At 39.7% G+C, this 71,387-nt stretch overlaps 7 protein-coding genes across 7 annotated transcripts; 3 read left to right on the top strand and 4 right to left on the bottom strand.

Moving 5' to 3' along the window:
• The first annotated feature begins 16,333 nt into the window (after positions 1–16,333).
• LOC126794720 (labd-13Z-ene-9,15,16-triol synthase, chloroplastic-like) lies at positions 16,334–18,512 on the top strand. Its single transcript, XM_050521488.1, has 2 exons — positions 16,334–17,363; positions 17,763–18,512. The coding sequence occupies exons 1-2, from the start codon at positions 16,407–16,409 to the stop codon at positions 18,393–18,395; spliced, it is 1,590 nt and encodes a 529-aa protein (XP_050377445.1). The 5' UTR covers positions 16,334–16,406; the 3' UTR covers positions 18,396–18,512.
• A 167-nt stretch (positions 18,513–18,679) lies between these two features.
• LOC126795459 (pectinesterase inhibitor 7-like) lies at positions 18,680–19,282 on the bottom strand. Its single transcript, XM_050522297.1, has one exon. It carries the CDS (start codon positions 19,280–19,282, stop codon positions 18,680–18,682), a length of 603 nt encoding a protein of 200 aa, XP_050378254.1.
• A 2,491-nt stretch (positions 19,283–21,773) lies between these two features.
• On the bottom strand, positions 21,774–24,927 carry LOC126793471 (amine oxidase [copper-containing] gamma 2-like). The gene is made up of 4 exons (XM_050520006.1): positions 23,495–24,927; positions 23,110–23,223; positions 22,471–23,018; positions 21,774–22,374 (listed from the first exon to the last, which is right to left on the bottom strand). Exons 1-4 carry the CDS (start codon positions 24,809–24,811, stop codon positions 22,164–22,166), a joined length of 2,190 nt encoding a protein of 729 aa, XP_050375963.1. The 5' UTR covers positions 24,812–24,927; the 3' UTR covers positions 21,774–22,163.
• A 30,629-nt stretch (positions 24,928–55,556) lies between these two features.
• On the top strand, positions 55,557–57,459 carry LOC126793383 (UDP-glucuronate 4-epimerase 3). The gene has a single exon (XM_050519888.1). The coding sequence runs from the start codon at positions 55,765–55,767 to the stop codon at positions 57,073–57,075; it is 1,311 nt and encodes a 436-aa protein (XP_050375845.1). The 5' UTR covers positions 55,557–55,764; the 3' UTR covers positions 57,076–57,459.
• Positions 57,460–59,212: 1,753 nt separating this feature from the next.
• On the bottom strand, positions 59,213–61,897 carry LOC126796325 (uncharacterized). The gene is made up of 3 exons (XM_050523123.1): positions 61,809–61,897; positions 60,139–61,475; positions 59,213–60,060 (listed from the first exon to the last, which is right to left on the bottom strand). The coding sequence occupies exon 2, from the start codon at positions 61,256–61,258 to the stop codon at positions 60,182–60,184; it is 1,077 nt and encodes a 358-aa protein (XP_050379080.1). The 5' UTR covers positions 61,259–61,475; positions 61,809–61,897; the 3' UTR covers positions 59,213–60,060; positions 60,139–60,181.
• A 641-nt stretch (positions 61,898–62,538) lies between these two features.
• On the top strand, positions 62,539–67,957 carry LOC126796324 (uncharacterized). Its single transcript, XM_050523122.1, has 8 exons — positions 62,539–62,725; positions 63,059–63,184; positions 63,724–63,822; positions 64,542–64,684; positions 65,604–65,712; positions 66,437–66,544; positions 67,210–67,350; positions 67,458–67,957. Exons 1-8 carry the CDS (start codon positions 62,654–62,656, stop codon positions 67,893–67,895), a joined length of 1,236 nt encoding a protein of 411 aa, XP_050379079.1. The 5' UTR covers positions 62,539–62,653; the 3' UTR covers positions 67,896–67,957.
• A 1,650-nt stretch (positions 67,958–69,607) lies between these two features.
• LOC126796326 (probable calcium-binding protein CML13) lies at positions 69,608–70,255 on the bottom strand. The gene has a single exon (XM_050523124.1). It carries the CDS (start codon positions 70,216–70,218, stop codon positions 69,775–69,777), a length of 444 nt encoding a protein of 147 aa, XP_050379081.1. The 5' UTR covers positions 70,219–70,255; the 3' UTR covers positions 69,608–69,774.
• Between the last annotated feature and the right edge of the window lie 1,132 nt (positions 70,256–71,387).

Raw genomic sequence — 71,387 nt, 5'->3', positions numbered from 1 at the left:
TTTCGATTGTTGCTCCTGTCACAAGTGTTGTTGTTTTTGCTTTGCTTGTTATTCCTTTGTCCATATACTATTGTAAGAAGAGAAGAACTGGCTATCAGGCTCCAAGTTCTCTTGTAATTCACATCTTCATTGAAAAATTTAAATTGACAACAACTTTTAACATCTTCATTGAAGATGTTCTAAGACCTCTAGTAATTGTATGTTGTTTCTGTCAATGTATTAAATAGATGTATTCAATATGTATATATCTTACATTATATAGTGAATACATGTATACATCTATTCATATTCAAGTAGATGTTTTGAATCAATATCATAAATTATTCATTGCCTTTTTTTCTTGACTATAAATTGATAGCAATTACTTGTACTTGCTGGTCTAATATGTATATATTTATTTTCAAATGTTGCATAATAATCATAATGTCTTTAAAACAGTTAAAAAAATATTACGGAAATAATATACTTGAGTACATTATATTACCAAACAATTCATACAAAATTATCTTAAATGTCTAAATTGGTCATTTGATAAATTAAAAACATAAGCCAGTTTGAGTTTACCAAACATATTCTCATGGCTTCTGCTACAAACAACCACTTATAAAAACCAGTTTACCAAACACTTAGCTACTTTACTTATCAGCCACTTATTCTAAAAAATAAGTATAAGCCAGCTTTTAAAATAAGCTCAGCTGTACCAAACACAGCCATTGTCTAGCAAATTTCTCGTTCACTATCATTGTGTTGTGGTTTTGTTGTTTTGTTTGTCTCAAAAAAAAAAACAAGCTCGATCAACTACACACATCGAGTCCCACTCACCCTACCGACCTCCTATAAGTCCTCATCTTTTTTCCTCCTCGACCAATCAAATCATGATGGAATCTTGATCATCGATCAGTTGTACTTGGTACATTTAATTAGATTTACCATTTTCGCTCTAATCCTAATTTGTTTCCATTGCCATACCACGTACAATAGGCATGTACGATACCATAGGCTAGAAAATTATTTGATTCAATATGTATCAATATATTTATGTGTATAATATGAGGTTACCAACGGAAGAGAAATAAAAAAAAAATGGAACTTAAGAAAAGGAAACGAAGAAATTTTGAATCCCTTTGCGTCTTTCTTCATTACCATCGTCATCATGATCGATCAATATATGATAAGATTAGTGCTTATGCCCTAAATTAACTAGAAAAATATTAGAGGATATTCATTGAATCTATCTATAATTAACTAGAAACATATTAAAGGATGTTCATCCCGTAATCAAATTTGTGACCTATTTTATGGATAAATGGTCCACCAAAATAAGAGAAACTTGTAACGTACTATCATCTTTAAGATATTGATACTTATTCTCTGAAGATATGAAACATTAATAAAATTATTGATTAGAGAATTTCATTTTTAGAGTCACGGTACAAAAAAAAAACATGAAATGGAGATCGAAGGAGGACGGAGGAGAGAAGAGGGAGGAGGGAGGAGTTATATGGATTGGTTTTGCGGAATGAAATGAACTTTTAATATAGTGTTAAACTAAGGAGTGGGGATTTAGAAAGAGAGAGGGCCATACGTTTTTTTTGTCTGAGATGAGAGAGACCGCAAGATTGATTAGATCAATTAGGTTTATGCTGGCTTTAATTATACCCTTTTAAAAATAATAAAAAAGTAAAAATATACCAAAATGATGACGTTGCCAGTTGACTTCGGATTATTCGGGTCGGTTCGGTTTTATTCGGTTTATAAGGACTAAACTCAAAACCCAACCCAAATATAATCGGCTCAGTTCGGTTTTTCTCGGTTTTTAGTTTTTCAAATTCAGTTTGAGTTTGTATATGTTTTTTTTTCGGTTTTCCGGTCTGCGTGTTCACCCCTACTTCAAACCAATAATGTTAAATCACATCTTTTTCCTTACAAGTATCTTATAAAATTATACTTCCCAGTCAAATGCATTTTTCATAGTCTATATATCTATAGGTATTCGAGTACTTTCTCTAAATATATATATATATATATTTGGTATTCGATTAATTAATACCATACATCAATTTATCTTTGAAAAAATATAAATTTTAAAATTTATGTATTTGGTGTAGGATAATAATTGTCTCTTTATTGAATGATATATGAGCTTATATAGGCATTACATAACCACAATCTCGTAGGATTTGGAGTCCTAAACTATTACAAAGATGCAAATTTATCTCTAACATAAAACCTAATAAGGTTAAGACACCCACAAGGGTAGAATAGTAATTCTCCCGGAACACTCCCCCTTGTGTTGCATGTCTAGGTTGCATGGTGCACACATCGTTTCCTCAGTAAAAACCTTGTCAAGCAAAATAAGAACCTCTTAGGTAAAAAACAAAAGCTTGAACGAAGAGAAAAAGAGCACAACACACCGTCTGCATTTGATAACATCATGTGAGGTAGACTCCCCCTGAAATGTCATAATCATGGAGTACAAAAAACAACGTATACAACGTTCATTACATGCTTCTCAAAAGTAATCTTGGGTTAATCATTAATCATTAATCTAGTCACACATACTTAGATCTTACATGATATACTTAGTCAAACTTAGAATTTAAGAAACAAGATTGCATAACAACTCAAAACAAGAGTTTGCAATGAAAATCAGATTCTCGGATAGGATGACCTTTATTCACTTAAACGGTCATAACGTCTTTGTCACAATAGGTATTAGTGAACCGTAAAATGTTCTAGAAATTAGACACCCGTGGTTTTCCAGTGACATAAAGTTCACAACCTAATTCGATCGGAGCAGTTCACAGTGCTCTGTCGAAGTTGACTAACTTGCAAATTCTTGGACAGAATTGTCATACTTTGCTAAAACGGCCATAACACACTCAATACGATAACTATAAATAAATGGTTGGTGTCGCTGCAAAGTAGACAGATAAATCTTTCCAACGGTACTAAATTCACCATATTTCATTGAATGAGATGTCCAATAGGTCTCGTTGAAGTTGACATACAAAACTGGACAGATTTTAATTTATCATATTCAATGTGTCTTTGACAAAGGAATGGGGGAATAGACCAATGAATGACTGATTTTGGTCCGAGAAGGAACCGTACGCATTTTCTATGATGTCAATGTCGACTGCTATACCAAGGTGTACGTTGTTGTTGCTGGAGCTACTGGCGGCGTTAGTGTGGATAGGATTGGTGTTGGTTCACTAAGTGTAGAACTAAACCAATGTCAAAAGAACAATACAAGTCTAATGACAATGCATATGCGCATAGTTAATCACATCATGATGAAAAGAATAGTGTCCCAGCAACACTTATATATATGAATCTTTAGCTCATTGAAACTCATCATCATCTTTAATTAGACGGAATAGAGAGTCCAAAATTGGCTTTAATATGAACATGTATGGGTATAAGTTCTTCCAACCGATTGTACTATGTTCTCTTGAACGTCGCAATCTGACTGCATAAACGCTCCGTGGTTTGAAGACATTTAATCAAGCAATTAAGGTCTTTTGAGCACTTTCAAATCTGTGTCAAGATCCCTTTACAGATTATGTTATGACCACTATCATATGCTACAAATCAATTTTCATAGATACTTGTACTGATCAAGTAACGGAAAGTACTTATGTCCATTACGAGATAATATAACTCATCGTAGTCAATACTAGGATAATGAGACAATTATTGCGCCATAAGTCCAACAAATATAGCATGACTTCATCTTTCTCATTACACTTACGATCAATGATTAATATAACAAGTCTAGTTCAACCTATATTAATTCTTTCCACTTCGGTCAAGTTGCTAAACGTTGATTCTTTACAACAGAATACGAGTATAAGCGAATACATCATCAATTATGTGAGATCAATCCATTAACATACATGCGCATTTCTTATGATCAATTGAGCGATTTCTTTTGTTCTGGAAGATCAACAAAAGGAGTCTGTAGCGTCCCACATAAACTTAGCTGATAGACATGTTCAAATAATATCTCTTGATGATGGGCGAAATATTTGTTCCTACGCACCTCGCTTCTTTTTGGTTTTTGATTCCAGAGAATAATGGTCCCCCTTCATCTAGGTAGGAGCCAAGAACAAAGCTATGACCCTTAATAGTCCATCTTTGTGTTTGCCGCCCTTGTTTTGTGGTGTAATACTATGGGCGCTGACAACACCACAGCCTACAATGGTGCCATTGTCGGCTTCTTTCCCATTGTCAGGGATAGTGCTAACGGTGCTAGGACCAGGTCATATGAAATTCTCCCATGTTCTGAGAGTTCCAACCTTACCGACATATCACAACATTTATGTGCGTTCTCGTCACTTTCGCAATATCAGTAAAGTCATTGAGCATCGAATCTTTGACTTTCTGGAGGTCGATAATGCGTTGCACTTTTACTCACTTTGAGTAGTGCGGGATCTTAATGAGACATAGTGCCACACCACGTCAATTCCTGGTGTTAAAACCAAAATTGAAGCATTCCATATCTCCCCCTAAAGACGGGAAGTATGTCTCATCAAAGTGACCATTTGTGGATATCGCAGGATAGAGATCCACGGTTGTAGATTGGAAATAGCGGACAAGTGTTGGTGATTCATAAATCATAATCAACCAAAATACTTAAGCGTTTCAAGTAGACCCATTTAGATTACTATAATAGAGGCAAATAAATACTTAATCAAATATGCATTACTGAAAAGAATGTTGGGATTGTATCCAGTAACCATCTAGTACGCACTAAACGCTTGGTGAGTTATGGGTCTGTAATGAATCAGTGTCGCTGCATACAACATTATTGCATATCCTCATGCAAAGATCGTACTGTGAATGAACATGAGGAATTATATATTCAATGACGATCCCAGTAGACTTGCAAAACGAAATCATCAAAGGTCTTGGAGGTGAACTCTCCAATGGTATCCAATCGAAAAGATTAGAGTGGATGAAAATGGTGGTGAGCCCATACTATAATGATCATAGCTAAAAACGTAACAAATGCAGCAATCCATGTGGATAACAAAGCGACATGTGACCAACGCGTCGATGTTCTTAACCTATACCATAAAAATACAGCAAAAAGTCTGCATTCAGTTGGATAGGGTTCACTAATGGTCACATTAAATACGTTGTAAGAATGAAATGTTCTCGGTTGAAGCCTTAGTAACTGAATGACTTTCTTGAAATTTAGCAAGAGAACAAGCTTTTCAAAATGAGCGATGGGCATCAGAGATTGCCATGGAGACATTAAAAAACATGGGAGGCATCACAAGCTCTTGTGAAGAAGGAGATGCCGCCACCGACGGCCTGAAGTCGTGGAATTTCTGAAAGGGGCAGACTCGGCCTCACTGTGTAGGGCATGGATAGGCACGGCCTCACCTTGTGGAGCACGGGTGAGGCGGTTCTCCAATCACTTCTGGGACTTGAAAAATGGATGATCATGTCAATTCTTAAGAATTATAATCATCATATCACGTCCAGGATGCCCGAGATGGGCATGCTAAAGCATATAAGAGTTTGAATCACAAAAGTGTGGTCAATCGCATATGATTCAAAAATTCGAATGGAAGAAATATACAAACCTTTCCTGAGACTCTTCATCTTTTCTAAGATGCGGGTCTAACCTGCTTTCTCAGTGGTAACACAAAGATATTCCTCTCCATTCTCAACACAAGCATCAAGATGAAAATTTATCATTGGCATGTATGACCTTTTAAAACTTAGCAAGGCACAAAGATATAAAACACAATCTCTGCACAAGATCCGTAAAAGAACTACATGTCTCGTAGATAAGTGTGGGTGGTCACGCAATCAGCAAAACATTCGATTTCACCACGGGACATCGTCCAAAATAAAATAAGAGTATCAATGACAAGGGGAAGGATTCCAAGTAATACATGTAGGACATTGTCAAAAAGTGGATTGAAAGAAAATAGTACAATTCTATCAAATGTATCACATGGCAATAAAACTACATTTTTCAACTTAAGAGTGAAAAATATGGTATGGTATTAGAGCAGTTAAATACCAAACAGTTAGGGTGGTTATAACCATCCAATAGATGCAGGTGGTCACCAATAACTCAAAATCGGAAATGATAACTGGAAAACCATGTCCAAATAACTCAAAATCGAATGAAACTTTGATGAGAGAATGCTCAATAAATAATATTGGAAATATGCCGGAAAACAACGAGAAAACGATGAATAATCGCCAGAAAATGCGCGGAAAACAGGTGGCGCGCGAGACCAAAAAATCGGCCACTGCCGGCCGGAATCTGGCCGGTTTGGGGGCTGGACTTCAAATCATACTGGAAAGGCCAGCATGAACTAGGCAGTGGTGCTGGAAACGCCGAAAATAGGCCAGAAGGTGGCCACGGTTAGAAACATCGGCAAAACGTTACTGAAACGCCAGAGATCATAACGATGTCAAATTTTGACATTCCGAGGTTTTCTTTTTTTCCAAATGCCAGGTGTGAAATTCACAATGTAGTACTATTGGGGTCCCATGTAACCTAAAAGCGATCAATTTAAGAACGGTAACGAGTTGTAAACGTTGACCATCATGCTATGTGTAAGGTAAATACAATTCTCAAAGAGATCGACTTGTAAACAAGAAATTGAGAAATTTTATTGAATGTCAATCTTTAATACATCACACACGAACTTCTAATTCCAAAATCAAAATACTCTTACAAAGTCAATGAAAATAACAATGGCGGTTGGCCATAACAATACTTGAAATCATGAAGTTAGAATAAGCTTAAAATGACTAATCGAAGTCTGGACTATCCATTATAGGAGCCGGAGGCTTAGCCTTGGAAGTAAGGGGCTCGTGCTTCATGGAGAAGAAGTGAGTCTCGATCTCATGTTTGTCATCCACATGGTTCGATTCTTGTTGTAGAAACTTCTTGTAGGCTGATTATGCCTTGATTATTTCCTTTCTAGCTAGACAATCACGATTAAAGTGCTTGAAGGATGGAGATTTGTCATAACCGGAATTTGAAGCATGAGGAGGCACTCGGGCTCCTTGAGGTTTGGGACGGGGACGACCTCCCCTAATGGTGCGGCACTGCCACTATCACAGGCAGTGGCAGATCCAGGAATTGGAGTACCGGGGGGGGGGCTTGAGTTTGTTAATTTAATAAATAAAAATAATTAAAATATTATAATGAAAAATCTCAAATACGATAATGAGTCTTACCCTCAAATACAATACAAAATTATAAACTAATTAAATTTGACTCTACGGTTTGATAAATTTTCAAAATCCTCAATCACTACCACATTATCAATAGAATTAGCGTACTCATTCTCAATGTGAAAGACCAAGCAATCGTCAAGAAAGTCATCTTCCATCGTACTTCTGAATCTATTTTAATGATATTCATGGCTGAAAATGCCAATTCAATGTGTAATACCCCGAAAATTCACATCTAATTTCCAATAAGTTCCTTGGTATTATTAAATTGGTCATTGTCATATTTTATTTGACGAGAATGAAAACGAAAGTGTTCGAAAGATTAATTGCTCGGGAACGTTCAATTTGACGAGTCTAAGAGTTGACTTTTGATTCATTGGGTTTCTTAGAAAACTTCTTACATGAAAGTCGTAGAACTCGTCGATACGAATTCGTGGACATGTGGCACGCCTAAATCGGAGTTCGTATGAAGAAGTTACGAATCAAAAGGTATTTAGACATTTTTGGGAAATAGTATAAATATGGGAATTAAAGAGAAAAAGGGGGGAAAAATCAGAAATTCGGATCAGTACTATTCACCCCGAAAAAAATCCAGAAATTCTCTCTCCGAGCAGCCGAATTTGGGCCGCCGGATCTCCGCCGTCTGGCCACCATAGAGTTGCGCACCGATCACGTTTGAAAGGTTGCTGCGTCCCCTGTCGATTGATGGCAGCGCCATTCACCATCTCGCCGCCGTTTGGGAGCGGTGAAGCTCGGAAGTTCTCCCGAAAAAACATATTTCGCCGAAATTCAACTCGTCGGATCTCCCTCTTCCGGCAACCAATCGGTAAGATTCGTGTCTAATTTTGAAGGTCTCCTTCCATACTACAAACCCTCTAAAAGATTTAACCCAAATCGTTGTGTGCTAGGAGAATCAAAGAAAAAAAATCGTAGGTTTTTAAATTAGGGCTTTTCGGATTTTGTTAAATTGAAATGTTTAGGCTCTGAATTAGACTTTATGGTGAACTAGGAAGTTGTTAGGAATGTCATTTAGATTGTGGTGGTGAAATTTGGTGGTCATTGGTGGTGGTCGGTGAACAGTGGCGCCGCATGAATAGGTATGTGAACAATGTTCATGAACAGTGCTATGTAAACAGTAAATGTGAACCGTTTTAGTAAAACATGAACAGTGTTTTTGAACAGTATTTAGTTGTACTGAATTCGTCACCTAATATTTTACGTATCATTTTCTAAGCATTTTTTCATGATATTAGGTGACCGACGAAACGAGTGAGGAAATTACTTTCAGTGTCGTGGAAGTTGCACGCAGGAAATAAGATGAATAAACCTCACAATGATCATCATGATCGAAGTAGTATTATAATTATTGAATTTAGTTTGAGTTGTCATGAGAGGTAACAGATGGGTTACCGGCTTATGAGTACCTATATTTTTGGATATTAGGTAACAGATGGTTGCCCAATGTTTGGCGGCGTACTAGCATGAGGGGTAATAGATGAGTACCTGAGTCTCATGAGTACCCGTATTATATATGTATTTCGGTAAACATATGGGTTTCCCGATTCTCATGAGCACTTATATTTTCAGATATTATGAGACAACCAGATAGGTCGTCCTGTGACTCATGAGTACATTTATAATTAAATGTTTTCAGTATTTTTCTTTTGTATTTATATGCGAGTTATATTGTTGTTACTCATACGAGCTGCAAAGCTTACCGGGTTTGTATTTACAATCCCGGTGCACCTATTCGATGGTGTATGAAATAGTTCTACATGTGTGGATTAGCAGAATTAGAGGGTTTTCGCTGAAGATTGTTGGAGATTTCTTACTGCTGTTTGTGGTGAGGATTGAGTGAATTATACATTTCCATTGGTTGTGTATTATTCAAGTCGACTGAGTCATAATGTGGACTCAGTTTCGATACACTGTTATGATAAGATGATTTCAATATACTTGAGATTGTTTTAGAGTTTTCATGGCTTCGAATTCGAATTTTTATCATTTGAAATTCGGAGTCGTGACACAATGCTTGTCATAGACACTGGAATAGTCAAAACAAGACAAATCAATATGTGAATCATGGGATAAAATTTCGACTTCCTTGTTTGAATCAAAATGTGGCACAACTCATCAATGGATTCCAATTTCTTGAACTTTGGATCACTTCGCATATCTTTCTCATAATATCATTCTTGAACTTTGGATCACTTCCCAAAATGTGGCACAACTCAACAGTGGATTCTAATAGAGTTGAGTGGGATGACAGAGAGAATGGAGAGCTCAAAAGGACTCGCTGCCAGTTCTTTTGGGAGCTAAGCAACTAAGAGATAATTAAGTGAGAGAGAGTGGAGAATCACGCAGGGAGCAGAGACGGGAGTGTTGAACAACACTATTTTTTCTCTCTGTTTTTTTATGGAAAAGAAAGACTTTCGTATTTACGTTTAAGTATTGCCTCTTGAGAGTTGCATGGATGTGACGTCTCATGAAGATGAGAGCTTGAGTCTTGGTCATAGGTGGGAAAATAGTAGGAGGGTCGGCAAACATGTCTTGAATCCCTCGGCTCTGAAAAGCGAGCTCCATGTTGGAAATCCAACGGTGGTATTTCTTTCCTTCAAGATCAAGAAGACTAAATTCCGTTCGCGATGGCGACGACATCTACAAAACAAATATGAAATCGATTAGATTCAAGTGTAACAAGAATCAGAAGGGGAGACATATATGGTGACAAGAAAAATTGATGCAAACGGCGATACTCAGGATCACACCCAAAACAGCGGTGCACTTAGGCGACCACACAAAATCGATCAACTTCCATTTCAAAACAATCGTGACTCCCCCAGGACTGTCACACGAAAATCATCGACCAAAGAGAAGAGTGGCGAGTTCCCTCGTTTGGCCTCATCCGCGGTATAAGAACGGCGGGAGATTGAAGTCAGGCGAATATTGCTCTATATAATATATCTATAGGTTCAAAAGCGGGAACGTTAATTAAAATTACCTTTGAAAGTGTGGAGAAGCCGGGAGTAGTTTCTCTTAAGTGAAGATGTTGCTCGTTAAGTTCGCGTTGCTTACGTGAATATGTAGGGAGGAGAAATTTTTAATGCTTTGATGCGGGGTCTTGCGGGGTAAAAAGTTGATTTTGAGGAACAAATGCGTCGGAGGCCTTGTGGAGTTACGAGGCTACCGAAGATGTGGGGCCGTGCAAGGCATTCGTTGACGAGGAGCGTCAACGGACAAGGTGCCGGAGGCCGGTGAAAAAAAAATGTTTTCTAGGGCTATAAAACTTTAGGATTTTAGGGCAAAGTGCGTGATAACATGGTGCATGATAATAACTGTCTCTTTATTGAATTATATGGGGCCTATATATAGGCATTACATAACCACAATCTCGTAGAATTCGGAGTCCTAATCTATTACAGAGATTCGAATCTATCTCTAATATGAAACTTAATAAGGCTAAGACACACACACGGATAAAATAGTAATTTTCCCATAACAGTATTTTCAATTTCAAGGATAAATTTTAAAATTTATGTATTTTCAAAATTACGTAGATATGCACTAACAATTATTCTTTCCCTTTGCCACTTGTTTTATTCAGAATTATATGAGATTGTTGTTCCTACACCAGAGCTAGTTTGGCTTCAAAAGCTGATGCAAGTCCTCCTCCAAGCCTGGGGCCGTGCGCTACTGCAACAGATTGTCTTTCATGCTGTCCAAGATAGAGGTGTTCAGTGGGAAAAACTATAAAATGTATTTTTTTTAGGTAAGGGCTAGTGCAGCCGCCCTCAATCCTTTATTAATGAAACGGCTAAATATAAAGAGGGAGGGACATAAAGCCTAAACTCCGAATAATTAGATACAAGAACACAATTTGACTAACAGGAGCCCCTCTTAATTGTACGTATTCAAACATGCACCAACTAGTAAGCGTTGACATACCAGACATCTGAGCAACATCATTTGCTTTACAAGAGTGACATATTGGAAAGTTAAAACTCATAGTGTTTGCACAAGTAACAAAATACCGAGAGAGCATTAGAACAATTAAGATCACTTTCGCAACATGCTGCTGCACAGAAAACCATCCAGCGATATTGCGTCTCATCTTGCCACTAGGAGGTTACGACCATTTCACAAAGTCAGAAACTCGCTACCGTCCTAGGACAAACCGGGCACACGAGATGCTTAAACCAGACCAAACCTTACCTCTGCCTACTAACATATAGCAGGCTATTATTGAAAACATGAAGCATAACCATAAAAAACAAAGTAAAAATTCTGGACCTAAATAGAGTACGCGGCCCAAATACCAAGAAGCATCAAACCTAATTCCGACAACCACACCAAGACGTCGATCTGCAGTCGACCCTCCACCAATCCCGCTGCCAATTCTTGCCAGCCTGCCCAAAACCCCATCGCCGATCCCATCACTCTTGCTTTAGATAATCACAAAGCCCATATCGGGATCAGGACAACTACAACCACTCAAACCTCCCCCTTTCCATGGTGTTATTGTTCCCATTGCATCATCGTCGTCACAGCTTCTCCAACCCACAACCACACTCCCCGGACCAAGACCAAGCCAAACAACGACAACCAGATCCAAACGATCAGATCTGCACGCCAGCAAGCTCGATCTCCACCCCACCCGCACACCTACATCGGATACATAGCCAAAGCCACCGGTCACACACCAGACAATGTATTGGTGGCATAGCTGAACATATTGATCTTCATGCCGCTAATACCTTGACTGGGTTCTCTCTAGGACCACCATCTACCGGCAACAAAGACCACAATTGCCTGTCTGATGACTACGCCGTGGAGGCATGTCGTCGGACTGGACATCGAAACACCAAAACACGCGTAGGGTTTAGAGAGAGATCTTTTTTATAACATGTATCTTTTGTAATGGTGGATGTTGTTCATGTCAATGTTCATATTGAGAAGACAATAGTGCAACAACAATAATAGTTATCGTCATGAGTAATAATAAAATTGTTACATGCATGAGCATGTCTCTCCATTTATTTTTGGTGTATCTTGTCCTCATTAATATAACATAACTCGATAAAGAATGTTATGTAATTTTTTATTTAATAGGATCCTTATGTAATTCCCATATAAATGTCTTCTTATCATTTAATAAAATTATTTTTCATTCTAGTCACTCATTGTTTTATTTCAAGTTTTCTTTGAATGAGGTTGCGCGGTTACCATCAAGCATTCATTAATGAAACTATTAAATACAAGAGGGGACATGAAATCTATACCCTTAATTATAAAGACTTGAGATAATATTAGAAGTCTCGACAAACAAATACTCAACAAAACATCAATTAGTAAAAATATCTGTTTTAATGGTGTCTCCATTTGTTTTAGAAATGCGGTGACATAGTGGAGAAATCGATACGTATATAGCACATACTAGTCGGACTTAGTCTTATATTTTATTATTTTCACATTTAATTATTTTAGGTTTGCAGCACTTCGCTCATCTTGTGATTAATAGTTTTGAATTGAATGTATCCTCAGAGCCGTGGATAACAATTTATCAATTAGTACTAGACTACTAGGATACGTACTAATTCATATACTAGCATTCCACGCAGGCGAGGCGGTGATGCATGAATGATAAATAAAAACTACCAACACGTAGGTAACGGTTAAGATCGAGATTGGAGACATCGAGTCAATCTGTGAGCGCTAGCATGTACTAATATAAATGTCTGCGGTTTGGTAATTTTTGCCTTTGAATTTCACCAAGAGATTACGTGCATAACCAGTTAAAATGTCTTGTCTTGCTGAAAGTGCTGTAACATTAATTGACATCAGGCACGCACAGCCTCTTTCAGAGAAAATCATCCCTCAAAGGAAATCCGACGCCTCCATGTAGTAGCGTTGAGCTTAGCAAGACGCCTTATTTGAATCCTAAGTAATAGAGTCGAATGTGAATGGAGATAAGATAAGATGAACACATATAGCCATGATTTAAGTCAAATCACGCAATCACTAATCGGCATTTGATGTGAAGGTGTCCATCATATTTAAAACAGAAATAAAAATGCCACATTAATAATGTCAGTTTGTCACTGCATTATTTGATATAAATTTGGCGGCTTTAACATCACAAATTTAAAAATTTAATTTTAAACATAACATAATATTAGCTGGGAAAAAACGCACACTCATAATATTCATATCTCCCATTTTAGCACTTAAACTTCCCAATATTTATGAATAAAATTAGAAATATTATTCTTAGAGTACAAGTTTGAATAAAATTAGATATGACCTTAGAGAGATGACAATAAATTTAACCGATTTAAGAACCGTAAGACCTAAAACTATTTCCAAACATTCAAAGAACTTTTCTAAGAGATCATGAGATATTGAGATGCATGCATGTTCTCCCACACGTTATGTGAATCTCAATTTGATCTTAATTATTGTTGCAATGTGGATTCTTATAATTATGTCTACTGTTAGGTTTGATTTCACCTCATAATTGACACGTCTTATTGACGAATATTAAGGGTGTTAGTGAATAATTATTGGTTTTTATGAGAGATGCAAGTGACTGTTGCGGAATACGGGAATAGGGATAAAACTGGAAAATTAATGGATAAATTTGGAGAGGAGGCCTAACTAGGGGTGGATTGGTATGTATACCAACCTCATTTTTCCAATACCATGTACCAACCAACATATAAATAGTATGAAAAATTCATTATTTAAACCAACCAATAACATTGGTATACCAAGTTACCAACTAATTGATACTCGGTTGGTACGGTTGGTAATGAGCTTCTATCAATATGTTTATGGCCCAAAAATTGAGAGGTACAATCTAAATAAGTAATAGCAAATAACAACATAAATACAAAGTTTTATACAAATTCAACCAAATTACCAAGTACAAAGTCATAAATTAAACATGTTAAAGTCCAAAAATTATAAATTTAACAAAAATCTACGGTTGAGATTTGTTTTTCACTATATCTACGGCTGAAATATTTATCGATACATATAGTTTTTAAGAATATATATATTGTTTAGCATGAGTTGTTGTGATTGCAATGATAACCTAGTGGTAGTTGGCTTCAATTTGAATGGAAGAAGACTAATTTCGACTCATCATGGATGCATATATTAGGGTTTTTTTCATAAAAATTCTATTTCGGTTGGTACGGCATACCATGGTACACGAAAAATTTGTACCACCTACCAACCATCTTATGAAGTATGGTACGGTATACTGTACCGTGTACCATGTACCAATTTAGTGGTATACCAATATATTTAGTACGGTTGGTATATGAATTGGTTGGAATGAAATTGTGTACCATTACCACCCCTAGGCCTAAGTGCCAACTCCCTTTTTTTTAACTCTAGTTTCAATTGATCCATCGACCATCTAGGAGAAGTTGACATCGTGAGAACTTAGGATCTTAATATCTTGTTCTACGTTTGCGTCTTGAACATAATTGTAGAAGAAGATTGTACCAAGAATATAATTGTACGTAGGAGAAGAATAATGTACCACTGGTCCAGGTTATAAGTTTCCCGTTGCAAAATTTCTAGTCTAATATAAGAATTGGACCAGAATGTGATGACAATAATACCTAATGGGCAGGATACCCACAGGTATTCGACCTTAATAAGGGAGTGTTTCGGATAAAACCGGGTAATGGGTATGTGGATTGTATTTTCATCCCCATCACCATACCCACCCAATAATATATTATATATTTTAATATAATTAATTAATATATTTACTCAAATAAATTAATAGATAAATTAAATAAATAGAAAAATATTAATGAAACATGAGGATTAAGCACATGATATTGGAATTTTATTTGTATGCAGACTTTTTAATATTATTATTATATTTTTGAAAACGAGTATTATTATTATTCTATGACTTGTATCCTTAACAAGATTTGTATTTTTTTTGTTGAATTAAAGTAAAGACTAAGGAGATTATTCATTCAAAAAAAGGTAAGGAGATTATTTTATTATGATATTTGACTTTTTGCCCTTTTACATTTTCGTATATAAGAATTTTTTTTAATATTGAAATAAAGTATTATTAACGAGTAATGAGACAGGTATGAGAACTTAATCACTAACAGGTATGGTTATGGGTACGGGGAATCCCAATTATCCTATTACAGGGATTGTGGCGGGTATGAAAATACAAATGAACTCAGGTATGAATAAGGTTTTTCAATCCCCTGATCATTATCATCCCTAGACCAGATAGTCCGGTACTCTAGTGCTCTTGTACCCCCGGCCCTTTATTTATAATCGCATAAGAAGAACTCAATAAAATAACGGCAGCTGACTTTTTATTTTTCTAATGAGAAATTGACAATGAATCGCATTCATTCCGCAATAATGCCATAACAACTACGTGCAAAGATGAAAGATCAAGCAATTATAATGACAAGCCACCCTAAAAGTTATTTAACCTACTACGTTTTCAAGGAAAAAATAGATGCACACAAAGCACCGATAGAAGTTATTCAATAAATTAAAAGTCTGAAAATCGTCCAGAACAAGTACTGAACATGACTAGAACCAAATACAAGACAAAAATATAACTCCCCAAACCCTAATTTTAGCAAAACCAACCCATGCAAAGCCTAAGACATCAATTGTATTCCCTAAATCGGAAGATTTGTCGAACCTAGGGTTTGAGGAGGATATTTCCCCATAAAAATCAAAATCGATCAGACCAAAACCCACATGAGAAAAGGAAAATGTGAGTGAGAGAACTCAGAGAAGTTTAAGAAATAGATTCCAGCCACTTGAACCGACAACGCTGACCTTTAAATTCAATGATCTTGTATCCAATGAACATGTATAAATACATATAATAGTCGTATAATGCATCATTAATTAATTCAACCGTGATTGTGGCTATAAATATGGAAATAAATTTTTCGCTCACTCTTACTGTGCACACCTCATAAATAAATTACAAGTGTCTTTTATGATAACCATAATTATAAATTTGTTAAGAAAAATGGTACTTATCATTTTTTGTGTAGGCATGGAGTATGCACGATAGGATTGGATGACAAATTTGTTTCCTTATAAATATTGATCGAAGAAACCAACGAAAGTCTCCAACTTCATTCATTCTCTAACTTGTTTAGTGCCTACAGTTGTGCCACATGTTGCCATCCATGTGGGATGCTAGCAGCAGTTTGAAGTATGAAGATCTCAGAGAAGCTCTCACCATCTTCCTCATTATCTTGGCACCTGTTAGTTTCTGGTCCTTCCGGACTTGGATCAAGCACTCAAGGAACCCGAAACACGCTCCATTGCCACCAGGTCCTCATGGTGTTCCACTACTTGGTTACCTTCCATTTTTACGTTCCAACCTTCACCACCAGTTCACAGACTTGTCAAGAATTTATGGCCCGATTTACAAGCTCCAACTCGGTACCAAACTAGGTATTGTGGTCAGCTCACCATCCCTTGTGAAAGAAGTGGTTCGTGATCAAGACGCAATATTTGCCTACCGAGACCTTACTGTTGCAGCACGAATTCTTTCACATGGAGGATCGGATATAGTCTTCGGCCACGGTCCAGATTGGAGGAGGATGCGCAAGGTGCTCGTGAGCCAGATGCTAAGCAAAACCAACCTTGACGGTTGCTATGCTCTGAGGAAAGAAGAGGTAGTGAAGTCAACTGGTCATATTTTTAGAGACAAAATTGGCACCCCAATTGATATGGGAGAATTTGCATTTTCCACGACCATCAACATAACCATGCGCATGTTATGGGGTGGGACTCTACAAGGAGAGAAGAAATCTGATGTTGCATCCGAATTCAGGAAGGTGGTGGAGGAAATGGTCGAGTTACTTGAGCAACCAAACGTCTCGGACTTTTTTCCTGCGCTTGCTAGATTTGATCTACAGGGAATTGGGAGTCGAGCAAAGAAACTTCTGTCAGTAACGGATAATATTTTCGATTTGGCCATAGAAGAGGAGATGAATAAGGCTAAAAATGAGCGAGTGCCAGAAGACCATGGAAGGAAGGGCTTTCTGCAGTTTCTCTTGGAGAATAATAATCATCAAGAAAGTGAAGCATCGCTTACAATACAGCAAATGAAGGCCTTGCTCACGGTATGTTGTCTACAAATTGCTTCGAGTTACATTCCATATTTTTCTTTTTTCTTGTACTGCGCGCTCCTAGTTCTATCGAAGTTGAGGGACAACTTCGTATGTTTTCCTGAGGCTACGTATACAAACACCTTTCAGGCTTTCAGTGGAAGCAATTTGTTATTAATTAGAAGTTAGGAGCATATATATATATATATAGTACTCGCAAATAATAACATAGACAATTAGAAAAATCTATACCCAAAAACACTTTAAATCAATCACTTCTAATACTTTGATTTTTGTTGTTCTCTATATACGTAATAATTTACCTCAATACGTACAGTCTCAAAAGGATCGTTCGGTTTTTGTTTCTAGCTATTTCACTAATTCATTTGCACTCGTATTTTGTAAATTACACAGGACATTGTGGTGGGAGGAACCGATACCACAGCAATAACTATAGAATGGACAATGGCTGAGCTTTTGCAGCATCCGGATAAAATGAGAAAGGTCCAAGAAGAACTAACAGAAATTGTGGGGATGAACAACTTTGTTGAAGACTTTCATTTGCCGAAATTGAAATATTTAGATGCCGGAATTAAAGAAACCTCCCGATTGCACCCAGCAGGGACCCTTCTACCACCGCGCTGCCCTAGCCAATCCACCACTATTGGTGGCTGTCACATTCCCAAAGGTTCGAGAGTTTTTCTGAATATGTGGTCCATTCATAGAGACCCTAGCGTTTGGGCCAATCCCTTGGAATTTAGACCAGAGAGGTTCCTAAACACCGACCCTAATAACAGCTTTGATTACTTGGGCAATAAGTTTCAGTTTCTTCCATTTGGTTCCGGGAGAAGAATATGTGCTGGGATTCCCTTGGCAGAGAGGCTGTTAATCTATGTGTTGGCTTCGTTCTTGCATTCATTCGAGTGGAGTTTGCCTGACAATACGAAGGTTGACCTTTCGGACAAATTCGGGTTTGTGACTAAGAAGGTGACTCCGTTGATTGCTGTACCAAAACCCAGGTTATCTAACTTGGAGCTATATGCTTAGTTAAATCTCTTGAATTGCTTCACTCTATATATAAACTTGCAGTATGAAATGATCTATTGTACAATTATCCATTACAATATAAATAATATTATAATAAAAACAATAATTGGGAGTGTCTGAATTATTATTCCGGGTGTGTTACACATATTTTATTTTTTGGGGTCCAATTGAGTCTAAATTTATTCATGATTCATTTAATGATAATGAAGACCTCAAATTCGATTCATATAATGATAATGAAGTGACCTCACATTTATTTCCGAAAATTCTATGGTATGGCAGGTTTAACTTGATGTGGCGTAGCTGTTGATAAATGTTAAAGCGATACTTATCATACTTTCAACTTTCTTAACGTAATTGGCTGTATCAATCTCTACTTGTCCATTCAATTTACGATCAGCAAAATCATCCGTGCAAGTGCTCGCATCCGTTAATGCAGCACTAACCCAAGTTTGAACGTTACTTATTTGTAGCCTAGAATTAGCAGGGACGACTATGAGAGCCAATTCGCTTTTAGAACTTTGGAGCTCCTTCTCGGTGGCCTTGAGCTGCTTCACACAGTCGCCCATGGCTTTATTCTCCACAGAGCTCAAACCTCTAGTTTCTGCAAGACGATTTACTCCAGTTTGAGATTGTTTAGTGAGTTCAAGGGTCACATTGAGGGCGGTAAGTGCGAGTGTTTTGGGGGATGTCTTGATTTCGGTTGCATACATTTGCAGAGAGTTGTAGCACAAGTCGGGATACCTTGAAGCTTTGCATGATGATTTAATGTAATCGGTGTTTGCCTGGCTTGGAACCGATCTGGCGGCTGTGCATGGTCTTAATTGGTCAAATAATAGGAACACAGCCAACGATAGAACAAAAACATAGACCCGATAACCTTCCATTTTTCATCTTCTTTTGAAAATGAAAGTTGAGATCTTGGCTTTTTAAGGGGAAGGATATACCTATATGTAGAAAAACTTAATTAGCTTGTTAATTAGTGACCACCTATATATGATTCTTCAACTATATATTAACCAGAAGCTAGGCATCTATCTGGTTGAGAGTAAGTTCCTTATTTTGGTAAACCTAAAATTATATTAACTAGAAGAAATGTACACAACTATAGCATTCTCTAAACAGATAATCACCGGAACCCTTAATTAAACTAGGAACTAATTGACAAAATAACCAGACATGAGGAGTGTGTGTGGTTAATTTGTTATGCATCAAGTCATCTATAATATTACAACCATATGTTTATTGATCCTTAAGTATGTAGTTGCTCAAAATAACAATATATATACATATACAGGCCGGATCGAGAGCAGACAGTCCGTACGAATGCGTCAGTGATTCCGGCAATGCGCAACGACGGTGGATTGTGCTGACCGTACTCCCCCTTCCAGTGCTCATGTCTGTGCTGGCCGGCTCTCCATCGTTGGCCCATGGCGGCTGAAATCTGCAAATTTACAGAAATTCCAAGTTTATGGAAATTCTACAAATTCCGGCCGCCGTGGGACGGCAATGGAGCTTCAGCCAGCACATACAGAAGTGTTGGGAGGGGGAGCACAGCCGATACGATCCGCGCCATCGTTGCGCGTCGCCGGTCGCCGGAATTACATACGTCCACTCTCGATCCTTCATATATATATATATATATATATATATATATATATATATATATATATATATATATATATATCCAGTCTGATCCAGTCATCAAATCATCTGTGTTCTATATGTTGACTCCCTATCTCTTTTAATCGGGTCGTATATCTTCTATTGTGGTATTGTTGATGTTGCTATTTGATTGGACTTCTTCTCTATATTTCAGGCTACAGATGAAAGTCATGAAACGAGAAATGCTAGTCTGGATCACAATTGTAAATGCTAGATATACAGTCGTTATTCATACAATAAACCACCCTGACGAGCATGCAAGGTTCGTCAGATCAACGCCGCGCTGGATGATCTTGCGGTTGAACTTCGCACTCGAAAGTGGTACCCAGCTCGCCGTTGTTATCTCCTCGATGGTCAGCATGGGATAGCCGGAGTGAATAACGGTCTTGTGTACGGAAACCTCGCTTGTTTCCAGGGGGTCGAGAGGGTGGTGGGGAGTGTCGGAGGCGTGGCTGCGGTGGTTTTTGTTTAGATGTGGCTATGGACACTGGACTGAAAGCGGTTTTTGGAGGCACACCATGCTTTTTTTATTTAATTATTTATTTAACAAATAAGGGGGACAAAAGAACATGACCTCTTATGTCGGATAAACTCAAACAAATAGGATAAACAAAAGCTCAATCTGGCATGTGTACACTCACCCATACAAAACCATATATAAAAAAACCTCTAGCAAATAGCAAACTCTCAGCTAAGAAACTCTTAATTAAATAACGGGATGAAACTGGTAGCATTGGAAGACAGTTGTGAGATACCAAGAATAGAGAAAATAGACATATCGTGATGCCTCTTACAAGGATGAAAAGAGTGCAGAGCAGACTCTCTGAACAATTCTAAGAGATAACGTTGGGCTTCTAACACAAAAATCTTACTTTCGAAATGCACCAGATTCCTAATAATCCAAATAAACCAAATTAGATTACAGGAGACTAGAAACCAAAGTCGACGTTTAGGTTTTAGGAACGCTGAAACACCAACACCATTAAACATTTCATCAAGGGTACCGGCCCAAGGCGAGAATGAATGAGAAAATATAAGACAAACTCATTTTCCTAAAGCCACAATTTCAGAACAATGCAAAAGAAGGCACACCATGCTGAGTTGATCATGCAATTGAGAAGCTCAGCCGCGTACGGTGGTGCGTAAGGGAGGTGACCCCAAGTGAAGAGGAGCAGAAGCGCAACGCAGATAGACAGAAACAAAAAGCTGAAGAAATTTCGAGTTTCCATGAAGACAGAGTAATATACAGTAGTACTTCTTGGATTTATATATATACATACAAAATCGAGCGGACCAAAAATGGCACAACGTTTTGAGTTTGTGAACGATCGTTTTAATTTTTATTCGGCATATTTGTTCTCTTGTGCTGAGCTTTTCAGGAACGACGTCATAGTAATATATTCGCACAACCATTTTCAGACTGCTCTCCACCATGCACCAACTCTCTAATTATACCCCTTTTTTTTTTAATGGGGAATATCTTATCAACTCACGAAGCTAATCAAACATATAAAAACGAAGATGTTTATTATAATTTCTAGCTAGTTATATAAGCTAGGGTAAAGACTATTGGAATCTTTGATTCAATTTCCACAAACTAGTTACTTTTTACAAAATACATTGGAATAATTATTTTATGTACCCGAAACACCACGTGATACAGCTATATGATGTACTCAGTCAATTATATAACTCCATAATGTAGTAAATATGTACGCGATGAAAAATATAAAATATAATTTAAAAATGAATAATCATTTAGAAACAAACAGAAATACCTCACGTGAATTATGTACCGGGTATATATAATAATTTTTCATTTGGTCAAGTTGCTCGATCAGTTCGATCACCAATGCTTATACTACCTAGCAAATTAAGTAATTAACTAAAGCTAATTGATTACTGGCTGATGACCCTATATAATTCTTTTTATTTTTCGGGTTTGCTTGCTGTCCTACAAGTTGTGATTAGATATCAGCCCAGCCCAGCCCAGCCAGCCCAAGCATGCACAGAAAACTCAAACTCTACCAGAAATAGCTTATGCGATCGAATTGACCAACGTCCGAGGACTCAAGTTCCACATGAGAACATGGAATGCATTCGCTAAGAAGTAGCAGCAGCCACACAAACAGGCAGATCCGTCTCAACATTAGGCGGAGTCCGAAGGATGGGGTTGCTCTCAAAGAAATTTACAGGCTTTAGATCGAAGCTTGCTGATACTGTAGGCATTATGGGGAAGTCTTCTTGACATGGTATGTGATGAAACCCTAATGTGTACCAAACCACAATGTCCTTATTCTCAATTTCTCGATCCCTACAGATTAATTCAATGAAGCCAATTAATGTATTTGTTTAGTATGATACTATGTACGTAATCAGAAATTGGTACAGACAAAGGTGTGTGACGTACCTATTAGACCACACAGCTAAGGTATCTTCACCTTGGCTCTGGTAGACGAACAACCCACCGGCCCACTGCTCGCTCCGGTTGTACTGTGTAACCCATATTTGATTGTTCGTGAAAGCACCCCTCTTTTGAGGAGGATCATCAAGATCAAGCAAGCTAGCAGCAGTGCCACCGGGAACTACTTTATAACCGACGGGGTTCCCAACCCTGGTCTTTTTCGACGGATTGATCACATGGAACTCAGACGGGTCATAGAGTTTTAGCTTAACTTGTGCATCCTTCTCCGTTTTAGCCACATTTCTAACAGCTTTCAAAAAGCTTTTCCTTGGTGACTCACTAGGAGAATTTTGCTCTCTTTGGAGATTCACTTTCACAAACGAATTTTCAGAGCCGTCCACGTCCATATCAAGGTGAAATGTGATGTAATGATCATGAATAACTCCTATAACGTTTTCAGATAAAAGTGTGCCGTAGAGGCTTTCTTGGCCAGAGACTTGGTTCACGTTCTGATAGGGTGTGCCTTTCACCATCAAAATGCCACTCAGTCCAACCTGTTTATTTTTCAGATATATTGGGTAATTAACAAAGGAGCAAACAAGATTGGCTTTTAAATTTTTATGAAGCAAAGTGATCGTCACTAACCTTAATTCTGATTAGTCCATCTGTTTGAAACTCCCAGTCGACAATATAGTCATAGTTAGCAACTGATGCCGCCATCCTTACCACTAACGTTACTTTTGGCCTTACCTCTCTAACCTGTGAAAATAATTAGACATTTGAATCATAAACCCATAGATCAACAAATCTGGGTGGAATTGGCTACTCATGGGGCATGTGTTCCAAATAAATGATTTCAAATGCATAGAATGCATCCGTGCACTATAAACAAACCCTATATATCTCCTAATCCTACTTAGGATAGTACACTATTTATTAGTTCTAGATCGATGTAAACTAAAACATTTCTACTATACATAAATATAATTAGATTTAATTTATGTCACATTTACACGATCAAGTTACTTACCTCCATGCCTGTTATGGGGCTCTCTGTGTGGCGCCACCCGATATCACCCGCATAGCTCTCAAATATGCATATCATATTAGATCGGACATAAGGTGTTCCGTCGGCCGCCACAAACACCCCATCTATATATTGAGCATTACGCGGGCAGTCATTTAAGGGTTCGAGAGGCATAGACTGCAACCCGAACCCGTATTCACCCGCGTCCATATAAGTCTTGAAGTACCAAGCATCGGTAGGGTCCATGTAAGGCACAAACAACTCGGAAGTGAACCCCTTGTACATGACATCCCTCAACTCCCCCGTACCAGGGTCTCGGACCTTCGCCTGAGACACGATCACGCCCGCCCTGGCGTCAGGCTTCACGTGAAATTCCCAGTTTGCCCACTTAACCAAGTGGTCATCCTCTACAGTAAAACTCGGGCCCTCGGGTTGCTCTATTGATATTGGCTTTAGTAGCTTGATAACTTGGTTGTGCTTCTGAGCGGAGTACCTATAGTCCGTGTTGGCGGCATTCGGTATCGGAATGTTGGCGCCCTTATCTGAAATCTCCACCACTTGTTTGGTGTCCAAGTCAAGGAGCACGGTCAAGCCTTCGATTGGCCTCATGTAGAAGTTCACCGTGTCCTTCATGGAGTAGCACTGCACCTTAATCAGCCTCCTGTTCTCCTCCGTCTTACCGTACCACCCCGTCGAAATCGGCAGGCAAGCCAGGTCCGTCAGATCAACCCCTCGCTCGATGATCGTCCGGTTGAACGTGGCGTCCACCAGCGGGGCCCACGTGGCCGTGGTCATGTCCTCCATGGTCATCATGGGATAACCGGAGTGGGAACCGGTCTGGTGCACGGTCATCTCGCTGGTGGCCAAGTCGACGGTCGACACGAGCGACTCACCTTTCACACGTGCGACGACGGAGGCCTTCCGGGGGAACAGCGGGTCGCCCTTTTTCCATTTCAGGACGAGAGGCTTCTCCGGCTCCTCGAGTTCGATGGAGTGAAGCGCGTAGCCAGCAGAGCTTGAGAAAATGGGGTGGGAGGAGAGGATGGTTTTGATTTTGTTGATCTCTTGTACAGTGAGCGGGTCTAGTGGGTGGTGGGGTGTGTCGGAGGCGTGGCTGCGGCGGCGCGTTGGGTTGTGGCGGCTGCTTTTGAGGTGGGTTGGTTGCTTGGATTGGAAGCGGTTCTTGGAGGTGCACCATGCAGGGTTGGTGGTGCAGTCAAGGAGGTCGGGTCCGGAAGGGAGGTGAGACCAAGTGAAGAGGAGGACGAGACCGACACAGAGGGAGAGAAAGAAGAGGCGGAAGAAGATTGGGGTTTCCATATCGCAGTCACTGTTTCAGAGTGTTGAGTGTGATCGTAGATAACAAAGGTTAAGGGTTTGTGGTATCAGAGAGGGAGAGATAAGGGTTAGGAGAGAAAGATTCCAACTTCCAAGTAGAAGATGGGTCCAGGCCGGCCGATTATAAGGACAGCCATTACGTACTGCCCACTACCATTCAGGAAAATTCTATAACGTTGAATTGATACCATTCATGTTGAATTGATAGCGAGTGACACATGTGCTTGATGACCTAAACGTCTCTCTTTCGTGGCTGCCACTGGGGACGTATAGAGATTCACGATGATATTTAGTATTGCTGTCTTTACTTCATGCAGAGTCACAGAGTGCCCAAATGGGAGAAGAATCTTGTGAAAATTAATCCAATTACTGTACTTATGTTGTAATTAATTAATTATATTATATTAGTCACGCATTCATGCATAGAGTATAATCAATATAATTCATATGTGAAATGTCTTGAGTAAATATCATACATTTTCGGATCCTAACGCCAAGGAGATTCGAGGAATTCTCGACTCCTACAATCCCCTTCTATCAATTCGGTATCTATATATTATCAAAGTCAGTTTCAGAAACGTACTAGTCCTTATCATAATCATATCAACTTGTCGAGAGAAAAAGACGAAAGAGATTGATCAATCACAGCCGCCCCCGGCAAATTTTATTCATCAAAGACCGTAATGAAGATATTTTATGCATGGGACTTGAAATTTACGCTCATCTATTTATAATTCACACCATGTTTTTTTTAAGTAACTTAAAATTTGTCTTTACTCACTCAAGCTTTTTTATATAAATTTTAGCCAAATAAGAATATGATGGAGTGTGGATATATTAGAGATTTTTGTGAGCGTAAATTTCAGCTCCCTACTTTGTATATAGTTCATCTTTTCAATATAAAGGATCGTAGAGAGTGAAAGTGGTTGATCAATATGCTTTGTTGCAAAAGAGTGAAAGACTTTTGAATCATCTGACATTGAAGGCTACGTTGCTTAATTTGTAGTTCGTACTTCGTAATGGAGAAATATAATTCCATGAAAGGGAAACATATGTTCAGTGTCTGTAATTGATAAAGGCCTTTAGACTTTGGAGGGCCATTCAAATGTCCGAAAACAGACTATATAAAAATAATAATCGATTGAGTTATCATATACAAACTTACACCATTTTTTTTATATTCGTACGTATCAAGATTTTAAATTATATGATCAACATTACCCAAAAACAATTTCGGTGCTACGGTAGTGAAACTTGAATCATTTCTATGAGTAGTGTCGCCTACCGCGTTAGCTTTGTATTCTATGATTGTGTGAAGTATATATGGTGTATGTCAATATTGAAAAGATGCATATATAGGATTCACATGCATATATATTGGAAGAAAATTCACGAACAGTCCCTAAACTCTTATGGTAAGGTCAATTTGGTCAATGATCTTTAAAATCGATCAAAGTGATCCCCGAACTCATATTTTGCTATCAGCCCGACCCCTTCGTCTAATTGAATGACGTGGTTTCATTCGTGGGTTCCACAAAAAGGGCAAATGATATTTTAACCCTTCCCTTAGTCCTAACCTGAATCAAATTTCCCGCCAAAATGTTTTCCCTCCAGATATTCAATTTTGAAGACTAGCTATTCTCAAGATTTGCCTTCGATATGTATTAAAGTTTTCAATGTTTCAGAGGTGAAATCTATTAAACTTTGATCAAGAGAAAAATCTATCAATTGTTCAAAAAAGAGAAGAACCTATTGGACCAAAAAAAGATGTGAATAAAAGAGAAAAACATGTCAGACCAACAGAGAAGAAAAGAAAAAGATCTCAATTAAGCTATTAGCAACTTGGTATTTCATTAGCAAAAGATGATGAACAAATATCAATATCATGTGTCATCAGGATACCCTAACAAAAGATGTTATATCAATATTCAGAATAGTTGAAAAACTAGTTGTCCATAAATAAAACAAAGCCGAAAGATAACTATTACATAACTAAAGTCTATTTAAAAACCAGCATATTCAGATGAAAAGTTGACTCTGAAGTTGTGATGCATCACTAGTTGAGCACCATTTGCAGCAGCCCTTGTGGAACCCTTTCCTTCCCTTTGAGCTCCATTTATCACAACCCTTATTGCACAACTTGCTGCAAAACTTGAAGGATTTTGACTACATTGGGTGGGTTGTGAAGATGATGCACCCTAGGTTGTCAACGAGTAATATCATATTAAAATAGAGAGAGACTTGGTTTAATCACTTATTGATGCAGCTGCATTTCTTGAAATAACCTCCATGGAAGATCTCCATGGTATACAAATCAACAGGAACTATAAATTAAAGAACAAAACCCAGGTGTCAGATTCAAAAGTGAAATTTAGAGAGACTAAAAACTAGCCATTCTTCCTTCTGCAGGATATACATATATACATATACACACACACACAATTATATATAAAAGATGAAGAGAAGTGATTGTTTCAACCATTAATGATGCATTGTCTGATCAGCAGCAAGCCAGCTGCAATCTCAGCAATCTCAGTTCCTTTTTCTGCTAAAATTGGCTGATTAGTGACTTTACAATATTTAGCCTCTCAATGTATATCCTTAGGTTTTACCTGCTAGGTCCTTAATCTCGTTTTAACCTAGCAGTCTTTATCTAGTTCTAGATGTTCTATTTATTCTTGTATTCTCTTTGTTGAGTGTTCATAATATACACATAAACATTCAAGCCTTGTTTTTTTGCTCCCTTCATACTTCAATATGGTATCAGAGCAGGACCTGCTTCTGCAAAATCCATTACTTCTTCATCTACCTTCTCCATTAAGTGATAATGGCTGGAGGAAACAAACCTGATGAGGGAGACATCAGTTCTTCTTCAAACCATGATTCAACTGACACAAGTCAGCGTCTTACCTCAACCCTCCTTAATGAATTTAACTATCTTCATTGGTCTCGAGCGATCAACCTTGCTCTTACTGGTAGATACAAGATTGGCTACATTAATGGCACAATCAAACCTCCTGATGCCTCCTCTCCTAATTATAATCATTGGATGGGTCAAGACAAGTTAGTTATGTCATGGATGCTGAACTCCATGGAACCAAAGATGAGAGAGATCTTTGGCTATGTAGGCACTGCATTAAATTTATGGCGGGAAGTCAAAGGTATGTATGGTAGCTTGAATAATTATATGTGTGTTTTTCAACTTAAAAAGGAGTTGTCCGAGCTTCATCAAGGTAACTACTCCTTCATCCAATACCTTGGAAACTTGAAGACAAGATGGAACGAGTTAAATCAGTATCGTCCTCATACCACTGACTCAAAGATCTTGCATCAACGTGCTGAGGAAGATCAGATCTTCACGCTACTTGCTGGCCTCAACTCAGAATATGAAGATCTTAGAAGTCACATCTTAATTTCTTAAACTCTTCCATCACTTGAAACCGTGATCCAAACAATCACGTGTGAGGAAACAAGGAAGAAGGCTATGAGCACAGATGAAGCTGTTCATAATCATGAGGCAAGTGTATCCGAAGCTAGGGCTTTTGCTAACACTAGACGACACAAAGGGAAAAGGCCAGACATAAAGTGCTCCCACTGTGTTATTATTGGGAGATCTAGTATTGGCCACTTAAAGGAGACATGCTGGATCTTGCATCCTGAACTTAAACCTAAGTTCAATGATGATAAGAAGCATAGAGGCCAAGGGAAGCAGTCATACATCCCTAAAGCACATGTTGCGAGTAGTAGCAGTCAAGAAGGAGGAAGGGACTTTACTTTGAGTCCTATCAGTCTCATAAACGAGTTTGCCTCGTTTCTGCAACAACGACAAGGAGAAACTGAGAGCAGTGGAACCACAGCCATGTTGGGAAAATTTGCAGGATATCTAGCTAATGGAAATTTTGCAAAACATGATGAGATCCCAGGTATCATATGTGCTATCTCTACTGCTATTGAACTTAGTCATAGTCATGATCTATGGATTGTAGACTCAGGAGCCTCTGATCACATGTCACATGATGCATCATGTTTAAATGATTTTCATACATTTGAAAAACCAACGTTCGTGTTAGTAGCAACTGGAAAAAAGGTACCTATTGTAGGTAGAGGAAAGATGAAAATGTTCTCTCATAATATTGACTCTAGAGTAATGTTTGTACCGTCCTTTCCTTTTAAACTCCTATCTGTGGGAATGATAACTCATGATTTAGATTGCCTTGTGTGTTTTTCAACTCAAAATGTGAATTTTCAGGATCGTCAAACAGGAAGGAAGATTGGTGAAGGTTTCTTCCTAAATGGTCTATATTACATCTCCATCCTGTCTTCTGTTTCCAAAAGCCTCCTTGCAAAATCATCTTCATCTAGTCAGCTCTTATGGCACAGACGTCTTGCTCATCCTTCCTCTCAAGTATTATCATCTTTATTTCCATTTTTGTGTAATGATCTGGATCATTGTGAGACATGTCACAGATCCAAAGCTACTAGATTGCCCTTTCCATCTCTAGGTTCTAGAGCTACTAGAGTTTTTGAAATTATTCACCCAGATGTATGGGGTCCTATAACTTCTTTTGATGGGTTTAAGTATTATGTTACCTTCATTGATGCTTATTCAAGAACCACCTTTGTGTACCTTCTTAAAGCTAAGAATGATGTTGCAACCAGCTTTACAAATTTCAATAACTTTGAAAAATCATTTCTCATCTAACATATGCATCCTGAGATTGGATAATGGCACTGAATATACATTTAAGATTATGACTAATTATCTTAATGATCAAGGCATCTTTCATCAGACAACTTGTGTAGGAACTCCACAACAAAATGGAGTTGCTGAACGAAAGAACCGTGATCTGTTGGAGAAAACAAGAGCAATCATGCTTCAAGCAAACGTGCCTAAACGTTTTTGGTCTCAAGCCATTCAAACAACTGCATACATCATAAACCGACTCCCCATTAGAGTCTTGGACTACAAATCCCCATTTGAGGTACTTAAAGGGAGAAAAATCAACATTGATCATCTTAAAATATTTGGCTGTGTGTGCTATGTTCATGTGCAATCTCACAACCGAGATAAACTTAATGCTAGAGCCATTAGATGTGTCTTTCTTGGTTATTCATCTTCTCAAAAGGGTTACAAATGCTATGATCCTACATCTAAAAAATTGATTGTTTCTAGAGATGTTCGTTTTGATGAAGGAAACTATTTCTATCAAGAATTCGAGAATGATCTTGAGGGGGAGTTATTTGAGCAGTTGAGACCAACTCCCATCATTGCAACTGAGGGTTCAGAAAATTGCTCCACAAACCCGGGTGACACCTTTGTTTCTGAGACCAGAGTTGAAACTCAAGATCATGGGAATGAAGATCACGAAGAGGCTGAAGAAGAAGGTGACATTCAAGGTGAAGCAGAAGCTCAAACTGAAAATGAATCAGTTACAGTTCCAAATCCACAGACTAAGAGGTATCCTAGTCGGACTAGGAAACCGAATACTAGGTTACAAGGGTTCGAAACTTACAAGCCTCGACATGCAATTGGTAATGTTCTGTATCCAGATAAGGTAACAGCTTCTCATTATTTCTTTTTAACCAAATTGCATGATGTTGTTGAGCCAAAGTCCTTTGAAGAGGCTAACTCCTCTCCGGTTTGGAGACAAGCTATGCATGATGAGCTTAAGGCCTTAGATGACAATAAGACATTGAGTATTGTTAATCTACCTAAAGGTCATAAAGTTGTAGGTGCAAGATGGGTGTACAAAGTTAAATTTCACTCAGATGACACTGTGGAGAGGTGCAAAGCACGGTTAGTTGTGCGGGGATTCACTCAAACATTTGGAGTGGATTATAAAGAAACCTTTGCTCTAGTGGCAAAGATGAATATAGTGCGTGTTCTCTTATCTGTTACGGTTAATTGTGGCTGGTCATTGTCTCAAATGGACGTGAAAAATGCGTTCTTACATGGTGAACTAGAAGAAGATGTCTATATAAAGTTGCCTCCAGGTCATCCTCAAGCATCAAATCCTGGAGTGGTATGCAAGCTTCATAAGGTAATCTATGGATTGAAGCAATCTCCTAGAGCTTGGTATTCTAAACTTAGCTCAGTTCTTTCTACTTGTGGTTTCAAGAGAAGTGATGCAGACTCTTCCATGTTCATTCGAAATGGTCGCGCTGGGAGACTAATTGTTTTGGTTTATGTGGAGGATCTCATCATCACTGGTGACAACGCAGAGGAGATTCAAGCTCTCAAACAAACTTTGCATGCTACATTCTCCATCAAAGATCTTGGAGCATTGAAGTACTTTCTTGGGATAGAAATGGATCAATCTACATCCGGTCTATTTCTGAACCAAAGAAAGTATATTCTTGATCTTTTGGCAGAGGTTGATATGGTTGATAGCAAGCCTGCTCATACTCCTCTTCCTTCGCTCATCAAGATGGAAGAAGCTAGTGAACTTCTCACAGATTTGTCCTCTTATCAAAGATTGGTGGGAAAGCTCATCTATCTTACCATCACTCGTCCGGATATCACCTACGATGTGAATCTTGTAAGTCAATTCATGCATGCTCCTACTCATTACCATTTCAAGCTTGTTAAACGTATTTTGCGCTATCTTAAAGGCTCAGTAACTAGAGGAATTTTTATGAAAAAGCATGATCACTTTAAACTTGAAGGTTACACAGACTCGATTGGGCAGGTAACACACTGGATCGAAAGTCTACCACTGGCTATTGCACCTTTGTTGGAGGAAATATTGTTACATAGAAGAGTAAAAAGCAATTAGTGGTCGCACGATCCAGTGCAGAAGCGGAGTATAGAGCCATGGCCTCAACAGCTTGTGAACTGATTTAGCGCAAGACCTTGCTCATGGATTTGCAAATCTCTTGTGCTGAACCTATCACCTTGTATTGTGATAATCAAGCCGCTATGCATATTGCTGCCAATCCTGTGTTTCATGAACGCACAAAACACATAGAAGTGGATTGCCATTTTGTGCGAGATCAGGTGCAATCAAAGACTTTGTCAACAGCCTATGTTAAATCGTGTGATCAACTTGCCGATATTTTTACCAAGATCCTTCCCTCGGCACAGTTTGAATATTTATTGTCCAAGCTTGGCTCGAGAGCTGCCCTCGATCCAGCTTGTGGGAGAGTGAAGAGAAGTGCTGTTGTTTCAACCATTAATGCTGCATTGTCTAATCAGCAGCAAGTGCAGCAGTTGTTGCTTGCAGAGCAAGCCAGCTGCAATCTCAGCAATCTCAGTTCCTTTTTTCTGCTAAAATCGGCTTATTAGTGACTTTACAATATTTAGCCTCTCCATGTATATTCTTAGGTTTTACCTGTTATGTCTTTAATCTCGTTTTAACCTAGCAGTCTTTATCTAGTTCTAGATGTTCTATTTATTCTTGTATTCTCTTTGTTGATTGTTCATAATATACACAGAAACATTCAAGCCTTGTTTTTTGCTCCCTTCATACTTCAATAAAAGAAGAGTAAGATATATTCTAAGAAGGAGGCTACAATTTGATAGCAGATTTTTGCAGTACATACATTAAATGAAAAATTCAGTGGACTATTCAGATGTGTGTCCTTGAATATTATAGATCTCACCCACTTTAGCTCCACTACTTGACTTTTAGCAAAGAGATTAGCATCACTTCTAATAAAAAGAAAAAAGAAAAAAAAGGGTATCTGTCCCTAAATCGAATTGAATGGAATAAGGTTGTCCTTTTATTAACATATGAGTTCAACCATTTCGGGTTGCAATTGAAGACGGAGTTCAACATCTTACGTTGCAAAACCATAATTCAAAATCCAACTTTTTAACTACAGACTAAGAACGAAATTATTTAAGCCAGGAAACCATAATTATTAATAAGGATTAAACTAATCTATATTGATATAAGCGCCTTTAGATCTTAATAGTTATTCGCGATATAAGCAAAGAAGAGTAAATAGAAACACACCAAAATTATAGTGCTTTAGCTGAAGCCTACCTCCACTGTGATCTCTCTTGAGAGATTTACTAATACTGAAGAATTTAGGTACAAGTACTTATTGCAGACCTTAACCTCTCCCTGTCTAGCTCTTATCTCTCTATCCCCTTAGCTCTCTCTTTAGGATTTCTGTCTCTCCGTCGAAAAAACCTCCCTGCAACCCTATTTATATCAATAGGGGCTGCTGATACAATATGGACTTAGATTACTAAACCTAACACAAATCCTAATAGAATATTGGAAGATATACTCTCCTAAAACATATAGAAAAGCTGTGCTAACTTATTTCCTTTCTAAACCTGGATTTGATTACTGAATCCTAACTCCAACATGCATCAACGAGCCAAAAGCACAACAATCTAGACACCCATTAAAAAAAGAGTTCTAAACACTGAAGTAAACCCAGGTAAACGCAAACGTTTAAGAAGCCAGGTAAACACACATCGATTTCCATAATCAATTGTTTAAAAAACCCAAAACCCAAAAAACCCAATTTAAAATTTCAGATTAAACTAATGGATAATTGAATCTAAACAAGAACCCTAGAACTATTCGGTAGAATCCAAAAACTCGATACAAGAATAGTTGAAATCAGAAAATTGGAATTTGAATCCAAACTTATTGAGACATATCGAATGAAACTTACTGTTATCACTTTGTGGTCCTAATTCTCTGAATCTCCCCCACATCTTCGCCATCTCGTGGTCCAACCTGTGGTCCTGCTATCAAATTTTTGATTCAAGGTTTCAATAGGGTAAGAGGAGGACCGGAGAAGATGAAAACTGTCAGTAAGAGGGAAGGGATATCAAGTAAAAATGATTTTAGGTTTTCGTTTTCAATAAATGTCTCATTTGCCCTTTTTGTGAGACCCATGAGTGAAACCACGTCATTCAATTAGACAAAGGGGTCGGCCTGATAGGAAAATATGAGTTCGGGGATCACTTTGATCGATTTTAAAGGGATCAAACTGATCTTACCATAATAGTTCACGGACTGTTGGTGAATTTTCTCTATATATTGAGGTAATCCACATTCTTCATAAACAGTCTACGATGACTACGAAGTTAATGGAGAAGATTGCAACTCACTGTATATATATATATATAATATGCAACTAATTATATGTACAACTCTGCTTGGTGTTTGTTGATGTGGGTATTTGGGCCTAAAATAATACTCCGGTGTTATCTAGACTCTTTAGGCTTGTGGACCAGTTATTTGGGGAAAATCTATCAAAGAGCAAGATTACGTTCCTTATTGGAATAGATTTCGGGGACTAAATGCTGTATAGAATCTGAGTTGAATAAGGAAGGTGAATCCAAATCAACTAAGAGGTTCTCAAGACTTGATCCGCAAGAAAGAACAATCTGTGTTCTCTATATAAAGGGGTCGAATGTGCAGAATAAAGGACACAACGTCAAACAAACTATCGCACAACCGCATAGTCAAATCTCCCCACGGAGTAAAAGTCTGATTAGCTTCGGCAACCAAGTCTCCCATCGGAGCGGAGCTACCCAGATGTACGCCTCGCGCTGCATTTAGCAACAAGTCCGATTAACCTCGGCAACTAGAGTCAAGTCCATCGAGTCGCTAGCCTAGCTTCTAGCAAACACAAAAGTCTGCACTAGTCAGCAATTCCCTATAGCAAGAGAGTCCCGCTATCAATGACACATTATAAGCTCTACTTTTCCCCAAGCGGTCTAAAGTAAGATCGGCCATCTACTTGAGGTGGAGTGAAATGTACCTAGCAACTCCGGTTGTGTATAGGTCATTCGAACATCAGTGGTTTATCAGCAACTGCGGAGCAATCGTGTGAGAAGAAGACAGTACGTGAGCGCAATCATCATCAACAAAGCAAGAGTTGTACCTAACTCAAAGGTACTGGCACGCCAAGCAACAACAGAGAACAAAGGTTAGAACCACCTAGGGTTCAAAACCGGGGCTTGCTGATTGTTCCCTGAGGAGATCTTTTTCCCAGCTCGAACATTTGGCACGCCCAGTGGGACAGTGTCAAGATAGCAAGCCAGAATCCTTACTCGCGAGGATATCCCCTTCCTCGAAACCAGAGCATTCGCATTGTGTTCCTCGCAACACAGCGACTTGCAGAGGTTTAACAGCGGTTAAGGCATTACTAAAATTTGGAGTGATGGCGACACCGGAAGACATGAAACTAGCTTTCAAGGAGTTGACAAAGGTAGTCAAGTCATTGGAGGAGTCATTCGGCGATCGAATGACTGCGGTCGAGAGAATGTTGGATAATGTGTCGCAACTACAGTTGACACAGGGTCAGCGTTTGGCTGAGACCAACGACAGATTGAAGAAGCTGGTTCTGGGTGCTAACGAGCACGTGAACAATGCTCGCTTAGAGTTTGAAGGCCAGGATGAGCGGTTCAAGCACATCGAAGAGGCGTTGGGAATCCAATGGACTGTCACCGCGCTTTACGAGAAACAGAACCATGACAAGCCTAATGCCACCAAAAAGGCTAGGTCCAACAAGAAAGATAGTGCTGGTAACGACGACGGCGGTGAAGAGGACGAGACCAGAATGTGATGAGGCTGACAAATCAGATGTTGAGCTTATCAAACTCGCAAGGAAGAAGAAGACGAAGGCTAAAAAGGGAAAGTTCACGTTTGAAAGTTCAAGACGGTCGAACACACCCGAGGTTGAGGCACTTCAAAGGGCATTGACACTTCTTCAACCAGGCGGAAGACAAGAGTGTCAACACCAGTTCTATCTTGAGCGGCGAGAGGAGCATCGAGAAGAGCCTGAGCAAGAAGTAGAAGAGGGTCAGATCCTTACCAAAGAGCAGGTTCAGAAGATGATCCAAGAGAGTGTGAGGACCATTCATGGTCATGCTGCCGCGAACATATCCTATACAAGTACATTCCCGGAATGGGTGACAGCATGTCCTTGGCCCTCGGGTTATCGACCAATCAAGTTCCAGACTTTCTCAGGAGAGGGTTCCGAGAATGCAGCTGAGCATATCTCGCGTTTCCAATGCGATTGCAGGCCATATGCATCTGATCCAATCTTCAAGATGAGGGCTTTTGGTTCATCTTTGTCAGGACCGGCCATATCTTGGTTCTCGAGACAATGTTTAAAACGACTTTTGGAAGTGTTGAGCCTGAAGTGGATTCGTCATCTTCGACTTCCATGTATCAACAGCCAATGGAGTCGGCAGTGGAGTTCCTGAAGAGGTTCAAGGTTCAGCAACCAAAGTGCAGAACACCGCTCGCGGAACAAGATGCCATTCGCATTGCTATTAAGGGTTTGGAAACCCGTCAGCGGGCCAAACATCATGATGCCTATTTTTCTAGCATGGCAGACTTAATGAATAAGGTAGGAAGCTACCAAGTGTTCCTCAGGGAGATGGAGGACAGTGCCACAGTTCCAAAAGGTCCACCCGTGTCCTACCACCCTGGTACTTTGAAATCACGCTATGCAGTTCCATCTGGAACTAAGAAGGTTTCAACTATCTACTCGCATGTAGATCCTTTCTACACACCATATCCATACGAAGAGAAATGGGTAGAGGAGGTAGATGATGAGGTAGCAGCAGTAGAGATAGCCGGAAGACAAGCATTGAAGTCCAAGGCGTTGAAGATGTCTAGAGACCCTGTCAAGATCTCTACAACAGCATTCACCAAACCTAAGTACGAATCGTATACCTACAACGCCCACAAGGCTCCAGAATTTCTGGATGAATTATTCGCGAGTGGAAGGGTGAAGCATAATACTGCAATGCCTACTGTAGCGCAGATAGAAGGGAAGAAGTACTGCAAGTTCCACAACTTGTTCAATCATCACACTGCCGATTGTGTTAAGCTCAAGGATCAGCTACAAACCTAGATTAACAAAGGCATGCTTGGGGTAGATACTGAAAGAGTTTCAGCGTGGGTCGATATTGATCCCTTCCCTACAGTGTCGGTGGTGGAAGTTACACCATTAACAACATCTTTGAAGACTCATCGCCCTTCCAAGTTTGCTGAGTACACTTATGATGCTTCTTTGGCTCATGAGATCTTGGACAAGCTTATTACTGAGGGTGAAACCATTGTGCCATAGACTAAGTTCCAAACTGGGGAAGAAGTTAAAGGTAAACGGTATTGTAAGTTTCATAACGTTTGCACTCACGATACTCGTATTTGTATACAGCTCAAAGACCAGGTACAACAGTGGTTAGATGAGGGAGTGTTGTCTTTCGCCTCAGAGCACGAGCCGGGTGTGAAGAAAACAGCGAAGGAAGTGCCCGTGGCGAAAGAGGTTGCAGGAGCCAAGCAATATGAGCAGGGTAAACAAAAAGGTGTAGTCCAGAACAAGGAACAGGATGTCGCAAATGCAAGACCTTATGTCCTTTGTAATCGATGCAAGAAAGAGTGTTCCATACATTTTGACAATTCTGGGAGACATGAGGAAGCAAGGAGACATCGAAGGCCTCGCTCGCCAACGAATCCATACGAGATGGGGAACCCCAAGAAAGCTAGAGTTCAGATAAACACTTATGTTCAAACGCTAAGGAGGGCAAGCTCAGGTCTTGATGAGGTCGCGAATGTCCCTGGCGAACAGCAAGTTGGGGCAAATGAGTCGGAAACTCAAGCTAGTCGCGAGGCGCTGCAGCGGCCATACATACCGCCTGCACCAAGGTCACTAAAACTAGATGTTTGGTACGTCCAAGAGCATGGAAGAGCTATGGAAGCTACCAAGACTTAGAAGACGAACGTACAGAAGAAATGGGGAAGGGCCAAAAGAATGTTAGAGGCGTAAAACCGAGGAGAACTCTCTCGCGACCAGCTGGAACAGCCACCTTGGCTGCTGCGAGAGACAGTTGAAAAGCTTAGTCTAAGGCCATACGTTCACATTCGTCGGAGTGATAATTATAGGAAAGAGCCATACCCCAGGAGAAGCGGTCATGATCGACTTGAACGACCAGTGGAAACTGCTCCTAAGCGAAGATTTTCAATCCATGATAGGTTGTCTTACGCATCTACTGATGGCAGGGCAACAAATAGACAGCACGTACAGGGTGTTGCTATTTAGCAGAAACAACAACAAAGTAGTGTTGCACAACCGGCGCAATCTAAATGGGTGCCAAAGAGGTCTGTAAGTAAGCCAGACCACCAGGAACCAGTTCCAGAGAAAATCAAGCCACAGTTTGAATGGAAGCTGAAGATCAAAGAACCAACACCAGTGGTTCCAACAGTAAAATAACCAACACTTGTGGTTCCAGAGGTAGGTGAGGTTGCGGCAGTAGTTACTCCTCCAAAGGCCAATCCGAAGCAATCGCTAACGGAGTACCTCAGGAGCAAGTTCCCTTCGCGAACACCAACTGGGTCAATTCCGGACGACAATATGGAAGAACCAGGTTGTAATGAGCAAGGGTTAGGACTTTCTGATCAAGAGGACGAGCTTGAGGAAGGTTATGATGAAGAAATAGCAGCTACCCCAGACTGCAACATGTTTAACCTTTGTCATGAAGATAGCGTCGAGGAAGGAATACCGGGGCCAAATATTGTTCCTAGTTGCAACATGGTGTTCACTTTGTCCTCGAAGTATGCTCTTCCAAGGTCAATGCCATCTCATCTATTTATTGGAGGTGAGGCACCTGGCCAGGAGGTGGGTACAGTTGCAGAGTTGTCATCTACAGAGGTGCCAACTGTTGATAAAGACACGAGGAAAGATGGAGCTGCTAAATCTCACACGATGACAGAGCTCCAAAGATTCTTTATGATGTTCACAAAGCCTACAGCGACCATGACTCAGCACATTAAACCCTTATACATATCAGCTGAGATGGAAGGTAAGAGAGTGAACAAAATCCTCGTCGATGGCGGTGCAGCAGTTAGCATTATTACAGTGAAAACAATTGAAGCACTTGGCATTGCAAAGGAAAAGGTTCTCAGTAGCAATCTTAAGGTCAGGAGTTTTGCTGGCAACTTTACTAAGACCTTAGGAGTTTTGATCCTTAAAGTCAAGATAAGATCTTCCGAGCTGTTCCAGACGTTCTTCGTTACAAACTGCACCGCTCCATACAACATCATACTTGGCAGGGATTGGATACATAGAGCTTACTGCATCCCTTCTACTCTACACCAAGAAATACTGATGTGGGATCCCGCAACTGATAAGGCAGAGCTAGTGAAAGTAGATGATAGACCATACTCAATCGCTTCCTACATTTTGGATGTTGAGTACTATTATGGTGACATGAGGCCTTTAGGGGTTGCTGGAATCGATACCAAGGGTCGTCCAGTTGGGGTGACTTCTACAAAATTAATACGATTGGGTTTAGTACAGGTCAAAGCATATATAAACAGACCTGGCTTCATCGTTAAAACAAAAAATAATCATCCATGAGTTCATCACTTGCCAAAGAGCAAGAACAAGGCTATGTGTCCTTTCTCCAACGCTTATCTATTTACAGAGAGGAGCAGGAGGCTTGGGGGGCAGTCGCGCTAGTAGAATGCATTGAGGATGATTTAACTAAGATTTAAGGGGAGGAGAAGTTTATTCAACCAGCACCTGCAGCTTTGGATGACACTCCACCTAAAGTGAAAGATCCAGTGGAAAAGATTAATCTTGGGACTACATAAGAGCCCATGGAGGTTGAAATAAGTAAACACTTGGATGAGGAACTGAGTCAACGTTTGATAGAGTTGTTACAATAGTTACGCGATTGTTTTGCTGAGAAGTTTGAGGACATGCCGGGCTTGTCTCCAGATTTGGTTTGCCATCGCTTGCCCATAATGGAAGGGTACAAGACTGTACAACAAGGTCTACGGCGAATGAGTGCAGACACAGCAGCAGCAGTCAAGAAAGAGGTTCAAAACATGTTCCAAGCCGGTATTATCCGACCAGCTAAATATTCTCAGTGGTTGTCAAACATAGTACCAGTGCGGAAGAAGAATGGCAAAATTCGCGTTTGTGTAGACTACATGAATCTTAATGCTGCAACACCGAAAGATGTCTATCCCATGTCTGTGGCAGATATGTTGGTGGATGCAGTCGCAGGACACGAGCTACTATCTTTTATGGATGGCACAGCTGGTTATCACCAGATTCCTGTTTATGAACCGGATAGGCACAAAACTGCGTTTAGATGTCCAGGTTTCACTGGAGTGTTTGAATATAACAATATGACATTGAGTCTGACCATTGCAGGGGCTACGTACCAGCGAGCAATGAACCTAATTTTCCATGACGTACTGGGGGGCATTCTCGAAGTGTATATCGATGATGTGGTGGTCAAGTCTAAGAAGAAAGAATATCATATCGAGAATTTAAGGACAGTGTTCACCAGAATGAGGAAGCACAAGCTCAGGATGAACCCAGCTAAATGCATTTTTGGGGTTCGAGCAGGAGACCTCTTGGGTTTCATAGTGCATGAAAAAGGTATTGAAGTTGCGGAGGACAAGGTAAAAGCGGTTCTAGATGCTCCGGCACCTAGGAACAAGAAGGAACTTTAGAGTTTGCTTGGGAAAATAAACTTCCTTCGACGCTTTATTTCCAACTCAGCTGGCAAAACCGCAGTTTTTTCTCCTTTGCTAAAGCTCAAAGCAGATCAAGAATTTCAGTGGGGACCTAAGCAACAGGCAGCTTTTGATAAAATTAAGGAGTACCTTACTCATCCACCTGTTCTTAGACCTCCACAGCCTGGAATACCGTTAAAGCTATACATCTCAGCTTCCCCTTACTCAATAGCAGGACTCTTAGCACAAGATGGTGATGGAGAAGGGGGTAAGAAGATTGAACATGCAGTTTACTACTTGAGACGGACCTTATTAGAGGCTGAAACTAGATACTCGCCAATTGAGAGGTTGTGTTTAGCTTTGTACTTTGCTGGTACTAAACTCCGCCATTACATGCTGTCTTTTACGACGGTGGTGGTGGCACAAAAGGAAAATATTGTATAATTGTTCTATTTTCGGGAGTTCCAAAAGCAAGCATGACATCATTATGAACATAAAGGCCCAAAGTATGGAACCCTTCGCGAGTTGGAGATAAGCGGACTCGAACCTGTCCGATGCCCCAACTATGGTTATTTCGTATATTTCTTTATTTTCCGATCGCCTCGAAGGGACGGATCCAGGAAACAGCTCTCAGAGATCTTTTTACTTCAAGAGAAACTCTGATCGAAGTTCAAGTACATACCATAATAAAATTAAAGTATTATGTTTCGAGCTTTAATGAGTTCGAATATGCAACGTATGCAGGATTATACACAAAAGATCCTTTTTTGGTATCTATCTCTTGACTCGAAATGGGAGCAGAGCGGGCTCAATGGACAACGGGGATGGAATAAACTGATTTAGTGAAGTATATGCTTACCAGACCTATGCTTAGGGGTCGGATTGGTAAGTGGATCTTAGCGTTATCATAGTTTTCTTTACAATATACACCTTTAAAGGCGCTTACAGGACAGGTAGTGTCCGAATTTTTGTTGCATCATTCTATTATTGAGGATATCGAAGACCAGAACTTGGTTGTTTCCTTTGTCCACACTCAGCCTTGGGTTCTATATTTTGATGGCAGCAGTACTGATCATTTATCAGGAGCAGGTGTTGCATTGGTTAACCCTTCCGGAGTAAGACATTGTTATTCCTTTCAACTAGAATGGAAGTGCACTAACAATCAAGCAGAATATGAGGCAATCATCATTGGCCTGGAACTTTTGCTTGATCTGGCAGTAACAGAGGTGGAAGTATTAGGTGATTCACTCTTAGTCATTAACCAGCTCAAGGGTGTATACAAGTGCAACAATTTTACATTACTCCCTTTTTGGGAGCGAGCATCGGAGTTGTTAGACCAATTTGCAGACATGGTGGTTGATTATATTCCTAGGGAACGAAACTTTGCTGCCAATGAATTAGCATAGTTGGCTACTGGCATCCGCTTGGAAAATGGCGTTTGCGAAAGGATTTTGAAGGTTCAGAGACCCACATTACCTTCCTTTATGGCAAGGAAAGAAGTTAAAAATGAATGGTTGGTTGCTGTTATTGACTCTATTGATGTAGATTGGCGGCAACCGATTATCCAGTACTTTACTGATCCTTTTGCACCAGTGGACAAGAGGGTAAGATATTTTGCTACTAACTATGTCCTTCGAGGTGGTGACTATTGCGCAGGGCAGAAGACGGCTTGTACCTGAGATGCATCTATGGAGCTGAGGCTAAGAGGTGCTTACGAGAGGTTCATTGTGGCAATTGTGGTTCGCACCAAACTGGTCCTAAGATGAGATGGCTCATTCGACAATATGGTTTCTATTGGCCTACCATGCTCAAGGACTGCATCAGCTTTGCACAGGGTTGCATCGAATGTCAAATGCATGGGCCAGTCCAGCATGTGCCAGATGTTCCTCTGCGACCAATAATTAAACCTTGGCCAGGTCGCGGCTGGGCTTTAGACTTCATCGGGGAGATTCATCCAAATTCTTCCTTACAGCATAAGCACATTCTACTTGCTACAGATTTCTTCACCAAGTGGGTAGAGGCTATACCAGTCAAGACAACATCTTCAAAGGTGATCACTGACTTTGTCTTCAAATATATTATCACCAGATATGGCATCCCAGAGTGTTTGGTAGCAGACAGGGGGGCAGGTTTCATGGCTGAAATGACTCAGAAATTCTTAGCGAATTATTGAATCAAGTTTCTGCATTCTAGTCCTTATTATGCTCAATCAAATGGCCAGGCAGAAGCTAGCAACCGAGTCATTATGTCTTTACTCAAACGAATGTTGGATGCAAATCCGCGATCTTGGCATACAGAGTTGGATCACACGTTATGGGCTTATAGAACTTCCAAATGAACTCCAACTGGTACTACACCTTATGTCTTGATGTATGGACATGATGCAGTACTTCCTATTGAGATTAATGTTCAGTCGCTGAGGGTTCAAGAACATGAAGACTTGGATTCTCGACGGATGGAAGCTCTCGACAGCCTTATTGCAGAAAAGAAGAAGATAACACGGCTATATGACAAACGCACGAGAGGACGCAACTTTAGAGTTTGGGACTTAGTTTGGAAAGCTTGTTTGCCTTATGGTGAGCGAGTTGATGGTCGTGGTAAATAGTCTGCTAAATGGGAAGGTCCTTTTGTGATTGATTGAGTAATGGGCAAATGAGCTTACTCCTTTCGCGATACTGATGGGAATCTTCACATAAATCCTATGAATGGTCGTCATCTTAAGAAGTACTTCCCTAGTGTTTGGGAGTATGAAGATCCACCGGCAACGGTGCAGGCAGCGTAACTGGTGTTTTAACTTAGTGTTTCCTTGGTTTTCATCCTTTCCACCAAGTAAACAGGGGGGCAACACCATGGATAATCAGTACTTGAGGATCGCGAGCGTTACGAGGATTGCGAACGTTACTACTGGTCGCGAACCCAAATTTTTTTTTTATGAAACTATCGAGTTTCTGAAACTTTATGAGTTTCCTAATCATGCTCCGGCATTTTTTGTAAACACATTGGACCAATACCTGTGGTCAAGAATTGGTTGTAACTTTTGTTACGCAGCAGTGAAACAATACAAGTGTTTTATGAAACAAGTTGTGTTTTATACATATGGCTTTCTGGCCAGAAACTTTACACAAGACCTATACTATTACATATGAACCTTAACAAGCTCTGATACCATCTATGCTAGGTGGAAAGGTCTTTGCGGTTTCTCCTGTTCATCCCACCACCATGAGAAACTCGAGATTAAGCTGCACCACTTGGAGGCCAACTAGAACCAGCTTGGTGCCAAACATAGGTTCTAATTGGAAGACTGGTGATCGCATGACGGATCCAGAGCCTTGATTTGTACACCTCTCCCCGCACTCTTGTGGGCAAGGGAGATTAGAGGATATTGCACATAGAAGATGCAACAGCTCGCATCGCGTATCAAAATAGGTACGAAACGAGCATGAAGCACCAATGGGCTCTGGTCCTAAATTTGGATGTCTGCTTCCTGATGCCCGGCGATTAAAGAATGTTGAACGGGGCGCAGGAAGGGCTGCCATTTCCTCTCTCACTTGTAATCCTTCACCGGGAATAGCTCATACTGCAGGGCAGATCCCTAGTGCTGAACTACAAAGAAAGGAAGATGTGAGGGTGGGATAAGACTCCCACCTCACATTTGAGGGTAGAATAAGACTCTCACAAGTTGTTACAGAGTTTGCAACTCTGGGGGATGAAACTTAAGAAACCTAAGGGGTTTCGAAGGAAGAAATGGAACATACAATTTTGGAGGCTGCAAAGGGGAGTGTTTTGTGTTCTTGCCATAGGGTTTTAATTTATAGCATAAGAAACTTGGATTCAAGGGCTGAGATTAGAGATAAAGATTTAGAGATCGCGCCCGGGATTTATTGTAGCAATAGTGGTCAAACTGAAACGATTTGTGTGTTTCCCGAGATTGATTGCTCATGTTTTCAAGAGTTTGCATGCACACTTGGACGGTGGCGAGTTAGGCTGGGCTCTGGCTTTGGGCCTTTGCTTGGATTTTTGTCGGGTCAAGGAGACTCAAATAGGGTGATCAGACAGAGATAAATTATAATTCCCCTTACTAAAATACTTTGGTGTTCAAGTTACATTCTATGTCCGACAAGGCGGATATCTAGGAGTAATTTTCCAGTGTCACTGGCTTTATCGCAAATTAGGTTGTTGATCCTCTTTTCTTCAGCCTCAGAAGCTGCCAGTTGCCTTTGGCGCTCTTGTACTTGGGGGGCAGCACTTCTTATCTCTTCCTCCACAGCCTTAAGCTCTCTAGCTTGCTTAGCTTCAAGCTCCGCTATCTGTGCTTCTATTGCAGCTTGTTGTTGCCGCAATGCACTAAGTTGCTCTGAGCGGCTGGTCTTAGCGTGCTGGAGCTTGGTCTTAAGTTGGGCAGGGCCTTGAGCAATGAAGTTTCTAGTAGCAGCATTGTATTGCGACAGACTCTGAGATTGGTTCCTCAAACTTAACATTCTGCCAAGAGGCATATAATGGTTCTCGGTGCCTGTTCTACCTTCGCTACTAGGCTGGGATCAGCTGAGTGTAGTTTGAGGTAGCGTAGTGTATCTTGGACCTTAACCAGGCACGTTGGATCAGCTAGATCCTCAGCGGATACCTCCGCAAGTTAGTGCCCGGGCCTGGACAAGTTCTGGAGACTCTAGGGGTGTCAAGGTAATAACAGGATCCAGCATATCATCTAGAAGATCTTCCAGAGATGGACTAGAACGATTCTCTGATGGATTAACAACTGGTGTCAATCCAGAGGCTCCAACAGTCAGCATAATTTGCGAGCTGGAAGCGTTCGTGATTGCTACAACCTGCAGATGATATAGAACAGTTAATAAGACAGTTAAGTGTTCACAAAGGGAAAAGAAACATATAAACCAAGAGGTGGTTAAGTGTTTTATCCCATCAGTTTGAGAAGAGGGAACATTGTTTCCTGGAAGGGGGTTTGGTGTAGCATTATTGCTCGCTGAGTCCACGTTCGCGAGGGAATGCTCCACATTTTCACCTTCTCGGTGCGAGCTGGTCACATCTTCTTCATCTTCTACCTCATTCTCCAGATTTTGAGTTAAATAGGGCTGGGAGAGTACTGTTGTTGGGTTGATTGACGTTTGTGGCTCTAAGGTCTGAGTGATTGCCACCGTGTTGAGGGGAGTAGCTTGAATTGGTTCCCCATACGTGATCACGGCCTGTTGAATAACATGAGCATGTGTTAAAGACAACATAGTACATCATTGATTCACAGACAAACAATATAAGATAAAGGAACTACATCCTAGCAAATAACAAAGTGTTGCTTGGGGGGCAACAGTGTGTTTAACTACTTATAGAAACGTCTTCCCTCGCGGTTGCATCAGCTTGAGTGTTGGATAGAGGTGGTGAAGTTGGCTTCTCGCGAACCTACAAATTAAATAAGAATCAATCAAAGTGGTTTATGAGTGGATAGTCAACTTGAACAAATAATGTGTTCTTCTTACCTCAATTGCTATCTCTAGGTTGTTGTTCCCAGTTACTGGCTCAGGTTGACCTGGTCAGTTGATGACTGTTGAATTGCATCAGTCGCGAGCGGGGTAGAGGTGCTTGAGGCAGTTATTCTTCTCCTCTGAATCAACTGATTTTCATAGGCGTTGGTTAGTGGCGAAGGTTGCAACAGTCTTTAATATTGTTAATCAATATGGAGGAAGACTTATAGGATTGAAGTCTATAGCGTCAGGATCGTTCTCTTCATTGTCAGATTGCATTATTCTCCCTCGCTTACGGCCTTGGGAGGAGGAAGCATCAGCTGTGTCCTCAAAAACCTGCAAAATGAACCAGTTAGTGGTTTTTAATCAGTGTTGGAATAGAACTGTGAGGGTTCTAAGAAAAGCTAGGACTTTACCCTAGAGTGAGCAATTTTGCGGCATTTGGGACTGCTCTCCGCAGCAAATCCTCATCATCAGGAACCTCAGGATCTTCCTGCACGTATTTTCTGAGCAAAGATTGGAAGATGTGTTGGAAGACCACTCGCGAGCGTTGCTCCCACTGGCCTTTATTAATCCTTCGCCACCATTGGGGGTAAGCTTTGTCAACACGGAAGCAGCGAATGATACTCCCACTTGCTATCACAGGAAATGGTGTTGGCTGCAGCTGCGATTGGTTCTCAGGATTGGTGGCAGTGGTGGGAGCCATGGGGCGTCGCCATGACGAGAACAAGTTCAGACTCTCGATGGGAGGGAATGGAACCATCTGAGCCATGCCTAATTGCCTCGCGAAGAGATGGGGGCATAAAGTTCCACTCCAGTGCAGGGGTGCCGGGGTAGGTCTGCCATTGAAACAACATGTTCAGACATATGCCGGCTTTCCCTATCATAGCGTCTGAGGACTAAAAAGCCTCCACATAGGGCATCAGGGTGACTGCGGTCTAGGAGCAGTCGTACTGAGTCAATAACAGAGGCATCCAGGTTGTAGAAGTACTCAAAGCACGCTGCATAGCGAAGGGAGAAATTGGGTTTCAAGCCAACAAATGATTCTCCCAATACTTGATTTAGTCGGAAGTCCCTTGCATTTTCATTCCGCAATTGCACAAAGTAGACCTGGATCCAGAGGTCTAGAATCCACATGGGCCCCGAGAGCTTGTGATAATCGAGAGGTTCCATGGTGAGTGAACGCATTATGCGATAGAGTTCGGCCATAATTATTTGTGTTAAACCCACAGTGTGGCCATTGTAGAGGAGGGTCGCGAGTTGCAAGTGGCGCCCAGTCATCTTCTTGGAGTTGGAGCAGAACATAAACTTCGATAGCCAGAATTCCAAGAAGGCAATTCTGGCATTGGCGGTATGATTGCGATTAAAACTGGAAAGCTAGGAGCCATACGATTGGTAAATGCCAACCGCACAGCTGGCTGTCACTGGGCATTCAACAGCAAGATAATCCTGATCTCTGTAAGGCTTGGTGCCAACTGGTAGACCTAAAATAGCATATATATCTAGCATCGATATACCCATTTGACCAAATTGAAAATCGAAGGTATTACTTGCTGAATTCCATAAGCAAGCAGCGGTCATGATGGCACATATGTTGCCTCCATCTTGAGTCAGGTTGAAGGAAAGATCAATACATTCCAAGATTCCTGCTTCTTCCCAAATGGTTCGATCGATCAAGCTGCGACCTTCATACCATGTTCGCATAGCTGTGAAAACAATGGGCCATGCCCCAACGGGGGACCCGTGATGACTGTGCAATTGCCATCCGTTGAAAGTGGTCGGGGAATTCCTAAATACAAGCGGAGGAATTCACGATCGGTTGTGGTAGTCATCGGTGATGTGTTCTGGGATTACGGCAAGAAAGGGGCCCAAGAACGCGGTGCTATCGTCAATCACTCCAATGGTGATGTGATTGGTCGGTTCGTTGTTTGGGTAGCTGAGAAGAGGCCTTGTACCTTCCTGGGCATTATTGTGATTGGGTCTCGGTGCCATTGTTGCTGAAGATTAAGGATTTCGAAAGAGGCCTTTCTGGGTTTTCTGATGATGAAGCGATCAGATTGGATGAACTGGTAGAGTTCGAGATCGCGATTTATATAGAAACTGAAAGGGTTTCTAAAATTGGAACCGATTGGATTTTGGGAAGAAATGCGTCTGCTCGATTGAAACTGGTTTGAGTTTCTGAAACAGTAGGTGTTTCTCGCGTGCCTCAGCTCGAAGGGTTGTAGTGGTTTGAGGTGAAGTCGCGCGTCGGTTGGCAACGGGGGAACGTAAAGCATTTCGAATTATTTTTAAAAGATAACCTTTTGGGTTTTCTTCTAGCCCTTTTCAATTTTGCTGGGTCTTCAATTTCAAGGCCTGGGGGGCAATGTTTGGGCCTAAAATAATACTCTGGTGTTATCTAGACTCTTTAGGCTCGTGGACCGGTTATTTAGGGAAAATCTATCAAAGAGCAAGATTACGTTCCTTATTGGAATAGATTTCGGGGACTAAATGTTGTGTAGAATCTAAGTTGAATAAGGAAGGTGAATCTAAATCAACTAGGAGGTTCTCAAGACTTGATCCGCAAGAAAGAATAATTTGTGCTCTCTATATAAAGGGATCGAATGTGCAGAATAAAGGACACAACATCACACAAACTATCGCGCAACCGCATAGTCAAATCTCCCCACGGAGTAAAAGTCCGATTAGCTTCGGCAACCAAGTCTCCCATCGGAGCGGAGCTACCCAGATGTACGCTTCGCGCTGCATGTAGCAACAAGTCCGATTAACCTCGGCAACTAGAGTCAAGTCCATCGAATCGCTAGCCTAGCTTCTAGCAAACACAAAAGTCTGCACTAGTCAGCAATTCCCTACAGCAAGAGAGTCCCGCTATCAACGAGACATTATAAGCTCTGCTTTTCCCCAAGCGGTCTAAAGTAAGATCGGCCATCTACTTGAGGTGGAGTGAAAGGTACCTAGCAACTCCGGTTGTGTATAGGTCATTCGAACTTCAGCGGTTTATCAGCAACTGCGGAGCAATCGTGTGAGAAGAAGACAGTACGTGAGCGCAATCATCATCAACAAAGCAAGAGTTGTACCTAACTCAAAGGTACTGGCATGCCAAGCAACAACAGAGAACAAAGGTTAGAACCACCTAGGGTTCAAAACCGGGGCTTGCTGATTGTTCCCTGAGGAGATCTTTTTCCCAGCTCGAACAGTGGGTCATATCACCATATGTATGTATGCAAGCATAAATTTAGAGAAATTTAACGGTCGATATTGTTTTGTGAGTGGAGTCAGAAAAATAATATTTGTTGTCAACTGTTGGATGTGGTATGTATAACATACATTGATGTATAGCATATTAACCCTAAATGTAGGTGTGGGTTAGAGTTTGATGTAGCTCACCTCATTTTTTTAGAGTGAAAAAATTGAATATACATCAACTATTGCTGCTCAGGAAAAATTGAGTCATTTGCTCTGTTTTTCTGGGTTTCTTTGTTATGTTTTTCTAGTTGTCTTTATTATGTTTTTTTGGGTTATTTTTTATGTTTTCTAGGTTTCTCTATCAACACAAAGTACATATGATAATTCATTTCATTTGAATCACTATCTTCTATCTTGTTCCAACAAGCATAATCTATCATTTCCATATTGAAATTATCACTGCTCTGTTATGAAATTCTTAATAAAAAAATTAGACTTCGCCCAAACTTAATATACCATGTTATTAAATCATGGATCCGTCCATGTATGTATAATATTGGTTGATAGTTGATACTAGCAGGAATTCTCCGTCCCGTCACCATCTAACTCTCCTTTTGTAGGAAAATTGGGCAACCTAAGTACGTATGAGATAGAAAAGCCTAAACTAGTGAAGTAGTTTAAGTAGTTTTCATGTAACTGGTTCGAGATTCTAACTTGATTCCACAACGTATTGATAAAAGGACTTATTGTCTAATTGTTCATAAAGGATTTCGCTTCTGCTTGCCAAGCTTGTTATCCTTGCGTTACTAGTTTATAAGTAGAGATCAATTCACAGAGATGAGGATGACACGTATCTTCATACAAAAACTACAGTGTTGCTATATATATGATCGAATGTGCTAGAATTTGTGAGTCACGCCTCACCTACTCTCGAGCTTTTAGTGTTTTTATTCTTTATGCGCTCTTTGCTCCATCAATAGCTCTTATACCTAATCGTTTTCTTTATCAAGCTTTTTAGCACATCTTTTACCCATATATCAGGACATATTGAAAAATTAATGAAAGATTTTAGAAAGTGCCTAGTAGAGGAATTCACTTATATTCTCCAGCTCTCCACTGTCACCCTTTAGCTTTAAGAGATTAAAAATGCATAATCCATGGTGTGAAACACCGGTTGTTGGTTTGTAGTTTAAATTAATAAGCTCATCAATTATGTTTTGTATTAAGCTCATATTATGATCTAATCTTATTATGTTTAGGTTGTTGTCTAGCAATAGAAATACATGTTTTACCGGCAGTATTGTAGAGAGCCACAATTTTGGGGTTATAGAGAAGTAGCCGCAGTTTAGGGTTCTATAGAAGTTGTTCTTCTATTTGGTGTTTTATCTGTGGTGAGTGTATTTGGGTAATATTGGGATATTGGGTTTGAGTGATAAACACATTGTAATCTTCTTTTGATATTAGTGGAATCTCCTCATTGTTTCTGCCCGTGGATGTAACCCTTTGATTTTGGGGTGAACCACGTAAATCTTTGTTTTTTTTTGTGTATTTATCTTTTCTCAAGTTGCTGATATTTTATACTTGTTATACTTCCACACAACAAGTGGTACCAAAGCTGGTCTCTGTGATCCTGGATTCAATTATGAAGTCTACTTCTTCGGCGAAATTTGAGATTGATAAATTTTAACGTGGGGAATGATTTCAATGTTTGGCGTTTGAAGATGCGAGCCCTTTTAGTTCAACAAGAATTATTGAAGGCGCTAAAAGGAGTGAATGCTTTACCAACTACCTTGTCCGATGAAGAAAAAGAAGACATATTAGAACCTGCACATAATGTAATTTTGTTATGTCTAGCGGATGAGGTTCTACGTGCAGTTACTGATGAGATGACTACACCTGGATTATGGCTAAAGCTGGAGAAGTTATATATGACCAAATCACTCACCAGTCGGTTATATTTGAAACATTGACTATACACTATTCATATGTCTGAAGGTACACTTGTTCAAAACCATATCGATGAGTTTAATAAGCTTATATCTGATTTGAGGAATATGGATGTGAAAATTGAAGATGAAGATCAGGCTTTGATACTGTTATGCATTTTGCCTCATTCCTTTGAGAATTTTGTTGACACCATGTTGTATGGAAGATAGGCTATCTCTTTAGAAGATGTCAAAGTAGCTTTGAGTTCTAGAGAATTAAAGAAAAAAAGTGTCAGAAAACTTGAATGATAATCAAGAGCTTAGTTTGGCAGTTCGAGATAGAGAATAAAAAAAATCGAGGTCTAAGTCTCAAAAGGATAAATGCAAGTATTGTTACAAAGAAGGTCATTGGAAACCTGAATGCCTTAAACTCAAAGACAGAGGTAAGTCTTCTGAAAATTTTAGTGATGATGTGAATTATGTGGATGATGAGTCTACTTTTGATTTTGCCTTATTTTCTGGTGATTCATCTATTGATGGTTGGATACTTGATTCGGCTTCCTGGAACCATATGTGCTTCAATTGAGATTGGTTTGACACTTATCAATCTATTGATGGAAGATTTGTCTATATGGGAAATGATTTTCCTAATGAAGTTATGGGTATTGGATCAATTCGAATTAAGATGCATGATGGAATTATCATGACTTTGACTAAGGTTAGACATGTCTCAGATATGAAGAATAATTTGATTTCTTTGGATACTCTTGACTCACAAGGTTGTAGGTTTTTGTCTGATTCTCGAGCTTTAAGAGTTAGTAAGGGTTATGTTGTTGTGACTAAGGAAAAATTTATTTGTCCTAAGATCTACGTACTTCATGGTAGCATAGTTGTTGGTGCTACATCAATTACCTCTTCACCAAGTCTAAATTAAGATATTGGTACAAGTGTATTTGTAGAGGGCCAATTTGATCAATTATGTGGAGATTGGATAGTGAAACACCGCACTATTTTGAAGACACCATGTATGAGGATTGCATAACATGTTTGTGGATCCCTTTTAGGGAAAGTGTTTTACCTGCTTTCTAATTTGAATAAGTCTACGGACTTCGGTGCTGAATCTGAAAATTCCTACTATCTGGTTAATTGGTCTCCATCGACTACATTTTTTTAAGACTGCAATTAAGGTATGGTTTGGTACTCATGCTGATTATTCTGATATTAGTTGTCATGTTGGTGCTCATGTGAGTGATGGTGAACTTGAGTGGAGGACAAAATTTAGATTCTATGGATTTGTATTTGGGGTGAATAATTATGGCTTATGGTGTGTTCGGTGTAAGTCACCTAAATTTGTGATCAGCCAAGTTATGAACTTTAAAGAGTATGTCATACTATTTGAAGAAAATTCTATTGAGGTAGGTTATGACCATGGTGTTACTAAGTAGGTGGAGCTTGTTCAAGCTTTAAGGAAAGTGTCTAACTACACTTTCATTCAGTCTGGTTCAAGCATCACTTTCCTTTTTTGTTGATGATATTGAAAAGAAGCAAATTTGGCTTTACAATGTTGCTTTGTGTGAAGAAAGTCAATCTCTTCGTTGGAATCATATGTCTTTGATCAAGCTAGTTCATGTTTGCGAGTTCAAGCTTGGCTTGAACTTGATTGCTATATGCAATTAGTACCCTTTGGGGTTTGATGGAGGAAACATTGGGAGGAGATTTTTACTTTTGGAGACTTTGATTAATTTAAGCTAAGGTGGAGATTGCTGGTTTGTGGTTTAAATTAATAAGCACGTGAATTATATTTTGTATTAAGCTCATATTATAACCTAACCCTATAGGTTTAAGTTGTTGTCTAGCAATATAAATACATGCTTTACCAGCAGTATTGTAGAGAGAGAAAGAAAGCCACAACTTTGTGATTATAGAGAAGTAATCACAGTTTAGGGTTCTATAGAAGTTGTTATTTTATTTGGTATTTTCTCTTTGGTGAGTGTATTTGGGTGATATTGAGATATTATGTTTGAGTGATAAACACCTTGTAATCTCCTTTTGATATTAGTGAAATCTCCTCATTGTTTCTGCCCGTAGATGTAATCTTTTTCTTTTAAGGTGAACCACGTAAATCTTTGTTTTTTTGTCTATTTATCTTTTCTTAAGTTCTTGATACTTCATACTTGTTATGCTTCCGTACAACACTGGTCACTGGTGATAAGAGATTAGGTGATACATATGAGTTTTCACGGAAGTGAAAAGCAACGAAGAGGAAAATTGGCGGTGAATATAAACATGTACGTGTGAGTACGTAATCATAGTATTGAGTTCTCACACAAGATGTGAATGTGACTTTACATGCAAAAGGAAAAGGCGTAGCTCATTTCATGCGTGATTTGTACAGCTTCAAAATTTATAGTGTCATTCCTTGTTCCTATCTTTACCAGATCTTGGTGGCCGCCGGTGCTAACTATTTATGTTTAGAATCCGACCTCAATTACATTTGTTTCTTGCACCCAACAAATAATTTATTCAAACAAACCAAGCCGAATTTGATTCTACATTGATAGTTTGGACTAGTGTATATTAGAAGTTCACAATTTCACGAGTATTTTTCTATTTTGTTTATATGTATATAACCCTCGTTTTGATCATACACTAAATTTACATTTTTGTTTATCAAGAACTAATCTTCTATGCTCCTTAAATTATATACTATATTTTTACTTATGTGATGCATGTGTTAGTTTATCACACATGTTATTGTCTATAGTGGAAAAATGAAGAATTTTATTTGTCTACACCTTTTTTTATTTTATTTTGTGTGCTTTTGAGTTAGCCTTCATCTCACTTTGATATTGATCACTTACAACAACAAAAAGGTTTTCTTATATGAATAATTGTTTTATGTAATTATGCTTAATAAGAATGATATTTTTAGTAAAACACTTTTCAGTGAAACCTTTGGATACCTTTGGATATTAGCAAAATATGATTGTTTGTAATTCAAGAAACCACTCTATGAAATGATCCCTATGTAAATTATGTTTTGTACATTGTCCCTGTATGGAATATGATCTAAAAGACTAAAACAATCAATAAGTCAACATATAATATAAAGCAACACTTCAAACATGTGGACGAGCAATTTAGATTGGAAAATTCTGTTGTGCGTGTGCATACAACAAAACGCAACATAATATCACACATACTTCATCATGCATCTCACGTGCTCTCCTAATTAATGTCGGTAAAACATGTGGTATGCTATACATGTATATACAATTTATAGTTTTGATCTTTTACTTCACCACTCAAATAGTATCAATATCAAAGTAAGTAAGATCGAATTCATTTCCACAATGATTTGGATTGATAACTACGAGCTAGATTTCGAGATTTTGACATGAAGATGAGTTTGTTGGAAATACTGTGGAGATTAACTGTTCCTGTGATCGCACATGCTTCAACTAGAATCTTCATGATGGGTGTTTCAGAAAAGTGAATTAGGTGAGCTCGATCTTGTTCTTCTTCTGTGTGATTCATCAATCAAATTACGAAACATGGCAACCTTAACTTAAATTGCAAAACAAGACATCTCAATTGTGATTAAAAGAACTAGATTGCCTTCTTTGCAAGCTGCATCCCGTTCATGTTCAACAGAGTACGTACTTCAATGGCGCACACGTTTTTGTAAATATATTCAATGAAAAACAATAATTTAGAGCTTAATTAGGTGACAGGTTTTTACTCGTAGTTATTAATAGAATTTAATTTTATTAGGTAATGCAAATGTACAATGAATGGTTAACTAAACCATCATTCCTTGAAACACCGTCAATCACTGCTAAGAAGTAAGAACTACAAACATCACTTTCAAAACAAAAAAAACTACAGCCATAATTCTACTAAGTGATAGTTGACAGTATTTACTTACCAAAAATTGAAAAAATATATATATAGTATAAAAAAATGTCGTGTGCAATTAAGCTACCTCGGTAGTATAGATTATGTGATGTTATATATACTAACCAATCTAGAAACTTTTGAGCAAAAAAAAAAAACTGTCATTTTGGAACAATTTTTTTATAGTCCGTTGGATAGACACATTGAGTCCAATGAAAAAGTAAATTATGCTGGTTTCATACAATCGTTTTAACTGTTTTACTTCCAAATCATGTTTTTAAGGCGCCTAAAAATTATGTACTGAATTATTATTTTATTTCAACTAGATCATTTTAGATCTTATATTTAAAGAAGAATCTGAAAATACACTTTTGCGTTTGTGTCATTTAAATATTTTACTGTTGCAGGATAATTCTCCCCGAACATGTACATCATAGTCAACTAATTTTATGGAAAATAACAAAATTATTGAACTTCAACAAATTTTGAATAAGACTAGGTATAGTAACAAATATCTTATCTCACCAAATTTGTCATTTATCCTATGTCTTGCAAGATTTACCTATGAAGAAAAGCACTCCACAGCTAATGATCTCATGATTTAATACTAAAAAAGGATGATAAACTCATAATTAAGAAGAAGAAACCAAAGACAAAAACGAAAAAAAGTAATTGACATTTTATTCTAGATGAGTGATGGTGTCAAACACAGGTCAAAAAGTCCAAAACGCACCAAACCAATTTACACAATACCCGGCATATCCTCCTCCTTCCTTCATCTTTATTTGGCAAAATTCCATGCCAGATTTCCAGACTCCCACCCTAACCAACCTCCCTCTTATATAAAACCCTCCTCCTCCTCCCTCCGCAACCCAGCCAACCCCAGTTCCCAAAACCCCTTCAATTTCCCACCCAGAATCGCAGAACCAGTTTCCCCCAATTCACCCAAACCCTAATTTTCCAACCCCAGAAAATCAAAAATTAGGTTTCTCACGTAACCAATGTCACAGCTGAAGCCAATTTCTCATCTTGATAACATACCCTCGACTCCAGGGAAGTTCAAGCTCGAGAAATCCCAGCCCTACATTCACCGCCTCCGCTTCCACGCGTCGCTCTCCAAGCTCACCCTCTGGTCCTCCTTCTTCCTCGTCTTCATTCTCTTCTACTACGTCCTCTCCTCGCCGTCGCCGTCGCTCCCCTCCCGCCGCGCCCTCAACGACTCCTGGGGCGGCCCCGATTGGGAGAAGCGCGTCACCCGCTCCGCCCGAACCTCGCCGCATGGCCTCACCGTCCTCGTCACCGGCGCCGCCGGCTTCGTCGGCACCCACGTGTCCATGGCCCTCAGGCGCCGCGGCGACGGCGTCATCGGAATCGACAATTTCAACCACTACTACGACCCCCGCCTGAAGCGCGACCGCCAGAAGCTTCTCGAGAAGGGCGGCGTGTTCGTCGTCGAGGGCGACATAAACGACGCGTCGTTGCTGCGGAAGCTCTTCGACGTGGTGCCGTTCACGCACGTGATGCACCTGGCGGCCCAGGCCGGCGTCCGGTACGCAATGCAGAACCCCGGCTCGTATGTCCACAGCAACATTGCCGGTTTTGTGAGCCTCCTCGAGGTCTGCAAGTCGGTGAACCCGCAGCCGGCGATTGTCTGGGCCTCGTCGAGTTCGGTTTATGGGCTCAATTCCAAGGTGCCGTTTTCGGAGAAGGACAGGACTGACCAGCCGGCGAGTCTCTATGCGGCGACAAAGAAGGCCGGGGAGGAGATTGCTCATACTTATAACCACATTTACGGGCTTTCGATCACCGGCCTGAGGTTCTTTACAGTTTACGGGCCGTGGGGGAGGCCTGACATGGCTTACTTTTTCTTCACCAGGGATATTCTGAAAGGGAAGCCGATTACCATCTTTGAGGCTCCCGGACATGGCTCTGTGGCCAGAGATTTTACCTACATTGATGATATCGTGAAGGGTTGTCTGGCGTCTTTGGATACAGCAAAGAAGAGTACGGGGAGCGGTGGGAAGAAGAAGGGTCCGGCGCAGTTGAGGATATTCAATTTGGGGAACACGTCCCCTGTGCCGGTGACTAATCTTGTGAGCATTTTGGAGAAGCAGTTGAAGGTTAAGGCCAAGAGGGAGGTGCTGCCAATGCCGAGGAATGGAGATGTGAGATACACGCATGCCAATATAAGCTTAGCACACAAGGAGCTCAGGTACAAGCCTAACACTGATTTGGAGGCAGGGTTGAAGAAGTTTGTCAAATGGTACGTGGATTATTATTCCAAGTCTAAGAAGAAAATAAGTGCCTGGTGAATGTTCTGTCTCGTCTTGTGCTTTTGAGTATCTGTAATTGTTGTTACCATTCATTTATATTGGTCTCCAACCATTTTGCACTCTTGGCACAATCGAGCGGTCGCTACTCACTAGTGATCAGAAGATGGATGTAGTTCGATGATGGGTTGATTTTTGTTGGTTGAGAGCTTTCAGTGGCTGGGCATACTTGAGTTGTACCAAAAACAAATACTGGAGGCATCTCAGAGGTTTTCCACATGCTGCTTCCTCTTTCAATTAGGATGTTCATTTTTAGTGTTTGCTGTACAGCTCTTGACTCATAGAACAAAAGATTTTGCTGGTTTGTGGGACTTAATCTTTTATTTTTAAATAATTCCAATAAAATGACATTTGTGCATTCCGGAATTTGAAATGTTTATATTAGTTCTTGACTTTTTTACTGTGTTTATTTCACTGCTTTGGAGTATAATGATTTCTTTTTGCTATACTGTTGTGCTATGTCATGATGCATAATTTCACCTTACTATCAACATACTACTGAAATTATCTTGCAGTTCCGTACTGATATTTTATTTACCCTTTTATTGGCATGGATCTAGTTTTGATTCTTTGACTGCTGGACCCATGCAAATGCTATATTGTGTTCTGGTCCCTTTGGTGTCATTCGTATTATAATGACACAGCTCGTTCTGCTAGTTCATTCTGGTATTGGTTTTCTGTCTGTTTTAGTAGTTTGGGTGCAGTTTTGTGGTTCTCCACTCTTGTAGAATGCATTTCATTGAGCACTAGGATTTTCTTTTCTCTGGTTAGTCATTTTTATGTTGCTCCTGCTTCTTGATTAAACAAATCTCCACAATACTGATCATAGTTGATAAGAAATTGTGAAGCTCCATAAGTATTGTTTCAGAAGTAGCTGTCTTTGGTTCGGTTCAAATTTTCAACGAAGATGTCTGTCTATAGATTTGTTCTTTTCTCTTTTATTCATTTTCAAGTACTTTTTCCTGTATTACAATTTTGGGAAGGTGGGCTTTGCGCCTTTGCATTAGGACCCTCATAAGGCTTATATGTAGATGAGAAGCATGACTACATAGTTTATCAAAGTGGTATACTTGTATCAGGATCCTGGGAGATTTAAGATAGATTGGCGGCGTATGTGCCTTGTGATGTTTCAATCTTTCTTAGGAAGAATGTATTGAGCACCGGTAGATTGGTCAGCTAATCTTTTGTCTGTTGAATCAAGTCTGCTCACATTACAGCTTTACTCGGACAATAGCTCACTTTTTTGTACATTTGGAGCACATCCATTTTATTCTTTTCTTTTGCTTGCACAGTATCCATTACTTTAAATATTTACTGTGGCTCCAAAAGGTTTAATTGGGGGGCTGTATTCCAGAATGACTAGGTTTCTTTCGTATCACTGAAACTTTACCAGGAAGGTTGTCCTGTATGCTGTTTGATGTTGCGGACTATAGTTAAACTTAGAAGTTGTATTGCCTTAAACAAAACAAAAAGGCTTGGCTACGAGTTGTATTTCTTACAAGAGAAATCGTTTTTCTGGTCTGGTTTAACAACCATGTGTGATGTGTCTATCCCGCATATTTTATCTCCAGGCATTTGATGAAGGAAATGGTACATAACCACTGTCCTCTCAAAACAAAAACTTATAATTTACAATTGTAGTATCAATCATCTGAAGTTGTACTAAGCAGATAATTTGCAGTACCACACAACCAGCAATCTTATATCAAACTTAAATCTGGTATGCAAGTACCAACTCATTTTTTGAGAATGGCGACTGGCAGTGGCAAGTAATTACTCTGTAATTGCAAAAGCAGGTTTCAAGAGTGTTTGATATTGTTGGCAAAAATAGAAATGTGAATACCCTTGTTGAGACTTCCATTGTAAAATATGCAAATGAGAGTTAACAAGCAAAAGACAAACCCACTGAGGCTGAACGACACCATTTTTCCCCTCTTTCGGTAAAGATCCATTTCCCCGCGTGCCTTGTCAAACAAGGAATGGAAACGTCTTCACATTAACCAAGTTATAGTTCATCTGTCCATGCAGAAGAGTGCGATGAATACATACAACAGATTCCAATCAATTTAGACATAGGGGATGGAAAAATGGAAAAATGGAAAAGCATTTTGGGGAAAGCGAGTGAAACATTCTGTTTTACAATGAACATGTCAACAGATACTTAGATGGTACAACATTATATTTTCTACCAACGAGTACAATTGTGTTCAAACCAAAACCCAGTTCTCGGCAGCAAAGGACATCTACAAAACAATATCCAGTCACTCTTAAATGGCACAGCAGCTCTAGAACGTCTGGTGGAAGCAATGAAGTTCCAACACTAAAAACAGATGCTTCTACCATCCCTTGAGATGAACTACCAAGTTCTAAGAAACAACAGAAGACAACCGGCATCTCCATCTCCACTATGAGTACCCTACAAACAGAAGTTTTGAAGTCTAGGCAAAAATTATCTACCCTTTCCAGCAACCCTCTTACTCAGATTCTCTCAATTCTTCATCACTGCTACAAGCTAGCACTAACAGGAATCAAGACTATGAATTCCAAACCATCTTTTATTAAACCAAATCCTTACAGCCTCTCAGTTCAGTTTTAAGTTCTCCAATTGTACAATGCAGTCACGAATATTGCTTTTCTTGCACCTTCTGCTGTGATTTACTTTACCAAAAGTACGGATATAGCACACAACGACCTCCAATCTGAAATAAGTAGTTAAGGTCCATTGCACACCTTCTGGCAGTGGTCTACTGTACGAAGAGCAGGACTTCCCATGCGAAACCTTAACTATGGCTCTCATTGTTTGATTATTTTTTCGGCCAATTCCAACTAGTACTGCTTAACCCCATTGATCCTCCCTCCGTCCATTTAAGCCAGCCCTAGCCTGTGGTCATAAATTGGACTGATACACTTCCACACAGGCAATCCTCAATGATACTGTCTCCTTATTAGTCACCAGCAAAGGAATTCCTGCCAAAAATTTCTACATGAATCATCTCAAAATGTATTTGTTCAGCAATCTATTGTCTAAAAATCAAAGTAACATACTCATTATCCACCAGAAAGGCAGAAACAGTCATTCGCATGGTTGCTATGAAACGGCATCGGCATCAGCATCAGAGTCAAGCTCCCACCATTTTCTGTTACCATCATTCCGCAAACAATTCTCCTTCATCCCACCAACAACACTCCCAATCTCCTCATCCTCGACTTCATCATCTAAGCAATGCACCCTCCTATCCTCATCAGGCTCATACTTCCACTCCAACCTCTTCAACACATCGCGGTCCTTCCACTTCCCCACAACCTTAACTGCCTCCTTCTTAGCCTTCCCCACCAAAACCTCCCTCCACAAAAACCCCGAGTCAGCAGCCCTCTTCAGCACCCCATCTCCCAAATCACCCCCCACAGCAACAGTCCTCACACACCTCCTCCTCGCCTCCATCACAACCTCCACAAACTCACTCTCATCCGAAACAAGCACCATACACTCAAACCTCTTCTCCTCCATCATCCCCACGATGTCATCTCTCAATGCCACAACTCCACATCTCTCACCACTCGCAGTCTTCACCCGAAACCCCGCCCTCTTCAGCTCACTCACCAAACCATTCCCTTGTTTCGGAATCATCACATCCCTAACCGCATTCCTATACTTCTCCATCTTCATTGCATACTTCCCCACCAGCTTCACCCTCCTACTCCCCCTCGCCGACTCGATTTGACTCAGCCTCTTCATGTGCTCCCTCTCATGAACCTGGAAGTGGTTCACAAGCTTCTCCTTGGTATAAAACCTCCTCCCACAGACCCTACAAACGTTGGGCTCGTCTCGTATCACGACCCTGTTCCTCTCTCTCCTTATCTTCCCCACAACCTGAGGAACAGAGCTGAACGCGTGGGGGGTCGCGTAGGCGATCATGTGCCTGACTTGGCCGAAGGAAGAAGCGGCTGTAATGAGGCGGGCGGCGGCCTCGAAGGGAGTGACGGATTTGGGGGGTCTGGTTTGTAAGTCCCAGAAGATTGCGACGCAGGGTTGGGAGGTTTTGGGGGGTGAATTGAGAGGAGGGCTGGATAGGAAGTGAGAATGTTTGATGAAGAGAGTGAAGGGGTTTAAGGTTTGTGAGGTTTTGGGGTGAATTGGGATGGAAAAGTTGCGAAGTTTGATCATATTGGTAGAGGTTGGGGTGTTATGGTTTGGGATGAATGGAAGGAAGAATGAAGAACCCAGAGCTAAGCTTTGTGAAATTGAATAATGATAGCAATGAAAGAAAAGGTTTTAGCTGGGTGCCTGGGTTTTTAGTCGCTCATGCTGTTCCAGGAAGACAAATAAGTGGAGTTACTGCTTTCGGACCAAAATCATAGTATCGCCACTGCTTTGTGCCAATCTGCAAATACACAGTATTTCCATACAAACCAACACATCAAACCACCATTGAACGCATAAGCAGAAAACTCTACATCTAAAAAAGGAGAAAACTTTCCACTTGAAAACCAACAATCTGGACAGAATTAGAAGCCTTCCACATTTAAAAACTCAAACTTGAGGCAAACCCATGTCATATAATTCTCACAACCACAAGAAAAAACATAAACTTGATTGCAGAGAGTGAGACTAACACAGTAACACCAAAACCCAATAAGTAAATGAAGCTAAAGACTTAACCTTTACACAAAAATGTAGAGAAAAACGTAAAGGGTTGATCGAGAAGTAGACATACTGGGATCTTGTGAAGAGGAACCTGGGACTTGAAGTAGATGTAATCTCCGGGGGCCGAGTAGACGCCTTGAGTAGAGATTTGAGTGCCCTATTTATTGGAAAATCTGATTGGAAAATCTCTAAATCTACCAAAATCCTCAAAATTTGTCAAATTCACGAAAACCTAATTGTTGATGGGATGTGAATTGTCGTTGCCGGAAAAGTCAACAATTATCAAAGCTTCGATTTTTACTGGGTGCAGATTGGAATTTAACTAATCTGAAGAACTAATTTTACGTATAAAAAGTTCCTTATATGATGTTTATTACGTGTTAGTGCTTGCAAACAATGTAGCATCTTATGAAATGTCATATACTCCCATCAGAAAAACAAACCTAATCATATGACATACTCCTAATCATTCATCTTTATGATAAACAAACCAACAATCAAGGAACTTCAACATCTCGTTAGCAATTTAATTATGCGCACACAATCATTTTAATATTTTGTTAAGGAATCCATCTACTACAATGCTACTATTGATGCACCAAACCAAACAATCAAAATGAACCAATAATTCCAGCCTCAGCCTACCATTAACCTCTGACGAGCTGTTGCAGATCATCGAAGCATTGTGAGTGATTGGACTGTAACCAGTGGGGTCCGGCCACGTGTCCTTCATCAGGTCAAATCCCCAAAATTAAATTCAAAGAAATTCCAAACAACAACGAGGATGAGCAACCAAACAAACCAAACCAAGTTCAATAGAAAAGTGTAGAGTCTGATCGATCAAATCGAATAAATGGGTCTTGGTTTTTGATATGGGAGAGGCTTTTGGGTTTTGGGTTCACATAGACTTAAGCAATGAAAGGCGTCTACTCGGCCCCCGGAGATTACATCTACTTCAAGTCCCAGGTTCCTCTTCACAAGATCCCAGTATGTCTACTTCTCGATCAACCCTTTACGTTTTTCTCTACATTTTTGTGTAAAGGTTAAGTCTTTAGCTTCATTTACTTATTGGGTTTTGGTGTTACTGTGTTAGTCTCACTCTCTGCAATCAAGTTTATGTTTTTTCTTGTGGTTGTGAGAATTATATGACATGGGTTTGCCTCAAGTTTGAGTTTTTAAATGTGGAAGGCTTCTAATTCTGTCCAGATTGTTGGTTTTCAAGTGGAAAGTTTTCTCCTTTTTTAGATGTAGAGTTTTCTGCTTATGCGTTCAATGGTGGTTTGATGTGTTGGTTTGTATGGAAATACTGTGTATTTGCAGATTGGCACAAAGCAGTGGCGATACTATGATTTTGGTCCGAAAGCAGTAACTCCACTTATTTGTCTTCCTGGAACAGCAGGGACGGCGGATGTCTGTTACAAGCAGATCATGGCATTGTCCATGAAGGTATACGATGTCACATTTACAGAGCGCAACAGTATTTGACTTTGATATTCTTTTGTTCGTTATGAGGCACTTAGATTTTTGTGTTACTTCAAGTACTCTTCGGTCTGAATGCATGTTTGACCTCCATTGGCTTTAGATTTAACAGTGCGTTGCTACTTTGGGTTAGAAGTTCAATCTGTGCATATATTGCACGAGTAGCATACGTTTCCCCCAGGAGTTGCATCAAATAGATGTTTAGAAAGTAGAGCAATCAAGCTCATATATATCTAGCTAGTTCCTTTTGTTTCCTTCTGTAGCTGAGTAACTTGTAGACTGTGACTAGCTAGTTCCTTTTTGTGGTCTCTCCATACTTCCTATGCACTCTGTTTTCACCTTGTAAGAACATTGGTCTTTACTTGCACAAACAAAACCTATCTGAATTTAATACCCCTCTCCACCATTTTATATACTACCCGGATGTAGCTAATAAACATTTTCAAGCTCCATGTTAATGAATCATTACATCTGACAAACTTTTCTTTTGGGGTCCAATTATGCAGGGTTACAGAGTAATTTCTGTTGATATTCCATGTGTATGGAATCACCAAGAATGGGTTCCAGCATTTGAAAAGTTCTTGGATGCTATTGATGTTCATCATGTAAGCACACTGTTTACTGTCAGCGCACTTAAATCCTGCCAAACATTCCACCTCCTGTCAGTATAGATTTGTTTAATATCCTTGATATCATCTATTTGTTTTTACTAAGAAAATATCTGACTTTTTTTATCCAAAATTAGCTTCCGCATTTCATTCAATACTTACTTTTGGATTGAATGAAGGATTCTAAACTTATAAAGTACTAAGGAGATCTCTGATTGGTAGCTTGTGAAGGGTTATAGATTTTGACTTTGGGCGTCAGCTAACAGTGTCTTGATTTCTAGGCAAAATAACATCATTCTTTAGTAATATCTTCCACAATCATTTTTAAAGCCTAAATAGATGATTTATCCAGATTAATGAATTATTCTATTTAAATCAGTTGGGAAGCATATTTGACAATACCATTGTGTAATCATCTGATCTGGTAAACTAGATTGCTGGGATCACTAGTGAGGTAAGATTGACCATTGAAAAAAAAGTGATGCACTGTATATTACATGCTTATCCAAATGGGTGCAATCTGATCAGAGCTGACTGTGGGGATAAATAAGAAATGCTATGTATGATAATCTAGTTTTGTTTTCTTGAACAACTGTACTTTATAACAGTGCAAATATTCTGTGCATGAGTCGAACAAAGTGTGAAATTTGATTTGGCATTAGATATTTTTAACTCAGATTAGGTTGACTGATCAGTCCAGTTCTAACTTTGAACAGATACATCTTTACGGTACATCCCTTGGGGGGTTTTTGGCTCAACTTTTTGCTCAGCATCGTCCAAGACGGGTTCGGTCTTTGATACTATCAAATTCCTTTTTGGACACACGCGAGTTCTCTGCCGCAATGCCATGGGCTCCCATGTATGTGTTTCTAATTTGAACTTTTTACACTAATTAGTTCAGGTGCAGATAAGTATTGTCCCAGGGTAATTACGTCCTGATATTTACATAAAATTTTGAAGAATCCTAAACTTGCTATCACATAGTTTTGCATCAGTGGTCACACAACAAGTTGAACGTTAAGCTGTATGTTTATGTTTTTGTGTTCCGTACTCTGGTTCTTTATCAGTCATCAGACCCTAGGATGAAGGAGGGTATTAATGGTGGTGGCATTGCTCAAAGTTGGCATTTAAAGTTCATTTTATTGGTTCTAAGTGTTCTGTCGCTTAGCAGTTATAATAAGCTTGGAAACTTAATACCAAGCAATCTTGTGGTTTTGTATTTGAAGTTACTTTTCTATTTCAAAAGAGTCCCTGCTTTCCGAACACGATCTTCACTGGTTAGATTCATCCCTTTCAATGCAAAAGATTCTTGATTATACAATTTTATCCTCTTCAAACAAATTTTTATTTTTATTTACTTTAAATAAATTTGTGCTTTCTTGTTAAATGTGTTGCTAGGCATGCAAATTCTCACATTCTTTCTGGATATGCATGCCATGATGACCTGGCTTTCTGTACCACCACGACTTAGATAAACATGGGTAGCACTTATTGTGGACTTCTACTTTTGTAGAAATAAAATCTTTTTTTTTTCTTTTAGCTAAGAGGGTAGAGTGTATTGAAGACCTGGAGGGACTGGGCATTACTTACATTTCGCCTTTTAGCTTCTCCCTGCTTTCGTGGAGCGATATTAAGTTCACTTTATAAGGGAATTGATTGAGGGGATAATTTGATTGAAGTATCTACATAGACACCCTAATGGATAGTTTATTGAGTTTGAATGATCACACTTGGAAGGCATTATATCACTTGCCTGATCATAGTATTTTCTTATGCAGAGTTAGTTGGACCCCCTCTTTTTTGCTAAAAAGATATGTCTTGTCAGGCATCCGTGATGGACCCCACGAGCCATTTATTGCGGATTCGGTGGACTTTGTTGTTTCGCAGGTAGAGAGGCTTTGCCATCTTGCTCATTATCACTGTCCATATTACTCCTAGATGCCATGGATCTTGATGTATATTTCAGTTCTTCTCGCTGGTTCTTTATTACGATAACCTTTCCTCTAGTGTCAGCTCAGCAATTCTCTTGGTTAACTTAGTTGGTCTTGATTCCTTTGGACAGAAAATGCTTAGATAAGAACAGATTGAACTGAGCAATCTTATGCCTACATTTTGGATTTAAGCTCCACTTTGGTTTTTGATTGAAGTCTTGTCATTCTGTAGGCGTATTAGGTGGTTGATTTCAACCGAATTCACTCCTTAAATACTTCCAGAACTTCTTAATTATCCTCGTTAATTACTTGTAGTTTATTTCGAATTTTATATGAACATGTTAAAAAAAAATTGTGAAGTACACAGATGTCAACTATGGCTGTCCTGGTCTGTCAATCTTTTTTTAGTGTTACACTATAACTATATATCAAATGAAGAAATGTAACATAATTTAACAATCACTGGTCCTGCTTGTAAATCGTTATATTGTGAAAATTGATATTAGTTTTGTGCTAAGTTATGTCTAATTTATGCTTTTGTTGAAAAATAAAATGAAACGGTGTACGTGTTAGGGATGCTGTTGAAAGTAGATAATATCAGGGATGTTAGTCTATATGAACTAAGAACATTGTAGAAGCTGAAGTGTTGGTTATTTATGGCTAAACTAATTTTAAATCAGGTTGAAACACTCTCAAGGGAAGATTTGGCTTCCAGGTTGACATTAACAGCTGATGCTGCTGCAATTGAACCTCTTTTGCTCACAGACTCATTCATCACTATAATGGATGTATGTTATCTGGACCTCGTCTGCTACACATGAATGCATTTACTAATCTTGTTTCTAGAAAAAGTGATTGTTTAGCCATTGTTTCCCTTTGGGTTATAACTAATTTAAGAATTTTCTTTTCTTTTTGCTAAGAATTAAAAATTTTGTATGAATTCCTAGTCTTTTCCCTTCTACTGTCTCTTTTCTATTGTATTATGGGTGTAGCGTAAGAAGTTCACCAGAGAACTTACTCTGTGGCCCTTTTTACTTGGTTAAGAACTTTTTCATACCATTAGTAAGTTTGTCACGGGAAATACATATCTCAACATGCAGGTAAACCTGCTCCGTTAAGTGGTTAGCATGGAAACAAATCATTAAATAAATGTTGCTACCATCTGTGTAACGATCTCATTAGATTTGGAATAACTGGACATCCTCCTTATTATATATATATTATATATATAAAGAAATCAGCTGTGCATATCTGCTCCATCAGTGCTTAAATATGAATTTTTAATGACTGCAATTGAAGCTTAACTCACATGATTATATGCTACATCCCCTCAGTGCCTTCTTGCATTAATGGTGTCATCTATTGAAAGGCTATCTTTTAGTTAGCTTGCTTGACAAAGTTCTAATTTTAAGCGCTGACAGCTGAAACTTTTTGTTCCTTCCCATAAATGAAGACAAATGACTACAGTGCGATTCCTCAACAACTTAAAGATCAACTGAGTGAAAGGTACCCTGGCGCAAGACGTGCACAATTAAAGACCGGGGGAGATTTTCCATTTCTTTCTCGCCCAGATGAAGTCAACTTACATCTTCAGGTAAAGAATTTTTATGTTCCTTATACAAGTCTTGTTTTTTTATTAATAACCCTTATCTATTTATCAATTTTACCTTTAATTTGTACTGGTGTCTTTGATATGGATAGCTACACTTAAGACGAGTTGGTGTGGAACCTCGACCTGACTTGGTTCCAGGCAGCTCCAAAGGAGGTAGTGGTGGTGGGAGCTCAAGTGAAGAGAATGAGAAAAGAGATCAGGACAAAAAAGATCCGGATGATCCATCCAAGGAGGACCGGGGAAATTCAGAAACTTCTAATGAAGAACGTCAGATCCCACCACCTTCAGAAATTTCAGAATCTCATAGCTTAGAAGACCAGCTTGTCAGCAATGCAAAGTTTTGCCCCTTGAGTAACGAACACATGGTAGTTTCGTTGCTATTTGAATTCTTTAAGAAACAACACACTGTACCCCCTGAAATAGTTATGCGATTGTGGGAAACATTTGCTCTTCATTTGCTTTCTTTATGTGTGAGATCTTTGTACATTAGTTCAAACTGTAATCAGAAGCTTAGACAAGTCTTGTAAATTGGAACATCTTGACATCGTTGCTGTTTCTCATTTGTGTAATTGTTCAAAGTTTGGTCTCAGTCTCACTGATGTCGCATTTCTTGTTTTACGTGAGTATTTCTGTGAATGCTTTCTCTTCATTTTCTCTTCTTATTGCGTAGAGGGCATAGTTACAAATAAATACCATAGAGAGTAATGATCTTGGCACAAGAACACATGTTCAAGCTGTATATTGAATCAGGGGTAGCAAGAAAAGAAAGATGCTGCTCTCCTGCCATGAACTGTACTAAGCGAGCAGTACAGATTGATTGAGATATGACTTAAGACAGTAGAACAATTACACAAGTCTGTTCGGGCCAAGTTGTTTCCAATTTCAGTTACAAACGGCCAAGAGTTTCATGGTCGCTCCTTAGCTTCCTTTGCTACCTGCATGTCGGTTAACTTTACGCAGTCCCGTCTTTTATTTGTTTCATAGAAATTTGTTTCATAGAAGCAGAGTATCATGTTGTTTTTTCTCTACTTTTAAACCGAGTTCTGGGTCCAAAGCTACTAATTTCCCCATGCCGTTTGATGATTAGCAGCCAGCACTCATCTCCTGGGATATGAGTTGGGATGGTCTAGAAAGCCTCTAATATGCGTGCATCCATGTTTAATTGTTTCAACACTTTTCAAAGCAGAGATGGATGATACTTGCTGGCTGAGTAATGTTTAGAGATGGAAGACATATGAGCACGGGAACATTCAACATTTTACAGGCTCGGAAACCTATGCGATTCTATCTGAAAGACTTTGACAATCTCTTCAAACTAAAACTTCAAATGTACAACAGGTGCTTGACTCTCAGTCTGTAAAGATTTTGACAATCTCTTCAAACTAAAACTTCAAATGTACAATATGCGCTTGATGAAAGAGCATTCAGCTTTATCTGATTTCCAAGTCTAAATTCCCCCTCCTCAAACAGCAGTACCCCCCTTCTTCAGGTAAACTGACATTCTATGCATGAAGTACACAACATTTTACACCCGAGCAGTTGGACATTAAGCTTCAAAATTTCATTCAAGATCTTTATCCCAAACATGTAAGCTACCCATGCTCGATATCCAGTTCCCCTGTCACCTACATAATCTTTTCCAATGTTCATCACACTAATAAGCACTAGATTTAAGGCTCCTGAAGGGCCTCTACTGGTTCATAAATAAGAGGTGGAAAGGAATTGAAGGCTGGCTGAAGAAAGTTTCTGGATGATTCTCTTCCCGTGTTTGGCGAGCACAAACTTGGGAAAAAGTAACCTACTTCCATGCAAAGCAGCTGCCCCAAAAAGAAGAAAACTGAAACCCCTGATACTCTCGAGTTTTATTTCTATTTACGTAATTCAATCCTTTCCATTTTGCGAAAAAGACAGGGGAACACATTCATCCATCACCTACTAAATGGCCGATCCAATATCCAGGGTTCCAGACCAATGCCATCTTCTCAAAGGAATAACCTTTATGACATTGCTAACAAAAACTCCAGAACAACCAAAGAAAGAACATGCCTACTCAATCACATTACTCCAGAATTGAAATCCTCAAATCCTAAGACCCCATAACGACGACATGATCTCCTTCCTTCACCATTCTACACCCTATACCACTCGACAGGCATTAAATCAATCTCCACCATTAAATGACCAATGCAAACTACATGCATCACCATGCTAAAACCATCAATTTAACAGAAATAGAAAATTATACTCCATCAAATCCAAATTATATTCCATAAAGCCATTCAATACACAATTCAATTCATCACAAACCAATAAAAAAAACGAAGATCAAACCCTAGCGATTTCCACAAACACACACACAGCAATGTTAAGAGTTTCAAATCACAGAGGGAGAGAGAGATCAAATCCTCACTTGGCGACCATTCTGGCGATGAAGTCCTCATATTTGATCTTGCCATCACTGCCCACATCGACCTCCCGGATCCACTCGTCGAACTCCGACGGCTCCAATTTCTCGCCGATGCTGGTCAGGATGTGCCGGAGCTCGGACACGGACACGAAGCCGGTGGCGTCCTTGTCGAGAACCTTGAAGGCGTCGCGGAGCTGGCGATCGAAAGGCTCCGGCTTCATGTGCTTGCTCATCAGCTCCAGGAACCGGTTGAAGTCGAACGGCGCCGTCAGCTTCTCCTCGGAGACTATGGATTTGAGCTGGGCCTGGGTCGGGTTGCCGCCCAGGGACCGCATTAGGATCCCTAACTCGGATGGGGCGATCTTGCCGTCGTTGTCGGTGTCGAAGAGCGTGAAGGCCTCCTTCATTGAGGAGACTTGGTCGTCGCTCAGATGCTTGCCCATTTTCCGATTTTTTGTTTTCTTTCTCTGAAGAGAAATGAGAGAATGGCAGAAGAAGAGCTTTTGAACGGAGGAGAGGAAATTATTGAGAGAGCGCTTCAAACGGTGCCGTTTGGATTATATGTTTTTCCTTTTTCCAACCGAGGGTTGGAATAACCCGTCAATTCCTTTCTAAATAAACTCGAGCTCAATTTTATCCCATCCCATCAAAATGGAACGCTAATCACACGAGAAAAAAGATTGTCAAATACACTGAAATATTTCGGAATGTTATTTTGATAGGATGATTGAAGACGTCAGTAGTGTGAACAACGAAATTCATATCGATATCGCATGAATGTCATTTTGTAGTTGAGCAAATAATGTTTGATCATGTGGAATCAAAAATTTTGAATCTCTTTTCCTATCCACGTAAACTTCAGGAATTTGATAAAACATTAATACACGTTAAGAATTCTTCTAATTACTGTTCTGGTTGCTGAAGCTACAACCTTACAAAATATTCCTAATCTACATAAACAGAAAGATCTTACAAGGTTGGAGGTCGAGGTCATTCAAAATTGGTGATTGATGTTGTCAATGAGGTTACAAAATCTACCTGGAGACTCGTTAAGATCATTGGGCATTCAGATTCTTGTAAACGAGTTTTAATTAGTTTATCAGCTTCAAATATATTTTTAGAAAAGATAACGTTGTTATGGTCTTATGGATGCTCATGCCAACCTCGATCACTCATCTTCTTCAATTGTTTCCCAATATAGCTTGCAACCTCGAGCGCAAGAGCCTTGTTATTCGACCTCGAGTCTAAGAGGCCTATGCTTGTACAAGTTATTTTTCTCATTTAAACGAAAAAAATGGAATCTGAAATCCAAGAGTTCCGGCTACCTACATACTCATAACCAGGTCACTCTTATGGCTCCTACTGAAATTCAGGCTCAGTGGTTTATGATTAGGTCATGACTGTGAGGATTAGTTTAGGGCTTTAGGCTCCGGAGTTTCAATTTCGATGCAATCCCAGTAACCATGCAGTTGAAATTGAGTAGGGAGTTCTGAATTCCTTTGATGTTGCTCTATATTGAGTATATTCTCTACTTTTTTCTCTGTGTAATATGTGTTTGTGGTTTAGATGCATGAAAGTGTATTTTTACATCTGGAGAACTCACTTGTATCGA

This window comes from Argentina anserina, chromosome 5 (assembly GCF_933775445.1).
Source record: "Argentina anserina chromosome 5, drPotAnse1.1, whole genome shotgun sequence".
NCBI classification, from domain to species: Eukaryota; Viridiplantae; Streptophyta; class Magnoliopsida; order Rosales; family Rosaceae; genus Argentina; species Argentina anserina.
Note: the sequence above shows the minus strand (reverse complement) of the source record. Positions and strands in the feature narration are given on the sequence as shown.

What these genes read in the sequence shown, in the direction of transcription:
- LOC126796324 (XM_050523122.1), top strand. Translation starts at nt 62,654, where the DNA reads ATGAAAGGCGTCTACTCGGCCCCCGGAGATTACATCTACTTCAAGTCC. An exon ending in GCAATGCCATGGGCTCCCAT is followed by an intron (nt 64,685 to 65,603) that starts GTATGTGTTTCT and finishes TTTCTTATGCAG; the next exon opens with AGTTAGTTGGACCCCCTCTT. An exon ending in CATTCATCACTATAATGGAT is followed by an intron (nt 66,545 to 67,209) that starts GTATGTTATCTG and finishes CCATAAATGAAG; the next exon opens with ACAAATGACTACAGTGCGAT.
- LOC126796325 (XM_050523123.1), bottom strand. Translation starts at nt 61,258, where the DNA reads ATGATCAAACTTCGCAACTTTTCCATCCCAATTCACCCCAAAACCTCA.
- LOC126796326 (XM_050523124.1), bottom strand. Translation starts at nt 70,218, where the DNA reads ATGGGCAAGCATCTGAGCGACGACCAAGTCTCCTCAATGAAGGAGGCC.
- LOC126795459 (XM_050522297.1), bottom strand. Translation starts at nt 19,282, where the DNA reads ATGGAAGGTTATCGGGTCTATGTTTTTGTTCTATCGTTGGCTGTGTTC.
- LOC126793383 (XM_050519888.1), top strand. Translation starts at nt 55,765, where the DNA reads ATGTCACAGCTGAAGCCAATTTCTCATCTTGATAACATACCCTCGACT.
- LOC126794720 (XM_050521488.1), top strand. Translation starts at nt 16,407, where the DNA reads ATGTTGCCATCCATGTGGGATGCTAGCAGCAGTTTGAAGTATGAAGAT. An exon ending in AAATGAAGGCCTTGCTCACG is followed by an intron (nt 17,364 to 17,762) that starts GTATGTTGTCTA and finishes TAAATTACACAG; the next exon opens with GACATTGTGGTGGGAGGAAC.
- LOC126793471 (XM_050520006.1), bottom strand. Translation starts at nt 24,811, where the DNA reads ATGGAAACCCCAATCTTCTTCCGCCTCTTCTTTCTCTCCCTCTGTGTC. An exon ending in GCCCCATAACAGGCATGGAG is followed by an intron (nt 23,224 to 23,494) that starts GTAAGTAACTTG and finishes TTATTTTCACAG; the next exon opens with GTTAGAGAGGTAAGGCCAAA. An exon ending in ATGGACTAATCAGAATTAAG is followed by an intron (nt 23,019 to 23,109) that starts GTTAGTGACGAT and finishes AAAAATAAACAG; the next exon opens with GTTGGACTGAGTGGCATTTT.